Genomic DNA, 60,948 nt, shown 5'->3' on the forward strand with positions numbered 1-60,948 from the left:
AATCAAGCATTGGGTCGAACATTTTTTTGATGTCAAAGTAATAGTTATGAATAGTCATCGACTCCCGATAAAGGGTAGAAGAGTACGACCTATTATGGGTCATACAATGCATTATAGACGTATGATTATTACGCTTCAACTGGGTTATTCTATTACACCTCTTAAAAAGAAAAAAACTTAAATCAAAATACTTAATAGCATGGCGATACATTTAAAAGTCGCAATATACTAGACTTTCTAATTCCTTTAGAGATTTATCTAAAAGATTTGCGATATAACTAGGAAGACATTTCAAATATATATTAAATTTAATATTTATTTTTTTAATTATTATACAATGTAATTGGCTCATTAAATATACATCAGAAATTTTAATGTTATGTATAACAACATTATTTATTTTACAATGTAATTGGCTCATTAATTCAGTTGATTAGAACGTTGAACTAATAATCTGGAAGACATAGGTTTGAATCTTGGTTGGATCATTAATTTTAAATTAATTCGTCATAAATATTTTTTTTTTTAAAAAAACTTATAGATGAAGTTCTTCCATAAGATTGTGTAAGAGGGAAAATTGACAATATGATAAAATTCTGGGTGCACCAGCAATTCTTCATGGTGCACCTAACAACACCCTTTACTTTTTTTAATGATAGTTTGTTTGGACTTGCTGCTGGCCTGCGTTTTTATTGTAATGTAGTTGAACGGAACCATTTGGTGACCAAATGGGCTTTTCACTTTGGACTTAGATACAACATTTATAAAAATTGAATACGGAACAGGTTTATATTACCGGACTTGCACCCCCCATTATTCAATGAAAATATAATAATACCTTTAATGAAATTTTCACCTATCATTTTTTAATTCTAACACCTTCCTTTTTCCTTCTCCAACCCGCGACAGCATCCCTTCCTTGACGGTACACCCACCGCGACGATACCCCTCCCTCGATGGCACCTCCTCCCTCTCTCGATGACTCCTTCTTCCGTGTGTCTCCTCATTCTCGCGCTCCATCATCCTCCTTCCTCCTCCCGTGAAGGTAAGTCTCCTTCTTCATTTTCTTTTCTTCATCCTCGTTTCTCCCTTCATCAAATTTAATTAACTATAAAAAAAAACTTTCAAAATGACATTTTTGTATGCAAAAAATGCTTTCAAAATTGTTGTTTTGAAAGCATTTTTGCTTACAAAAAGTACATTTCTGAAAGCAATTTTTTTAAAAATCTGAAAGCATATTTTCTATATTCTAGAAAGGGGGGGGTGGGGGGGGGGTTCCAAATATCATTATTGTGCTTATTGAAAACTCATTCTGAAAGCAATAACTACAATCGAGGGTAAACTTTTTGAAAGTGTATTTGTATCTTTCAAAAAGGGCGTTTCATAAAGTACTATTTTGCCTTATAGAATGATCATTCCGAAAGCAAAAATTGCAAATGGCAAAAATAGTATTTTCAGAAGTGCGTTTGTATCTTATGGAATGGTTGTTCTAAAAATACTATTTTTCTTATAAAAAAAAGTGTTCCATAAAATTTTTTCTTCTGGAAAGATTATTCTGTAAGAGTTTTTATACCCTTATGGAACACCTGTTTTGAAAATAGATCTAGACCTCAAAATAGGAAAAAGTTGAGTATAGTTGAGAAGAAAAATTGAGTTAGAGAAAAAAAGAATGAAAAAAGGGAAGCTCTAAATTTACACGAGATGCAGGAGAAAGAAGAGAAAGAAAGAAGGTAAAGGAAAAAAATAAAAGAAATATGTTGGTGTTTTTTTTAAAAAATAACTAAGTATAAATTTTATTTTCCTTATAATATTCACACATCATGTTCAATTTAATAATATTTAATTAAAGATCTAATCAATACATTAAATTAGATATTTATAACACAAAAGTTAATAATACCGGCCGTATGCGGTCTTGGAGAGGGATTGTGTTGGATGCTTGACCAAGTGATTTAGATATTCTTTTAATTAATAATAAAAATTTAAATTAGTCCAAAATTGTGAGATAATTTCCATCTTTGTCACACTATAATTTTTTTAACATATGTCATCCGTGTTAATTTCCCTCACCGCATACTTCGTTCTGAGATGGGAAAGGACCCAAATGCATGGCTCTACAGTTTTTTTTTTTTTTCTTTCTATTGACCTTTACGAAGTGGTCAATACTTATTGGTTAGCATGTTTTTATTTTCTTACATAGATGGCAGCAACATTATTTAGAGAACTGCTAGGAAAATATTTTCTATCGTCACACTTTTTTCTTTCTTTTTTTTGGAAGTTATTACAAAATTTTCATAATAAAAAGGATTGTTGAGAAAGAAAGGAAAATGGAATAAAAAATATATATTATTGTATTTTTTTCTTTCTCAACAGTATGTAAACTATTTTACGCGTCTCACCAATATAAAAATTTTACATATTTTAATTATGAAAAATTTCTTAATAAAAAGGATTTTTTACATGTCTTGTACTTGTTTTTAATTTTTTATATTGTAATTATTAAAAAATGGAATATGATTGAATAATAGAGAACGTACTTATCTGTAAAGTATTTAAAAGATAGGCAATTGTCCCTGTTTAGGGTGCTTTTAGAAACAAATTCTCAAAATAGGGCTCTTCTGGAGATATTTCCCAGGGGGTGCTTTTTTTGCACGTACCCTACATGGGAAGCGCCAGTTGAACTGGCGACTTCATGCATGTCCGACAAGTGGCAAGCTCTGGACGAAAGCGCAGACATGGCTGGCGATTTCACGTTGCAAGTCGCCATTCCCGTTAGCGCTTTGACTGCAGCAGGGTCAGGCAGCAGCAGCAGCAATGCAGGGCTAGCCATAGGTGCAGGGAAACGCCAATGGCAATGGCGTTTCCTGCCTCCTGAAGGCGCTGCTTCCATTGGCGCGTCGTTCTTCTTTTTAATCCGTTTGGCCTTCAAATTGTAGTCTGCGTTTTTGAGTTTGCAGAGTGAAGAGAGAGTCCTTGGTTGGTGTTTTTCTTGCTTGGTTGGTGCTGTTTGCCTGTGTTCCTCCATTTTTCTAAAAAAATTGTAAGTTATATATTGAAGCTTTTCTATATTTTTATTTATATTGATGTTTATATTCTGATAATATAATGGTTTTAGGTAGTATAAGATAATAATTTTGTATAATTTAGGTAGTGTAAGATAATAATTTTGTATAATTTAGGTAGATAGTGTAAGATGATAATAATTTTGTATAATTTAGGTAGGTAGTGTAAGATAAAAATAATAATTTTGTATTGTTTAGGTAGTATAAGATAATAATTTTGTATAGTTTAAATAGTGTAAGATGATAATAATTTTGTATAATTTAGGTAGGTAGTGTAAGATAATAATAATAATTTTGTATAATTTAGGTAGGTAGTGTAAGATAATAATAATAATTTTGTATAGTTTAAGTAGTATAAGATAATAATTTTGTATAGTTTAGGTAGGTAGTGTAAGATAATAATAATAATTTTGTATAGTTTAGGTAGTATAAGATAATAATTTTGTATAATTTAGTTTGAATTCTTAATGTTATAGGATATAATAGATTTAGTTTAAATTTTTTATATGATAAATTAGGAATAATTTTTTATATGATAAATTAGGAATAATTTTATATGGTAGGGTAAGTTTAGTTGAAATTTTTTATATAGGTTTAGGTATCATAATTTAATAATTTTAGATTTGGAATAATTTTAGGTACCATAACGTATTAAGTTTAGATTAGCTTTAGTTTAAATTTTTTATATGGTAGATTACATTTAGTTTAAATATTTAATGATAGATTAGAAATAATTTTATGTATTGTAAATTATTAATTAAAAAATAGGTTTGAATTAAATTTTTTATATTATGTTAATTTTAATTTTAATTATTATTAGTTTCATTTGTTATGTTTAAATTAGAATAATTTTAGGTATTTTAAATTAGTGATGTTGTATGTTAAATTATTGTTCTCATAATTATTTGAAGTCATTAATTTTGTATATATTTGTTATGATAGATTAAGAATAATTATATGTAGTATAAATTCGTAATTTTAAATTAGGTTAGAATTAAATTTTTTATATTACGTTACTTTTAGTTATTATTATCAGTTTCATATGTTATGTTTAAATTAAAATAGTTTTACGTATTTTAAATTATTGATTTTGTATGTTAAATTATTTAACGCGTAATTATTTGTAGTCATTAATTTATATATTTAAATTTATATTTGTTTGTAATTTAATTTATTTATAGAATATATATGAATTAGGTTATTTGTATAATATATTTTGTTATTGAAATTTAAAAAATATAATTTCTTATTTATTTTAATTAATTTTGTGTAAATATACTTAATTTGTGTATGTATAATTAATGTATAAATTTTATTGTCAATTAATTGTATTATATTTTATTTTGTAGGCTCAATGGCTTCTTCATCGTCATGCTCATCAAGTATACAAACTAGGTCTGGTCCAATTGATAGTGACGTGTTGTGGATGCAATCCAAGCATGTTTCAGAACATGTTTGGAATGGGGAACCAGACAGAAAACTACACATCAGGCGAGCAGTCCCGACGTATCAAGGTGAAGAACAAATACCAGAGGAAATTGTTCCTTTGCTTCGGCAATGTGGGTTTTATTGGATCATGAGAATGGGATACCTAAAGATAAATGCGGCCTTAATTAGTGCGTTCATTGAAATATGTCATGTGGCCATATCGACGTCCTTCTCTATCGTAAGCCATCGTCCATTTTTCTTTTGAGATGCGATCAATCCATGTTGCTATGGCTGGACTCAGTTCACGAAATTTTTCTAAATTTTGATCAAAAATGTGCTTGCAAGGAGTGTAGGCTGCATAAAATTAGTTATGAATAACAATTTAAAGTATAAATGAAAGTAAAATAAACGTGGCCATCAAATATGAAATTTTACCCAACTTCTTCAACATTTCTTTTTGTTTGACGTTATTGAATTTTCGATTGAAGTTGCTTGCTATGTGTCGCACGCAATAGACATGATAACCGTGGGGAGGTTGCCAACCAAGTGCTTCGTTAGCGACGGCGGACTTGATACTCGCGTGTCGATCAGATATGAGACAAATACCATTCTAATCAGTGACGTGTTCACGCAAGTGTGCCAAAAACCATGACCACGCTGTCAACGTCTCACCTTCAACCACCGCGAATGCTAGAGGAAGGACGCCACCATTTCCATCTTGTGATGTGGCCATTAAGAGGGTCCCCCGGTATTTGCCGTACAAATGTGTGCCGTCAACTTGTATGATTGGCTTACAGTACTTGAAAGCTTCTTTACATTGCCCAAAAGTCCAAAAAACTCTATGAAACTGACGGTGTTCGCGACTAACCGTATTCCCAACGATAAAATCGTCATGTAGTACTTGAAAATATGATCCAGGAGAATGATTTTGCATGTGTGTTAGCCACGACGAAAGTTTCGCATATAACTCATCCCAATCGCCATATTCAATTGCAATGGCTTTCTGTTTCGCCAACCAAGCTTTTTTGTACGACACCTTGTACGCAAATTCACTGTTAATCCTCTCTTGAATCAAAGAAATTTTTATTGATGGATCTTCTCTGATCATGCCTGTCAATAACATAACAAAATTTAAATGATAATTTAAAAAATGAACATAATATGAACATAAAATACGTACCTACTACACAAGTGGCAATTAAATCTGAATCAAGTTTCTCGTGATCTTGTGTCATGGTCATATTCAGACATGTGTGTGGTCCACTCCATTGTGTGACTTTCCACGTATCTGTTTTTTTAGATATAATTGCCCTCATATAGAAAGGGCAAGGATACTCTGCATTTTTATTCACACAACAAACCACATACTTGTTCGTTTTGCTTTCAACAACTTTGAAGCTTTGATGCACCTTCATAACATATTGTCTGACTGCATTTTTTACCGCATCTTTACTATCAAATTCCATGCCAACATATAATTCTTGGCCAACATTAAAGGTTGACGGCATCTCCAAACCGCAAATGTCCTCCTCATCAGGATAAGTCCAGTTGATATTGTTATAATGTGAGGCATCATTCCAAAATGGATTTTCAATTCGTTGTGCACCTAACAGTTCAAAATAAAAAACCAAATAATACTTATTTAGCATTGAATACAATTGTCATCAAATAATAAATGTATTGTCTAATTTTTTTATACAACACATTATACCTTCTGCTGGGTGAACAATTCTTACTGGTTGAGGAATGTTGGTGACTTCATCGTCTGTGTCAGATATACCGTCAACACTGTCATCTTCGTCTAAAGACTCTTCAACGTATGAGTTAGACACAAGATAATCATCATCATCATCATCGTCTTCGTCAATATGTAAATTACTCATATTTGTTGCCGGTTGTGTCTCATCATTAGATAAGTAATTTCCACATGATGTAAGCGAATTGGCAGAATGAAACATTGAACCACCAGCCACATCCTTTTCTATGTACAATTCCAGAACTGACATTTGGTCTTGTTGTTTAAAACTTTCCAACATTGTTTCAATGTCTTCGTCGTCACAAATTTGCAAGGCAATATATTTTCCTGACACTAAAAATCTACAGCTAATAGCAGAAATAATTTCATTATTTTGTAACTTTACCTTATCTCCAATTTTTTTCTTCAAAGCATTGAAACTAATTCCACGTTTAATCTGAATCGCTTTTTTACTGCCTTCAAATATTACACCATCATTGTCTTCATATACCCTTCCATTGAAATACAACACTGTTATAACCGAATTCATCGTGTACCTACAAAAATAATATTTGAACACATCAAATAAATTACAAAATGGGTATCACAAAAAATCATTACTGAAACTTCAAAATAAAACAATTTTAAAAATAAATTAACTTAAAATCAATTTCACATTAAGACACTTTAAAAAAATTAACAATTTCAATGTAGTAATTTTAAACTAATCAAGATGTAATTAAAATTATTAACTTTAAATAAATTTCACATCAACACACTTAAATAACACAAACGATTTTATAAAACTTAATTTTTTAACCAAAACTAATAAAATTTAATCACAAAAGATCTCTTTATTGGAACTTCACATTCAATTTTTCTTTTAAAATTTTTTAATTAACTTCAAATTACTTTTATGGGACAAACTTATAAAAAATGAACAATTTCAAAATAGTCATTTTTAACAGAAAATTTAATAATTCATTAACAAAGTTAGTAGTATAAATAATTAATTTTAACCATTAATAACTTAAAAATGGAAAAAGGTAATTACAAAATTACTACAAATATAATAAAATACTTGTAGTACGAGGAAAAATAAAGCATCAAATAACACTTTCAAATTCAACGTTTCTACATTTTTAACTCACCAACAAACCAACCTAATTTATTTAAAAATATACTACAAATACTTACTTCAAATACTTGCTTCAAATAAATATCATCTATAATTTTTTTTTATTCAAACTTCATACGTCCATCAACACCAACCTAATTTAATTAAAAAAATAATACAAATTTCATATTCCAAATATTTTCTTCAAATAAACATCGTTACACAATTTTTCTGTTTATTTTTTAAATTTAAACACACACTAACAAGCCTTTTAAACATAAAACCTAATATAATTTTTTTTTAAAAAAATGCTTCATACAACATAAATTTCTAAAGCCACCAAAATACCAAAGCTACAAAAACGAGAACAAAATTCAAAGGGAAAGCGCTGAAGAAAAAATATAAAAGCTAATATAATTTTTTTTTAAAAAAAATTGCTTTTCATCCCATAGAAATTTTCAAATCAACTAAAATGCTACAGCTGCCGCAACGAAACCAGAATGTTTAAACGAAAGTGCTTCATACCACAAGATATTCAAAATGCTTAAGCTACGAAAACGAAAGTAGGATATTAAAAAGGAAAGCTCAGAACAAATGTAGAAGCCTCTGAGAAACGAAGGTATTTAAACACCTTCAAACGCCATCACCATTGGCGTTTCCATGCAAATTGCAGGTACCAATGGCGCTTCCCAGCATCAAAAGTGAAAACGCTGTGATGAGTGGCGCTTCCCTGCAAGCCTCTGCAACTGCAACAAGGACCTAGGGTCTGCACAACAGTCGCCACTGCTGCTGGCGCTTCCAAAGGACCTAGGGCCTAGTCGCCACTACTGCTGGCGCTTCCATAGACAGCTCAGCAAAAGTGAAAACGCTGCTGACAATGGCGTTTCCGTGGCCACGTGCCTCGTCCAGCTTGAAGGCGCCATCAGAACTGGCGCCATGCATGGCCAGTTACGTGAAAAAGGACACCCCTTAGGAAATAATTTCAGAAGAGCCCTAGTTTGGGAATTTGTTTCTAAAAGCACCCTAAACAGGGAAAATTGCCTTAAAAGATAATATACCTATTATTTATTTAATTTAAAGTATATTATTAAAAGAAAATACAAGTCTACTGATATGACTCTTATTCTAATTTTTTTTTAAATATAGAGCACTAAATATTGTCGGGAGAGTCTTTGTCCCAAAAAAAAAGTGTTTTAATATTAAATAGGTCAAATCACTTATTTGGTCATTTATCTTATTTTTTTTTTTAATTTGATCTTTTATTTTTTAAAAAATTCATTTTAGTTATTTATCTTTTTAAAAAAATTTAAAATAATTGTTTCGTGCATCTAATGTTAATCTCCTTAATGAAAAAAAAAAGATATTAACAACTAAAAATTATCATGTAAGATTTTTTCCCTTTAATTACAATAACCCTCAAAACTTACCCTTTTCTTCACATCAGGCTTTTCGGAAGCAATAGAATCAGGGCTACTCTTAATCTCTTTCTTATTGAAACCTGCTCTTAATCTCTTTCTCATTAGAATTGTTATCGTCACCGTCATGGAACCTCACAATCTTGGAACTCCTCTCACTGCTACTCACTTGATGCAACAACACCGTTTTGGAGTTCAAAGGCCACTTCCCAAAATCCCTAACTTGAACACGAAAATCCTCTTTCTTTTTCATTATTTAGTGTTTTGTTTCATCTTGTAATTTGGGTTTGCAGATCTGGGCAGTGATGGTGTGTTTTGGGGGTGGTTGGGTGATGATTGACAATGTTGGGCTTCTTGAAGTTACAAATCTAAGTTGTTTTGGGCATATCTAGGCGACTAAGGTTGATGGTGCACACAATGTGGTGCTTGGGATTGTTCGAGTTTGACTCGCTATGATCGTTGTTGGGTTAGAAGGTTGTGGTGATGAGTGCATGGTGCTTGTAGGAGTAGAGGAAGAAACTTATTGTTTATTTTATTAATGGTGTTAACATTATACAAAAGAAAGGATTATTTTCAACTCTTTTAAGCAGAAAAAAATATTAGAATGAATTTTTTGAAAGATAAAATACTAAGCTAAATAAAAAAAAAATAAGATAAAAGATTAAATAAATCATGTATTAAGTATTAACACTCGTTTTTTGTATATATTGCATTTCAGTAGTCTTTGGGCCAACGATTCCGTGTCTAGTTAGTCATTATCCTTAAAGCCCAAAAGCAACAGAAAGCTATTAATTTAAATATTCTCTAACAATTTTGGGTGTAAATTTTAATTTTCTTTCAAATAGTTTTAATTTTGGCATTTGATAGTAACTAGCACACTTTTAATTATTTCATCAATGTTTCTTAAATTATCAAGACTATTACCTATTATACTTTTTTTTTATTTCTTACTACTTTCTTAAACACTTTTCAAAATTTATCTCTTTATTTCTTTTCACCACATTATCCATTATATTACTATTTTTTTTCTCTTCTAATATTTTTCTTCTCTCTTTAAAATATAGACTTCAAAACAATCTAAAACAAAAAATTGAATTATATTTAAGATTACATTTTGCTTCAACATAATGTATACATTAGTTTATTTGACAAATAATATTAAATTCATATTTAAAATAATAAAACTAATATTTTAAAATTTAATAAGATATTTTCCTAGAATTAAAATAAATATTAGTCACATAAAATCTCATCATTTTTTCATTGTCATTAAATATATAAATTTGATACTTTTTAAAATATAATTTTTCATGTAAAAATGTGATATGAATATTAATTTTAAATTAATCAATAATTATAAAAAATGCTATTAACTGTTTTCTTAACTAAACTTTTTACCTTAATGGATTTGACTCCCAATAAATTAATTTAATGTATTTTACCTCTAACTTTTTAAAATACTTTCAAATTTTATCTTCTGTCATTGAGTTATTGTGATAAGCTAAAATAATTGCATTGCTTACTCTCTTCTTCTTCTTCTTTTTTTAACTTTTTGATGAATTTTACTCTAAATTTTTTTAAATTTTGACAAAATTTATCATTAACTTGTTATTTTTTATGAATTTTACCTTTAACAAATTAATTTGACATATTTTATTTTAATATTTTTAAAAACTTACAATTTTTATCTATCGTTGTTGAGTTAACGTAACATGTTGACATAATTGTTAATACTTGCTCTTTACCATCATAATTTCTCTTTATAAATATGTTTTTATTTATGTTTCTTAACTTTCTTTATATTTTTGTAATAATATTTCTATATTAAAATTAAAAATATTTTTATATTTTTAATTTGATTTTAACGTAGTAACGATAAAAAGCTTTGGTTACTGTGTGCGGAAGTGTTCTCAGTTGAAGATTAGTTATGATGTTGATAGAAATTAAAATAGTAAAACACGAACTTTGACAATTTTAAGAGCCAGTTTATTCTACAAAGTCTTACGTTGGATTCTTTGGAATAACTTTCTTTAGTTAGATGTCTTTATTATTAGAATATCAAAAGTATCCTTATATATTGATCAAAGATTATTTTGTATAAATAATAAAGAAGTGAATATAAAACCAAAATAAAACAAACCTTTTTTTGTGCACATTGTCGCAATGGAGACTGAATTTAAGGGAGTTTTCTTTAAGGTATCATCTTATATTTCATGAATTACATTATATTTCTAAGAATATTATCACTAGAAATGTTATTCTTGGGTATATTTTTTTAAAAAAAAATATTTGATTTCATTTTAATATTCTTGAAAATATCTTTTACAATTTTAAATAATTCAAATAAAAAATAAAGTTTCTAGTATTTAGAAAATAACTTCTCTCATTTTCATGGGAACATCATTTTTCATCCATGGGAACAAAAACATAGGAAAATAAGATAAAAATGAAAGTTGTAACTTTCCCAAAAATCAATGATACCCTTAAATAATTTTGCAAAGCTTGTAACAAACATAAGGATATAACATTCCCTCTTTTATATTTTGGAAATCAACTCTTAATTTGTTAAACAAACACACTCTAGTCTTCATGCATTTATTCCAACCCTCTCCGTCTCACTATTAGATCGATTTTAGTGGGTTAAATAAAATAAATTGACACCACTTTTTTTATCCTTGTCTTATCACATAATTAAGTATTTATTTAATAATTTTTATTAAAAAAAATTATTTGTAAATTTCACTATCAAGTTTATTAATATAAATTAGAAAGAGTTTATTTAATAATTTTGCTATGAACCTTATTAAAATAAAATTTCTAGTTTATGGAATGAAAATTTTTGTGGGGCTTATCTTGTTTAAATTTTAGAACAGTTTATTTTAAAAAAATAATATTAAATGAATTAGTAATATTTTATAGAGTACATTACATTTTATTCTCTTGAAAAAAATTAATAATTTTTTTGATAAAATATATTCTTTATGAATGTCTTTATAATACGTATTAAAAAAATACTTATTAGTATTTTTTTTAATGAGTATACTGATTAGTATTTAAGTAAAACTAGGGGAAAACTAGTCAAACCCCAGAATCAATTAACCCATGATTCTTGCCATTTGGTTGGTGTGGTACCAATACACTGATAAATACATACCTAACCTCTGATTCCATTTAACACGTTCCTGTTGTTTTTGCTTTAATTAAGAACAATAATGTACGTGCTGATAAAGTGTGTATCTCTTTTCCCTCACCTACCCACCTTTGATGAAAGTTACCAGTTGAGAATCTTTAAATCTAATAAGTTGCTCCAGCCAAAAAGAAAAACACCTCCCAATCAACATTAGATTGGGGTCCCCTGCAATTGACTAAAATACTGGCCTAGATATTAATCACAATGATAAAACTGATTAAGCTGAAATAACTACTATGTTAGTTGATTCAGGTGTTTGGTAATTAAAACTTGCTAACATAATACTTAGTCTATATTAAATTTATGCTATAACAAATTCACATTATCAATCAACAAATTAACATGACTATAATTTTAAAAATAATTATTATAAAAATTAATACTGTGATTTTTTTTGGCACATATATAATAATATGTGATTGAATAAATATAAAATATTTTTATATTTTCAGTATATTCTAATTAATTTTTTAATACTCTGCATTACATTACAATCACACTACTAATACTAATATTGCATTCGTTAAAATGACATTAAATTTAAATTTCATATTCAAGTTTGATGGATAAATTAATCATTAAAAATAACTTGTCAAATTTTTTAACACAAATTAATCATTAATAAAATTGATATATATTTTACACTCATTACATGTTAATCCAAAAATCATTTCAGAATGCAAAAACTTACTAAACAAAACTTGGTAGGATAAGTTTTGCATTACAATACAATCATTTTAATTGGCAAGACTTTCTACATTTACCCCAAAACTGCACAAGGCTTGTTTCATTACACAACCTTAGATTCATCGTACTAATGAATCCACACTGCATTTATCAGTCAGACATACTAGAACTAGATCCTTAAATATTGCCTCAACTACCCCATTTACCATTTTTTTTTAGTGTCATACCCAAAATGGAGAGTCCCACGAATTAAAGGAAGAGCCTCCCTGAATAAAAAAAATCTGACGTTCAGATTGTGATGGTTCCTTTAAGCATCTTAGGTGTGATCTCATTTCACACTAATGACACAATTCACTAGCATCTGAGTCACGCAAAGTCACAAACACATTGCCCTTGCTCAAAAGTTTCATACCCCAAAATACCCTTTTGCTTATTTGTCCTGTGAGACACAAAGGATAAGCCTGCTGTGATTCTGTGAAAGAGGATCTGCCACAAACAACTCATCAGAATCTTACAATTTTCAAACCTTAAAAATAAAAAAAAAAAATAAAAAAAAATAAAACATTTTTTCCTTCCCCAAAATATGACACCCTTAAATGCCTTCCATTGAAACTTAATCTCCACAGCTTCAACGCCTTCCATTCATTTTTCCCTTCCACACTTTGTGGTGTTTTCTTGTGAGACAATGATAACCTTGAATCTGTCCTTTCCTTCACAGGTGGACACTCAGTCACCAACCACCTACTATTTCCCACCAGATCTCAAAACCATACTTTATCCCTCCCACAAAAAATTCACCCATTCATTTCCACAAAATCAAAGCTTTCAAATTATAATATTACTTTTGAGTGATGAAAGTTTCTCTTAATTGAGACTAATTAATCGAGGTATACTAATTTATTTAAGCGACTGACTTCTCTAAATAATTTTTTTTTATCTATAGGAATCCAAAACAAATATAAGAAAATTTACAATAATTTATATTATATTTAATTAATTGAGTTAGACTTTTTATTATATAACATCACTTTAATTATATTATATAATTTATCACCACTATATATATATAAAACATAGTTCATATTTTATATAATAATATAGCCTTCAAAGGACTATAATACCGTCAGCCACACTTTACACCCCATCCTCACTCACACACTCCAATGAAGTCATAACAAGAAGAAGAAAAAGAAGAAAAAAAAACACTTCCCAGAGTTCAAAGACCTCAAATTCCACACCAAACACTAATTCCTCTGTTCTCTCTGTTTTTCAGTATTTTTTCTTCCCTCTCTGCAGTAGCAGCAGCACTGATGGAACGTGCTCGCAGGCTTGCAAACCGCGCCATTCTGAGGCGTCTGGTTTCAGAGGCAAAGCAGCATCAGAAGAATGAATCCGTGCTGCACTCTTCCACCACCCCCATACTGCTCTACTCTTCCTCCAGGTGCATGTCCTCTGTTTCCTCCCCTGTTCTTCGAAGCAGGGGATCCAAAACAGAGACCCTTCTGGGAAGAAACATGAACATATCACGCAGCGTTGTTGCTGGTGCTGGTTCCGCCCGATCCATCTCGGTTGAAGCGCTTCAACCGAGTGACACTTTCCCCCGGCGCCACAACTCTGCCACACCCGAGGAACAGAGCAAGATGGCAGAGTCGATTGGATTCGAGAGCCTCGACTCCCTCGTGGACGCCACGGTGCCTAAATCGATCCGCTTGAAGGAAATGACATTCGGGAAATTCGATGCAGGGCTTACAGAGAGCCAGATGATAGAGCACATGAAGGACTTGGCCTCAAAGAACAAGGTTTTTAAGTCCTACATTGGCATGGGGTACTATAACACTCATGTTCCACCAGTGATCCTGAGGAACATAATGGAGAACCCTGCTTGGTACACTCAGTACACACCTTACCAGGCTGAGATATCTCAGGGGAGGCTTGAGTCATTGCTGAATTACCAAACCATGATCACCGACCTCACCGGCTTGCCTATGTCGAATGCTTCATTGCTTGATGAGGGTACTGCTGCTGCTGAAGCAATGTCTATGTGTAATAATATTCAGAAAGGGAAGAAGAAGACCTTCATTATTGCAAGTAACTGCCACCCTCAGACAATTGATATTTGCAAGACAAGAGCTGATGGTTTTGATCTCAAGGTTGTGACAGCAGATCTTAAGGACATTGATTACAAGTCTGGGGATGTTTGTGGTGTGCTTGTGCAGTACCCTGGCACTGAGGGAGAGGTTTTGGACTATGGAGAGTTTGTGAAGAAGGCTCATGCTCATGAGGTGAAGGTTGTTATGGCAAGTGATTTGTTGGCACTGACTGTGTTGAAGCCTCCTGGGGAGTTTGGGGCAGATATTGTTGTTGGCTCGGCTCAGAGGTTCGGGGTGCCAATGGGGTATGGAGGGCCTCATGCAGCTTTCTTGGCCACTTCACAAGAGTACAAGAGGATGATGCCTGGGAGAATCATCGGGGTCAGTGTCGATTCTTCCGGAAAGACCGCTTTGAGGATGGCAATGCAAACTAGGGAGCAGCATATCAGGAGGGACAAGGCTACCAGCAACATTTGCACTGCTCAGGTAAACTACTTTTGATTTTTTGGTAGTTCAATCATTTTTAGTCATTGGCTTTGGCGTGCAAAATTGCAAAAGCTATTAAGAACTTAAATATCCAATATTTTGATTTTAGTTAGATTGTACTGATAATATGCAAAGGTTTTTTTACACTTTCATCTAATCTTGGATTGTCATGTATGGTAAGATTGATGACTTTTACAGTATTAATTAGAATGCACTGCCAGAATAAAGGTTTTTTACACTGTTATCTAAGCATGGATTTTCACGTATGGTAAGATTGTTGTGTTTTGCAGTAATTAGAATTAGAATGCACTGACAGTAGAAAGGTTTTATTCGTTGTCGTCTAATTATGGATTGCTATGTATCGTAAGATTGCTAACTTTTGTAATAATTGCTTTGAAAGTCATATTCAAGGTGATTTTTCACCGACTGATAGTATATCAAATTTTTATACTTTGTATCAAAATTAAACTCTAATTTTTTCAACTATGTATTCATGTTTCAAATGATATTTTTTGTTTTGGAACTTTCTGTTAAGGATGGATTAGCATGAAGCCTTGTGTTAGTGTGTTCCTGGAGCTTCTTTTTTTTATTTTTTATTTTGTTTGACTTGGTTGATGATATTTTTGATACTGGTTGGTTTTGTTTAGGCACTGCTTGCAAACATGGCTGCCATGTATGCTGTGTATCATGGACCCGAAGGCCTGAAGAACATTGCACACCGTGTTCATGGTCTTGCTGGGGCATTTGCTCTTGGATTAAAGAAACTTGGAACTGTGGAAGTTCAGGACCTTCCCTTCTTTGACACTGTGAAGGTTAAGACTTCTAATGCACATGCAATTGCTGATGCTGCTCTCAAGAGTGGAATAAATTTGCGAGTTGTAGATGGAAACACTGTGAGTGTTGCTTTTTGTTGCACCAAATCAGTTAATTGTATTTGCTTGTCTTTGGATGATGGAGCTTGGTTGCTTTTCAGATCACTGTTGCTTTTGATGAAACAACCACATTAGAGGATGTTGATAATCTTTTCAAAGTTTTTGCTGGTGGAAAGCCGGTAAGTATGATTACATATTATATATCCATTTCACAATTATCGATTATGTCATTACTCATGATTTTGATGTTAATCTATATACAGGTCCCCTTCACTGCTGCATCTCTTGCACCAGAAGTTCAGAGTGCGATTCCTTCTGGATTAGTTAGGAAGAGCCCTTATCTGACACACTCTATCTTTAACATGTATGTCCCTTTTCACAAACTTTGAATTCATGTGATTATGTTATGGAAACTTACATCAATTTTATTTGTCTCTTCATAGGTACCAAACTGAGCATGAGTTGCTTAGGTACTTGTATAAGCTACAATCAAAAGATCTCTCACTATGCCACAGTATGATTCCACTTGGATCTTGTACAATGAAGCTGAATGCAACAACTGAAATGATGCCTGTGACATGGCCCAGCTTTACTGATATTCACCCTTTTGCACCAGTTGACCAGGCTCAAGGTTATCAGGTAATTCTATGTTTAAATAATCTTACAACAATTATGACTCAAAGAAATTCACATATATATACTGTTGCGTGCCTGAAAATATGGGATAGAAGTCGTGTTTTCTTTGTCTAAACAATCAAATCTGGTATCAGGAAATGTTCAATAATTTGGGTGAACTGTTGTGCACCATCACTGGGTTTGACTCCTTCTCCTTGCAACCAAATGCTGGTGCTGCTGGAGAATATGCCGGACTTATGGTTATTCGTGCATATCATTTGGTATGGATCATACTTGGATCTTTATGATAAATTGATAATTTATTAGGAAATTTATGGTTCTTCTGATTTACTCTTAGGATATAAAAGTTTTTGTGTGATTATTGAATGTGACTTTGTATTTTCATTTCAGCCTATTGTACAATAGCCTTAGTTGTGCCATTTTCTATTGCTACATATCTAAAAGAGATGCGATGATTTTCCTACATTACTATCTCTGATTAAATTCCTGTGATGCTTCTTACTTCTTTTGGCCATTGGAAACTGTAGGCAAGGGGAGACCACCACCGCAATGTTTGCATTATACCTGTCTCAGCACATGGTACAAATCCTGCTAGTGCTGCTATGTGTGGAATGAAAATTGTCTCTGTTGGAACTGACGCCAAGGGTAACATTAATATAGAAGAATTGAGAAAGGCTGCCGAAACACATAAGGACAACTTATCTGCACTTATGGTACAACTTGCTTCCTATAGAATCTTACTCATATTATTTACTCTATACCAGATAATTGAGGGTATTGTCAAACCTAGGCATTTTTTTACATTAGTTTGGTTTTAATTTAAATTGCAGGTAACATATCCTTCAACTCACGGTGTTTATGAGGAAGGTATTGACGAAATTTGCAAGATTATTCATGATAATGGAGGCCAAGTATATATGGATGGTGCCAACATGAATGCTCAGGTTTGTTTTTCTATACATATGTTTACATTCATGCGTTTAGTGTTGGGCCAAGTGTCTGTCTCGTATAGTTCTCCGGGTACATAGTAGTTCAGGATGATATTGTATTACCAAAGACATATATAGTTTATGGAACTAATTTCTCTCTATTTTTTAATCTTCAAATTGTGAATTGATCCAAAATTTCAGTCATGTCTTACAAAACTATTGACTACTGTTTGTTTTATTGCCACATTCTTCATGTCATGTTGGTCCAAAATTATCAATTTGTGCCTAATTTTCAAAAGATGTATGTTCAAATGTTCAATTATCATTGGTTCATGTTTACAGGTGGGACTCACAAGCCCAGGTTGGATAGGAGCAGATGTATGCCATCTCAATCTCCACAAGACATTTTGCATCCCTCATGGAGGAGGTGGCCCTGGCATGGGTCCTATAGGTGTAAAGAAACACTTGGCACCATTTTTACCATCACACCCTGTGGTAAGCCTCTCTGTATTGTTAAGGATGACATTATGTATAATATGCATACATGTTTTCAATTATATTCAATAGATAGTGCATTGCTTTCACAAGAACTGAAATTCTTGTGAAGACAAAACATTTGTGTGACTTAGTTCTTGCTTTTTAATAACACCATTGTCTTTGTATTATTTTTTTTATCTGTTATCATATTAAAGATAGCAACTGGTGGAATTCCTGCCCCTGACAAACCTCAACCACTTGGTACCATCGCTGCCGCACCATGGGGCTCAGCACTCATATTGCCAATCTCTTACACTTACATAGCCATGATGGGTTCTAAAGGACTCACCGATGCATCAAAGATAGCCATTTTGAATGCAAACTACATGGCAAAACGATTGGAGGTTTGTCTCATTTTATAGATTACATGCATTTCTTTCAACCTTTTTTTCCTAGTTAGTATCATAATACTGTGATTCTGTATATGATCCTTGGTTTAACTTTGACTCCTACAGAATTATTATCCCGTTCTTTTCCGTGGAGTCAATGGAACAGTTGCTCATGAATTCATCATTGACCTGAGAGGCTTTAAGGTAAGTCCATTCCATGATTGCAGTTGTTCTTCAATTAATTAGAATTGTTCATGTTCTGATTACTTGTAAGCTATTCCCATTGTAGAATACTGCTGGAATTGAGCCTGAAGATGTTGCAAAGCGCCTCATGGACTACGGTTTTCATGCACCAACAATGTCATGGCCTGTGCCTGGCACACTCATGATTGAGCCAACTGAGAGTGAAAGCAAGGTATTACCTTACTGGAAAATTATTGTCCTTATGATGCCCCTTTTTCTTTGTAAATTTTTTGTGAACTAATTTATTCTTTAATTCAACTAAACATCATTGCAGGCTGAACTAGACAGGTTCTGTGATGCTCTTATTTCCATTAGACAAGAAATTGCTGAGATTGAGAAAGGAAATGCTGACATTAACAACAATGTACTTAAGGTAAAAACAAAAAAACACTGTTCTTCATTTGTATGATGTTACTAAGAAGAGAAATACTTGTTTTAGTTTGATTGTCTAGTAGTACACAACATTGGCTGCATATTTCATTCACAATTTCAACCAAGTTCGTGAACTTTTTATTGATTATCTATAATGTTCTACAGAGCGCCCCTCATCCACCATCACTGCTCATGGCTGATGCATGGACAAAACCATACTCCAGGGAATATGCAGCCTTCCCAGCTCCTTGGCTCCGTGCTTCAAAGTTCTGGCCTACCACAGGTAATCATGTAGTTGTTTACATTACTATATGTTTCTCATTTCAAGAAATTATTACTATGTAGTCCCAACCAATGTTCACGAGACACAACAACAATTTAAAAAATGTGGTTACATGTCTCATGGAGATTTGCCAGGATTATATGATCTTTTAGACAATACAAATACAATAATTTCTTTTTCTTATGACATCCTTCACGCAAGGAACCTACTCCATTATCTCTTGTTTGATATAGATTAGGAGGAATGCTAGCAACATATTCTCTTATACTCTCTTTCTAACACTCTTTTATTGGCTGAAAATCATGATTCCCACTAATTTGGGAATAGAACTGACCCAATGAGGAATAAGACTCAGATTTAATGGAACCTATGAATTTCAGCCAATAGAGTGTGTTACTAACATTTTCTATAGTCTATTGAAGAGGTGCTATGTTGTATGTAGTGGGCTAGTGGCTTCATAAATTTGTTTGAGAAAGAAATGCATAGACTAATTAATAAATGTAACATGTGTATCAGGACGTGTTGATAATGTGTACGGTGACCGCAACCTGATTTGCACCCTTCTGCCAGCATCACAGGCTGTTGAAGAACAAGCTGCTGCCACAGCATAGTGTGTTCAAATGACAACTATTTTCATTTCCCGTTGTACATAAACTCTTATTCCTATTCATACAGTTCTTGCACCTCTTGAATATTGCTTCATCATATGTGATAATGATGATAATCCACTGCTCTTAAGTTTCATCCAACCACAGGAAACAAAAAAAAGTAATTCGTATAATTGCTGCTGCTATTTTATTTTAGGAATGTATTTTAGGCCTATCTGTCACAATAATGTGAAAAAATGAATTTGATTCATGTAAACGAATTGTATAAAAAGAAAAAAAGAAAAACATTCAGCATTAGTTTCTTTTAATAAAGAATGCATTTGCCATAACTCTGACTTTCGTTAAAATTCTACAAGTTTGGTATACTAAATGACGGTTCTGTTATTGTATTTGTACCTCGTCTAACTATATATATATATATATATATATAAAGGGAATACATCTTGATATCTGGTTTTATTTTAAGATCACTTTATCCTTTAGTAAATATACACTTTGAATTTATGTTAGAAACTGCTCATACGTATGGATTTTTTTTTTCGTGTAAATCAATATATTTTCACCTTTTTTCATTTTCTTAGACCACTATCGAATAATTGTCCTCTTTCACTTAATATTTGTATAGTTTCTTCTCACATAATAATGTTTAACCAGAAAGGATGAGTGGACATTTATATTTCTGCCATGTCAAAGGAGCTTAGTTTTTTTTATTTTCTATTTCTCTATATTATATATATATATATATATATATATATATATATATATATATATAAAGAACAATAATATATCAATTTGTCTTTTTGGTTAAGTGGCATAATGACATACTCTTCTCATTTTCACCACTTGCTATACACTTTAATTTCTTAAAACAAATTCATTTCATCAGTTTAAAAAACAGTCATTAATTTTTTTCTGCAACATTCTCCTGGGCAAAGATTTTAAAAGAATGAAACAATGTTATTTATGGGTTATTAAACATTCTCTCAAGTTACCTGATGTTGGTTTATAGTTATTTATTTTTAAGAAAAAAATTGCAGCAAGCCTTTTAAATATATTGAGGAAGGAAAACATTGATTTATCAACTTTCAAGTCAGTCTTAACTAACGTCACTCAAAACTTTTCATGAGCAATTTTGCTTGCAAAGATGAATTTGGACCCGTTTACAATTGATAAAGAAAACTGATATCAGAACTTCTATTTTCCCTGATTTGGTCAACTAATAAATGCTGACATGAAAAAATGAACAAATCTAGATTAATACATCTAAAGTTTTCAGTATAAGCAGATCATGGATTTTGGAATGTTTCTTTTTTACCTTCTATAAATAAATTATATAAAACAGTTTTTAATATTATAACAACTGGATAGTTGGAAGAATTTAAAATGTCTGTTTTTATTTAACATTATTATTATATTATATTTTTTTATTTAATTTTTTTACCACATAATTTGTTATGTTTTTTATGCGGTCTATTTTGTTATTTGACCGGGGGAATCTATTTTCAATTATTTTCAAACTAAACCCCCAAACATTTAAATTAAAATATAAATATATAAATTAAAGTATACCTTGAAAATTCATATGATAGGTAAGTGCATCTTAAAATAAATATTAGAGTATTCAGTCTTTTCATGTGATTTATAGCTATAATTGTCCTTTTGAATTTCGAATGCCTATATTAAAGAGAATGAAGATAAAGTTTGTATAAAATATTTTAATAAAAAAATCAATTCAGACAATCTTGTCATAAAGAAGTCATTAATTTAAATTTTAATTTAATAAAACGTAAATAAGTTGTAATTTATAATCAGTGACTGCTTAAAAAAATTATAATCAGTTATTGATGATTTTAAATTGTACTTAATTAGCACTTAATGATAATTTGTAATTAAGAGACTCAATTTAATTAAATGTCAGTAATTAGAAACATAATAAATATTATGTAAATGTTATTAAATATAGTTATTTATAATATATTTTATAAACATTTTTTAATTTTTCACAAGACAATATTTTGTATAAATTTCTTTCTCAAGACTATGCGACTCCTTTAAAACTAAAAAGACCTTTGTCCCCTAATTCTTTCATTCTACAATTATAACAATATTTGAGAGATGAATGTACCCCAAAACATTATTTATTCATTGTTTCAAACTTTAAAAATTTATTATGTATCCCTAAAAAAACTATTAAATATCAGGAGATAAAAAAAATAAACTTGATGGATTAATTTGGGTATGATCTAACTTCAATTTTTTAAAATATATCATGTGTGGTATGTAAATTTATGTACAACTTCCTTGATTTTTTCCACTAATTTGGGTCAAATCAGATTATACTATAACGATGATTATTAGAAGAAAAAGAAAGGGAATAATAATGAATGAATTATTTTTAAAGTAATTTATATTGTTTAAATAGTTGGAAAGTTAAAATTCCGCCTCTTCTATTTTTGTCTTTCTCACGTTATTAGAAAACTAAAGAACAGAAAGTTATACAAATATCATTAAAATCTATTTTTAAAATAATATAAATGGAAAAATATCATTCTTTTTTATGAATGTATAATTTTTTATTATAAATTCATTTTTAACACCATATTTTGGACATATTAAATTGAAATTATACATGGAATGAATAATCACAATCTCAAAAGGAATAATGAAAATTTAAACAAATTGATATAATAATAAAAGGGTAGTTTTATTTTGAGTCCCCAACTGCATACTATTACATGTAATAACATTTATTTAAGGAAAAAAAAACATAAACTAACATTCATAAGGATTATATTAGAAAAGATCAAATAGTTAACATCGGTAACGACACATGCACTGATTCAATTCATTGCACAAAAGAATTGCTGTATTCCATATTTCTGGACACATGTATCGGTGAAACAACTTTCTTCACAATAATCATATAATTTTACGTCACAAATTTTTGCTTCTATTACTTTCATCGGTCCTTCATTTCCTGTGTCACACACAAGTACACAAAATTCAATAATATATCATGAATTGAAAAATAAAAAACATATTTAAAAGCCAAAATGAATTTTTAAAAATTGTTATGCTTAAAATAGTGACTAGCTTGAGCAAATGAAAAACAAAACTTACCATTTCCAATGTAAAAAACAAGTAGAAGAAGCATAAATGAAGAGATGGCCTTCATCTTAATTTGATTTTAGAGGAATATACTCCTTTCTTCAATTTAATCCTTCCCAATGGGTTGATATGAAGCTATATAAAAAAGCACATATATCTAACTATATATATAAACGGAATACATTTTGATATTTATTTTTTTAAGATCACTTTACCCTTTAATAACTACACGCTTCCTTTATTAATGTTAGAAACTGCTTCCACTTAGGATCTTTGCTTTATGTAAATAAATTTATTTCTACCATTTTTCGTTCTCTTAGACCAATGTCAGTAATTGTCCTCTCCCACTTAATATTTGTACAATTTCTTCTCACATAATAATGTGTTTAATTAAAAAGCATGCACATTTATCTCATTTTATCAAAAAGGTATTGTTACATTTTGTTGTTGTGGCATAATGACATACTCTTCTCATTGCACTATAATTTCTTAAAACAAATTCATTTCATCAGTTATAAATCAGCCATTAATTTTTTTGGGAGTTTAAAAGACGGAAACAATGTTATTTATCTGATACTAACCATTTTCTCAAATAACCGGAGGTTAGTTTACACTTTGTCCAATTAACTACAAGAAAAAAGTTACAACAAGCCTTACAAAAATATATTGAGAAAAGAAGAAATATATTGAGAAAAGAAGAGATTGATTTATCAACTTTTAATTTGTGTCTTAGCTAATGTTACCGAAAAATTTTCGACAACAATTTTGTTTGGGGAATTTGACCCGTCTGATAAAAAACTAATATCCAACCAAAACTTATATTTTTCTTGAAATATTTCTTAAGTTTCTAGGTATAGTTGATGATTATTTTTTAGGACACACTGATAGAAGCTAGGGAAAGAGTTAGCTGTGAAAAGGATTTCAAAGTAATCTAGACAGGCTTGGATGAGTTCAAAAAATGAAGTGGCGTTGATTGCAAAACTTCAGCACCGTATAATCTTGTAAAGCTCCTTGGTTGCTGCATTGAAGGAGGATAAAAAATGTTTATTTATGAGTACATGGCCAACCATCACTTGGACTACTTTGCTTTTGGTTCGAGCCTTTATGATTCATTCTAAACATCTATTATAATCTTTCTATTTATAGTTTAGGAAATTAAGAAGACTGCAACTGCCATGTTAAATGTATGTATTTGACTAGATGAAACCAAAAGGAAGGTTCTATAGATTGGCGTAAGCGTTTCAACGTAACATAACTAGTGGCATTGCTAGCTAGAGGACTTTTGTATCTTCATCAAGAGTCTAGGCTAAGGATTATTGAGAGATCTAAAAACTAGCAATATTTCACTAGACGCAAATATGGATCCCAAAGTATCATACTTTGGCTTGGCTCGATCATTTTTGGGAGATCAAGTTGAGGCAAACACAAATAGGAAGCTGAACTGTTTGTTGAAGTATTAGGAAACAATGCATGTTCTCTGAAATCATGCGATGCATACAAGTAGCATTATTATGCACGTGCAACAATGACCAGAAGATATGTCTTCAGTGTTTTTAAATTTTAATGTTGAATTATGATAAATTATTGTCAAAGCCAAAAGTTCCTGGCTTAAACACTGAAATAGATGTTACATCCGAAGGAAATTCTCTCGTTAGCAAATCCCATATTGTGCTCAGTTAATGAGGTTAATTTCCATCACAATGTTAGATGCATGATAGGAAATGGAGACAAGAAAATGTTAAGGATTCAACTTCCAATTCAGGATATATGATAATTTATTTGATCATAACATAATAAATATATAAAGGTTCTTGTACAAGCTCCTACTTTGTTTCATGTATCCCAAGAGTTCTATATATGAAGACAAGAATTGTTCATTGCATGTGCAATAGAATGTGTTTGTAAAACTTCTCCAGTTCTTGACATGATAAAATTTAGACACCCTTTTTTTTTATAAGAAAACTACAAAATAACTATTAGTTATTGAAAATTATTTCATTATTTTTAAATCTTGCAACTCCTATTTCTATTTTATTTCTTTCATACCATAGACTATTTTAAATCTTCCTAAAATTTCACATCTTTTTCAAAGATTTATTATATTATTTATTTTACTTTTTAATAATATAATATATTAAAAATGGTAATATACTCTAACTATATAGAATCAAATAGTTTTATTAAAATCGATATGTGAATCATGGCATTGCCACATTAGATTTTAAAAATGCTCATATTTCTCCAAATCGGATCAACAAAATAATTTTCTATTTTCATTTAATTCTGAATATTTAAACCTTTTATATAATTTCTTTAGTATATATTCTTTAACTAATCAATAATCAAATTTAGGACAAAATTAAATAAGTATTTCTCAAATAATGAAATAATATTTTTATAATGATTAATAAACTAATTATTAATACACTACTTGTGCTATCAACTACAACTTAATTCTATAGCTTGTTTCGTCACAATAATATATTACCATATTATTTATCAATATCGAAATTCATTTTTATCATCACTTCACCATTAGTAAATCAAATTATGAAAACCTCCCAAAAAACATTTAATCAATTTAAATCGTGTATTTAATATATATATATATATATATATATATATATATAAATTCTTGCTTTAACATTTTATCTAATTCTCACACTTCTCTTTCGTTTATCTAATTCTTAATTCTATAATTATGTAATGCATATTAAATTAAAATTGTTTTGTAACAACTTTTTTTTATAAAAAATGATACATGTAATATTTTTTTTTATAAAAAATGGATATGTTTCATATCCATTTTTTTTTATCAAACCATTGTAATATGTTAAAACATTATTTTATCACTTAATTAATGTGTTGGATTTAGGTGTGATTTGTTTTAACTACGATATCAATTTAGTACGACAAATTTGCTAAAGGGTGTAGTTTCTAATATCAATATAAAAAGTGTGTAGTTACTAAAGAATAAAATGGTCTTAAACAAAAATAGATATCAAAATGTATTTTCTTTATATATAGCTAGGTATATGTGTTTTATATAGCTTCATATCAGCCCATTGGGAAGGATTAGATTGAAGCAAGAGTATATTGCTCTAAAATCAAATAAAGATGAAGGCCATCTCTTCATTTCTGCTTCTTCTATTTGTTTTTTTATATTGGATTTGGTAAGTTTTATTTTTCTTTTGTTCAAGCTGGTCACTATTTCAAGCATAACATTTTTTCAAAATCCATTTTTGCTTTTAAATATGTTTTTGATTTTTTAATTCATGATATATTATTGAATTTTGTGTGCTTGTGTGGCACAGAAAATGAATGATCGTTAAAAATAATAAAAGCAAAAATTTGTGATGTAAAATTATACAATTACAGTGAAAAAAGTTATTTTATCAATATATGTATCTAGAAGTATGAAAATATAATAATTCCTTTGTGCAATGAATTAAATAAGTGCATGTGTCATTACGGATGTTAAATGTTTGACCTTAGTATAATCTTTGTGAATGTTAGTTTATTTTTTTTCCTGAATAAATGTTAGGACTTTGGGGATTTAAGTATTTAACGAACTTGCATACTTGCCTACAACCTATTTGATGAAATGCGGCTAATGTGAAGTATAAATCGTTGATTATCATTTTTTTCATCTGTTCTGGTTTCTATGGCAAGGAGGTTCCTGATTGGCTATTAATCTTTCTTTCACTATTTTTTTTCCATATGTTTTTGTAACTATTTAACTGGTCTCTTCAATGTGATTTATAGAAGGTAGTATCTTACCCAATTGTGTTTCCAAAATTTTTGGCATCAAGTAATTTCAAACGTCCAACAATCAATGCGGTTGTCCCACAGATTTGTAATTTTGTATCACCCAAATCCTTTACCTCCCACAAATAGCTGTTATTTTTACCCTTATAATTATTTAATTGTTAATGTAATTTTAAGTAACTTGTTCTGTTCTTTTTTGTGAGTTGAGTGTAAACTTTCCTACTTTATTTTACAACAAAAAAATTCTATTCCCCATAAATTTTAGGCTTTTTTGACTGTTTAGGGGTATTTTTTTTTTATGTTTCCAATTGGGGTCATTTTAAAATAATTACTCCGAAGGAATAAGTCGTAAAAAAAAACTAGAAGTCGTGATACATATTACGACTTCGTGTATTCTTTTTAACCGAAGTCATAAAATTGTTTACGACTTCATTTAAACTTTTTTTTACAATATTTAATTTGTAAAAGTTTTTTTTTTATTTTGTTTTTGGTTTTATGACTTTGAAATTGTAAAATCTTTTTTAAAATGTTAAAGTTATTTGTTTTTTTAAATAATAGTTTTTATTTTTTTACGGTTTTTTTTCTAATTTTTTCAAATTATAAAAATTTATTTAGTTAATTATCAAATAAATAACTTTAATTTTACTTATTAATAGTTTTTATTTAATATGGTATATATTTTGTATGGTTTTATTTTATATGCTGTTAATTTATTTTAATATTTTATTATTTAAATATATTAAATAGTTTTAATATTGTTTTATTTAAATGTTTTTATTTATTTAAAATTTAGATAATCTTTTAATAAAAATACATATTAAAATTAATGTATTATTTTTGTTTTAAATTTTAGTATGAACTTTAATATGCAATGAGATGGATGAATCAATTTCAAATACACCTAAGAAATACTCATTGTGTAAAAGTGAATGATATAATTGTACTAATTGTACATACAAACAAGTACATGACTAACATAGTTTCTATGTTTTATGTTTTTATTTAATTTGTATGGTTCATTTTATATTAATGTATTATATTATTTTTAATTTTAGTATATATTTTATTAATAGATTATCTAAATTTTAAATAAACAAAAATATTTAAATGAAACAATATTAAAATTATATAATATATTTTAAATAATAAAATATTAAAATAAATTAACAACATATAAAATAAAACCATAAAAAATATACACTATATTAAATAAAAACTATTAATAAGTAAAATTAAAATTATTTATTTAATAATTAAATAAATAATTTTTTTTATAATTTGGAAAAATTAGAAAAAAACTGTAAAATAATAAAAGTTATTATTTAAAATAAATAAATAAATTTAACATTTAAATAAAAAAAAGTTTTACGACTTCAAAGTCGTAAAAAAAATGTAACTCGGTTAAAAAATACAAAGTTGTAACAGTGTCACGAGACACCTACCACGACTTATCCTTTTCGGTGATTATTTAAAAATTATTCCAATTGAAAAAAATACCCCTAAAAAAGTAAAAAAAAAAAACCTGAATTTTATTTGCATAAAATTTCAAAAAATCACAAAGGGTGCTTTTGTAATTGATGGCTTCTTTTAGACAATTAAAAAAAAAGGCAATGATTTACTTATTGACATTTATTTTATTCATATAAAAACTATTACTATTATTATGGCAATGAGTTACCAAGATTATTTTCACCCTAATAATTATTTAAATGTTAATGTGGTTTTAACTAAATTATTTTTTTAAGGGAATTTCAAGTAAATTATTGTTTTCCACAAGTTGAGTTTTCTTACTTGATTTTATCAAAAAAATATCCCATATATTTTCTTTTTCATATAATTTTAAAAAAATCGTAAAGGATGCATGTATAATTTACTTCTTCTTTTAGATCATGTAAAAAAAGAAATGAAGAATGATTTGCTTAAAAAATTATTAATAGACATTATTATTATAAAAAAAAATATTCCTATTATTATAGGAATCAGTTAAATATTATTTTATTCCTGTGAAGCGCACTTCAACATCCCAAACCCTAGGTAAGACTTCAAGGTATTAGGGTTTTTCTCTGTTTCTTCTCTATTCAGTTTCATAATATTAGTTCAATTAGGGTTAGCAAATGGGGCATTTTAGTGATTTTTATTGGTTTCACTTTCTGTATGCCAGACCCAGATGTATTTTAGTGGCTTGAAGCATCAAGAATAATAAAATCTTCGCTCATAGAAGAAAAAAAATTGATATTTAATAAGATTATAGTAGGTTAGGCTTTCTTCAAAGCTTAGGGTTCGTAGCTTTCCCAAATCCATGCATCTTTCGTATCAGCTGTTACTTATCTGAATCTCATTGTTTTTGTGCCAAAATTGGCTTGGTTGTTATTTTGAATTTAAATTTATTTGATTGTTAGTGTTAATCATAGGTCATTACAGTGAAAATCTGAATTCCGATCTTGCAGTTTCATGTGGTTTTGAGCAACCTGTTGGTTTTAGTAAATGTGTGTTAGAAATTAGAATCTCTGATTTTGTGTTTCGATTTAGTTATGTGAATGCAATGAATTATTTTTTTGATTGTATATGTTGTGCTTTTTGTTAAGTTTTGGCAAATGCTGCATTCATAAAGTTGTGAGTTTGAGTTGGTTTTTGGAAAGAGTAGAACGCGTCTTGCTAACCCTCTCTTTCTCTCCTTTTAAAATTAGGTATATGTGCGAGGGCCAAAGGGCAGGAAGATGAAGACAATCTCTGGACATTGTGTTTCGGTAAAAGACATATCAGTTTCAAAAGCAGCTAAAATTCTCACAAAGTTTGTCTCTGCTGACAATGGTGCTTCTCATGTCATCAATGCATATCTCCACCGAGCTTCTGCATCTTTCAATGAGCTCAAGCAGCTCCACAAGGAGCTTGGGTCATCTCACTCTCATAAGAAACACAAAAGGCACAGAACAGAGAATGGCAATGGCAGTGGGAAGGTAGTGGAAAATTCTGTTCAGAGTGTTGATATTAACAAGGAGCTCAGCATTGGGCATGTGAAATCTGATCTGTTCAAAAGGCAACAAACTGGCAGTGGGAATGCTGATCAAGATGATGAAAATTTTAGTCAAGAACTTGATGGTTTTATTGGGTATCAAACTGAAAATGTGGATGGGGGTGAGATGCATAAGAAGAAGAAAAAGAAGAAGCAGGAAGTTGAGTCCTTGCACGACATAGATAGCACCGTTAAATTTGGAGTGAGGGAAGCTGATGGAAAGCTACCTAATGGATCCCAAAATGAAGTTGAGTCAGCCAGAGAACAGGGAAATGAAGGCGACATCAAGACGGGGATGGAAGAGGGAAGGAAACAGAAAAGTGGAAAGAAGCCCAAAGTAACTACTAGTAGTTTTTCCAGTTATAAGGGTGAGGCTGAGAATGGAAAAGATCTAGAACAACGAAAAGAGATGGAAAAAACATTATGCAACAGCTTGGAGGGTGAAAATGGAGTGCTTGGTAGTTCCCAGTATTTACAAATCAAGAAGAAAAAGAAATACAAGAAAGGAAGCGAGACTAAATTATATGCTGAAGAGGTAAAGTTGGAGCAAAGTAAGAATAGGAGAAGTGATGATGCAGAAGGGAGACCAGAAGATCCAACTGGGGATTTGTCCAAGAAGAAAAGGAAAAAGACACACAACGGTGATATTTAAATTTAGGTGTTTTATAAACTCACTTGATAGTTGTTTAATCCTTTTTCAAATTGTTGAGGGATTTGCACTTGTACAATTGATTACATTGCGGCATCAATTTTTTATCTATCAATCATCCATGTAGTCTTACAAATGTGGCTGCATTCAAAATATTGATTGCAATCATCAGCTGTTGGTGATACTAAATTAATTGGTTAGACTGTAGAGCAATGACCACTCACCAGGGGTTTTGGCTCTTAGAGTTTACATATTTGTTAGGTAATTACTTTTGATTTATTGACATTAGTTGTCTAGATCTGGGGAAATTTGTTGTAACTGCTGCAGAATTTTCACTAGGTTCATCGGAAAACCAATTTAGAGGCTTGCTATTTTAATTATTGTATGGTGTTTGCATATGTTTTGTTTATGAATTTATTTTGGCCGTAGTTACAGATGAGGCTAGATATACACTAATCTTAATTGCATTGGGTAGAGAACATGTCTAATTTCAGAATCTTGAGTTCTTGGTGTGGGAAAATTGTTTTTTTTTGGATGCTTGACATTATTTTCTAAGTTCAGAGGTTGAACTTATATAACTATCCTGTGTTTCGAAAAAATATGGTTAAATGTAGTTTTGATGGGATATTTTCATGAGATCATGAGCATAAAAAATGGAAAAGATTGGTTATTATCATAATGTTTGAGCTCCCTCGGTTACTTCTTTTATATGGACTGTGGAGCCCGTGTGATTAATTCTTCTTATTTGCAGTGTAAAAAAAAAAGGCTATTCCAATGTTTGTTAGTGTCACAGCTATGTTATTTTCATACGGAGAAATCAACAATTTACTTGAGTAAAAAAAACATTGAAGTTAGTACCGGTAGATAATGGAATTTATGCTTGACTATGAGGTTCCATCTTAGCTGATCTCAGTTATACTTAAGTTTAAAGGGTTTTTTTATGAACCACAATGGAATTCAGATGGATAAACAGTTCTGCTCTTTAGCATTTAATGATATCAATACTATTTATTAGATACAAGTAAGTTAATGCTTGTTTTTGGATTATTTATATGCAGTATACAATGTTTGTGATGGTGATATTGCATAAATGTTCCAACTATCATCTTCAGACTAAAGTGTTATTTTATTTTGCTTTTCAATTGCCCTTTTTCAGTTAAATGTGAGTAATGCGAAGTTTAAAAAACCATGTTTGTTTTGAAATCTGATATTGAGCTACCCACGCTGTAATGTTAAGTACTAATTATCTTGCAAATGACAGCATGGTAGGTAGTACTGTTCATTATATTCTTCTTAGAGTGGCCTTTCTAGACGGGACAAGCTTTATGATTCACCTTTTCCTATGTCTTGTTGAACGCCTTTGAGTTTATTCTAGTCTGTTTTATTTGGAAAATTTTATCAAAGGTCACCTTATTGAAATGTTGAGCCCTTGCACTCACTTCATATATAGGCATTTGGGTACTTTAAGTGAACCTTTCTACTTGGCTTGGTTGACGATATTTTTAAATTCCCTATATATGGGTAGACCAGGTCGCTTGGAACCTGAGAGACCAATTCATATTAGGCTCCGGAATGCCACCACTGGGCAGTGGTCCGAGTATACTTGACATAAATTCTCACTGAAAGCTTAAAGGAAACCAATGCACCAATTATTAATTTAATACTTTAAAATTTTGTTAGAGGTCACTAAAAGTTAGTTAAATTCATTGGTAGCTTTAGTTATTAAACTGTTAACCAATTTCTTTCTCAATTGTTATGTTTCACCTTTTTTAAAAAAATTATTATACTTTTACTTGAGTAAAGTTTATTAATTTTTTAAAACTGTCGGAGTCAAATACAAATGTCAAAGAATTTACAACAATTTACATATTCTGTTCAATAAATGAGTTAGACTCATTTGATATTAATTTTTTATTAATGGGTTGTTAATTAATTATATTAGTATTATCATAAATTTATTTAATATTACATCAAATCATTCTTACATACTCTTCTTGTGATTAGTTATATTAATTTTTAAGAAATATTTTATGCATGATATTTTTATATAATTTTTTTTCTAATTTCATGTCATCACAAGAAATTATATATTATAATGTATCTTGAACTCTGAATTTTATGTTGTTCTTATATCATCTAGAATTGGAGGACATTATGTACTTCAACACCAAAATATAATACTGGAAATCGGAAAGATTATCTCATTCGAATGTCGGTTTGTTATCCACAATTGGATTCTATTAAGATTCACGATGTTAAAATTTTAACTCTAGAATCTATATATAAAAATGAGTTTATACTGGAGCTATGAGAAATTTTTTCATCTATTTGGCAGAGAAACTAATACAAAAATATGAAAAATGTAATTTGTATGTATTTATGTTCTTTCATCTATTTCTTAGTTTGGTTTTGCGATAATCAACTAACAAGATATAAATATACAAATTTATTTTGTCCTTATTTGATATAAAGTTTTTTTATTTCATATGTCATCAAGAGACCCTTAATAGAGAAAAGAACAAAAAAACACTAGAGATCACATTTTTTTATTCAATATTCAATGTTTAATTATTTAAAAGTTTACTGTTCCTTTTGTTCCAAATATGTTTTTGTTAATTTTTATGAATACACTGCCCAATTTGAACCCACATACATACTACTTCTTTTTGTCTTTATAAATTACGTATATATTTTAATTAAATTTTTTTGTTCTTTAATGAGATTATTTTTTAGTAATTAATTATATGCTTTATTATTTTCTCTTACTTTTGAACATTAAAGACTCAACATTATAGGTTATTAGGAGCGTATTAATGATTACCACAATAATAATGTTATAAAAATATTAAAGATAAATATTTTATTATCATATTCAACAAATAATCAATTTAATAAATAATATTTTAATTTAGTAACACAATAATACCAAATTTTATTACAAATAAACATTTACATAAAATAAGAAAATATTAATATTTTTTCAATCAATTATGTACTAATGCAGTTTGACTTTATATATATATATATATATATATATATATATATATATATATATATATATTTACTGTAAATAAATTATTAAAAATCATTGATTCTTCTTTTGGATCATGTAAAAAAAGTGAACAATGATTTACTTAAAAATTAATTATAGATATTAATTTTGTTGATATAAAACTTTATATAAAAAAAATATCTATCATCAGTGACGATTTCAAGGAAAAATGTAATAAAGGAAATTATATAAGAAAAAAAGATTTTTGAGTTGATGTATACTTAATTTTCTCTTAGTAGTAGATCATATATATCTAATTTTACACATAAAATTAATAATAAATATATTTTTTAAACTTAGAAGTTACATATTTAAATGATTGTATACCCCCCCCCCCCCCAATATAATACACACTCGGATCTATCCCTAATTGTCATACAAATGAGCTAAAAAGATATTTTCACCCTAATAATTTAGATTATAATGTGATTTCAAGTAAATTATTCTTCTTGATTGTAAATTTTCCTACTTGATTTTGCAAAAAATAAAATATTATTCCTCCTAATTTTTATTTATTTTACATATCATTACTAAAATCACAAAAGGTACTTATGTTATTTACTTCTTCTTTTATATCATTTAAAAAATAAACTAACAACAATTTACTTGAAAATTGATTATAGACATTAATTTTATTCATATAAAAATTTATAAAAAAAAATACTATTATTATAGCAATGAGTTACAAAAATTATTTTCACCCTTATAATTATTTAATTGTTAATGTAACTTAAAGTAACTTGTTATTTTTTGTGATCGAGTTGAGTGCAAACGTTCCTACTTTATTTTACAACAAAAAAATCTATTCCCCATGAATTTTATTTGCATAAAATTTCAAAAAATCACAAAGGGTGCTTTTGTAATTGATTGATTCTTTTAGACCATTAAAAAAAAAGGCAATGATTTACTTAAAAGTTGATTATAAACATTTATTTTATTCATATAAAAATTATTGCTATTATTATAGCAATGAGTTACCAAAATTATTTTCACCCTAAAAATTATTTAAATGTTAATGTGATTTTAACTAAATTGTTTTTCAAGGGAATTTCAAGTAAATTGTTTTTCTCCACGAGTTGAGTGAAAATTTTCTTACTTGATTTTGTCAAAAAATATTCCATATATTTTCTTTTTCATATAATTTTTTAAAAAAATCTCAAAGGATACACATATAATTTAATTTTTCTTTTAGATCATGCAAAAAGAAAAAGAAATGAAGAATTATTATAAAAAAAATATTCCTATTATTATAGGAATCACTTAAAAAATTATTTTACCCCATTAGTTTAGATATTAATGTGATTTCAAGTAAAAAAAATTTACTTAACATTTTTTTCCTTTTCAATTGTTTTCATATTCTTTTAGAGAAAAAAGGATTATGTATTGACACTGTAAAAATTTTGTAGTCATTTAACTATAATCTATCATATATGATAAGTTTGTTGACTTTTAATGAGTTTAATGTCGATGTACTGGTTGTGTAAAATAATTTTACACAGTCATTCAATCACATATCATCATTTAAATTATTTTAAGATAATTATTTTAAAAGTTAATAAACTTATCATATATGATATATTATAATTGGATGAGTACGTAAAACTTTTTATAATGTTAGTGCATAACCTTTTTCTCTTTTTTTATTGTGTAAAAAATGATTTTTTGTCATTGCATCCAACTAAAATTAATCTCAAAATCACTTCTCAACAAACTTATCAAAATAAAAAATAATTCTAATTATAATTAATTATAATAATATTTGATTACTTCCATAAAAAAACACTAACTGATTACACATATAATGAATTATTAAAATAATTTAATTTTCACAATATAAAGACTCAATTAAAAAAATAAATATTTAAAAATTCACAAAGAATTCACTACCTTTGTCCAACACAAATTTCAAACAAACCTCATTCTCCCTCTTCCTCTTCTTCCACCCCAAACAAACCTTAGAAAAACACAATGACATTGTCTCCCTTTTCTCTCTCAGCCAAGGTCGAAAAAACAATGTGCATGGTAGCGACTTCTCGTGAAAAGCTTATGAGTCTTGTGAACGTCACTAAGTTGCCCAACAACTCTTGTCAAAGCTTGAATCGTTGTGCCAACTCCACCATGAACTTTCCCGAAGACCCCATCCTCCTTACCAAGTTCCTCCCCTTGTTCTTTCTCTTCCAACTTGATTGCTTTGGCCTCGTTCGCAAATTCCCCACCAAGTAAATACACCTTTTTGCAATTCTCAATGTGGTTGGATGAGCATTTGCAGAATTGAGTTTGTAAGTGATTCTCATCTTTCTTTCATTTCAAATTGAGTTTGAAAGTTAAATTAAAGCGAAACTCAATTTACAATCAAATTTAATTGAAACTAAAGAATTTTTTTTAGTTTTATTTTTTGAGTGGACATTAGGTTCTCTGAACCACATATAGGTGCTTCCCTCAACTAGCATTGAATGAATGTTTTACAGTTTGTGTACTGATCATGATACTGGTGTTTTATAACATTATTTCTAGTGTTTGAGTATTGCTCTATTTTTCTTTAAGCATGTGAAAAGTCTAAGTTTTTCTTCAAGAAAGCTCCATAAGATCTTGTCATAGGCCTTTTCTAGATTAATTTTAATAACTAGAGTGTCCATCTTTAGTTTGTAGTTATGAATGTGATAGAGAGTTTCTTGAGCAAGGATGACATTATCCTATGTGCATCTACCAGGAAGGAAACTACCCTAGAGGGGCCCAATGAGATCTCCTAGGAATGGTCCAAGCCTTGCAACTAACACCTTTGTAATAATCTTACATGCCATGTTACACAAACTGATGGGACAAAATTCCTTTAGGTTGGATGGGAAATGTACCTTTGGAATTAGTATTAGCATAATCTAGGAGGATTTTGTTTGCTTGTCCTTGAATGAAGCATTGGTCTTCAGGTGTCAGATACTTTTTCCAACAATTAGGGGTGTTTATGGGTTAGATGAAGTCTGGTTTGACTAAACTTGTTACCTAACCTAATCAAAATTATGCAAGTTAGGTCGGGTTGATTTTGTGCAATTTTATTGACAGACCCAATTCAAACCAATCCGATCATAATGAGTTGGGTTATGTTAGGTTAATCGGGTCTAAATATTTAAAAAATATTTTTTATTTTGTAAATATTAAAAAAATTTAGAACAATAATTTATTTTTGCCTAAAGTCATGTAAATATATAATGACAAAATGTACTCAAAATAGATCAAATTATAATAATATTTGATTAACAAAATTAATGGTATCAATGCATATACAATATTTTTATTTTAGATAGAAATAAAATGTTATATTAGACTATTCACATGAGAAAACTTAAAAAAAATGAAAACAGAGATAAAAACAACTTTAAAAAATCATGGATGGTTTAATTTAATATTTTAATAAATTATATTAGCTAAAAATTAATGTGATTTGTATTTAGTAATTAGTTTTTATATAATAATAAATTTAATTATATATTATAAATTGGATCAGATTACAAAAATATAACTTTTTTACCTAACCTATATATAAATGGGTCTAATCTGATCAAGTTAGCTTGACACAAATCCTTGAAGATCCAATCCATAATGTTTGAATTGGATTGGATTGGGTCGAGTTGGTTATAAGAATGAATGAATCGGTAAACATAGTTTCAATGTTTATAATACTTCATTACTTTTAAATTAATTTTTTCTTTAGTTTTAAAAAATTGAGATTATTCTTATAAAATTAGTTTTGTGACAAAATGTAGTAAAGAAAATTGAGTGGCAGACTACACAAAATTTCAAAAATTGGATGACAATAATGTGTAAATTTCATTGTTTGGTGACAAAATTTATGAAGATAAAAGATGAGTAAAAAAAATATAATAAGCCTTATTCATATTGTGAGTTATTTCCTTTGTTCCATTTTAACCATGTTTAAAATTTTGACAGGTATTTAGAAATGCGATTAATAATTTCATAAAATATGATTTATTTCTTTAATTAATTAGATTTTTTTATATTTACTACTCGTTAACGAATACTCCCATTAAGAGTATTTCATGAAAATAAATATTTAATATTTTATTGATTGTATAAAACGAAAATTAATTTATAACAAATTTCTTTTAATAAAACATCATATAAAATGGAACAAAATGAGTAGTAATTAAAAATCAATTAAGAAATAATTTTTAAATAGTTATAACAAAAATCAACAATTTTTATCATGATAATTTGTAATTTAGTTTAGTATAAAAACCTTTATGCTATGAAGAAAAAATAGCCTATTTACTGAAATTATCATTTAATTATTTATATATATATATATATATATATATATATATATATATAAGTTTATTGACGTAATGATTTAAAAATTATATCTACTATAACTTCTAATTAATTGTATAAAATTTAAAATGCATAAAAATTAAAGGAATGCACTCGAAATAAATTAAAAACTTATTTCTTCACCCATAATCATAATTAACGTATAGTTAAGCCATAACGTATTCAGAATTTTCATGTGGTACTATGTAACTTTCTTTTAAAAGAAAGTCAACTTTTATTACACGTACGGTACAATGGGGGCAAGCGTAGGCAAAAGGCCAAAAAATGTGGGCCCCAAGACCAAAAATCGACCGTTGCATTTCCCTTGTTCCCAGGCTCCGTCCTCGTAGTTCTCAAACTCTTCAATGGTTCTCTCTCTCTCTTGCACATTTCAAAATTCAAACTTTCAAAATCACAAAAAAAACCTTCCACAGTTCCACTTTCTTTATGCTACATCATTACATCCTCAAACAACACAACCCCATTGTGCTATGTCATGTCTTCCCATACTATGCTATTGCAATATCTTTGATTTTCAATTTCATACATAGCTTCACTCCAAAACTGAACTCTCATTGTTCATAAACCGAGTCATTCATTCATTCATTTCATTTGTTCATTCTCTCTAGCTATCAGCTACAAGGGTTTTTCTTGTTCTGTGCCACACGATGAAGGAAGAAAACCCATCAGAGAACAGGTCCAAAGCTTCAAAATTTTCAGACCAAAACCAAGCCCCAAAGCCTCAAAACACCAAAGGAGCCAACCTCAACAACAACAACAAAACAAGGTTGTGGGGTGCTCACATTGTGAAAGGCTTCTCCGCTGACAAAAAAACCAAGTCATTTGCCAGCAAAAAACTAACATCTTCAACAACAACAACAGCAATATCCGAGAATGTTGTTACAAACCAGAACAACAGCAATAAACCTTTTGTGCCTTCTTCTCATTCTCGAGTGAAAAGGTCCCTCATAGGTGACTTATCATGTTCAATAAACCCTGCTCAGGTTCATCCACACGCTTTCCCAACTCATAGAAGACAATCTTCAACCGATTTGTTCACTGAGTTGGATCACATGAGAGGATTGCTGCAAGAGTCAAAGGAGAGGGAAAGCAAGTTGCATGCTGAACTTTCCGAGTGCAGGAAGAAAATGACTGAGGTGGATGAGGTTGTGAAGAGGGTTGGTTTGTTGGAGCAAGAGAAGGCCACTCTCACCGAGCAATTGGGTGCTGCATTGAGTTGTGAGGAAGTGAAAGGGGAAGAAGAGCAGCACAAGGAGGTGAAGGTGCAGAATCTTGAGCTGGAGGTTGTGGAGCTGAGGAGGTTGAACAAGGAGCTGCAGATGCAGAAGAGGAACCTCTCTTGCAGGCTCTCTTCTCTTGAGGCTCAGCTGGCTTGTCCTAACAAATCTTCTGAGGTTAGTTGTTTTGTCCTAACAACTTGCTTTCTCTTCTCTTGAGACATTTTTTTGGGTTTACAACAACTCACTCACCCTATTCAATCAATTGAACTAGACGCCTTTGACATTTTCATGAGACATAAACATATATGTTGCTTGATTGTTGGATTGGAATAGATTTTAAATGTAAATGTAGTGTGTGTTTAAATTCGCGTTGAATTGATTTTGAGGTTAAGAAAATGTTCAAAAATTGATTTTGAGATTAAGCAAATTTGAGTGGTTTTTGGGTTGGATAAAAAAGATTATATTGAATTTTACTGCTAACTTGCTTTTAGAATAAAAAAATAATTTCATTTGAAATCAATTTTGCAAATGCTCCTCTAAACACAGTTAATGTGATGTGAACACGGTGAATATACAAATTATAAGAGATGCTTCATTACTAGTGGCACTTTGTTTGACTTAATTAATTACTAGGAATTTAAATTATTTAAGCAATGCTTCATTACCTAATGCACTCTGACTCATTACTCAACATTTCATATTCCAAATTTCTTTTGCTCATTGATTTGTTTTGGTTGCATATACTTATCTTTTTTTGTATTTTAGTTTCAGCAATAATTTTCTAAAATTATAAGGGTGAACCTTTCTTTAGTTTGGTTGATTTACCTTTTCTTTTTGTGATCAGAGTGACGTTGTTGCCAAAATTAAAGCCGAGGCATCATTGCTGAGGCTCACGAATGAAGACCTGTGCAAACAAGTAGAAGGTTTGCAGATAAGCAGATTGAATGAGGTTGAGGAGCTTGCCTACTTGAGGTGGGTGAATTCATGTTTAAGAAACGAGTTGAAGAACACATGCTCAGCGTTGGATTCGGATAAGCCATCTAGTCCTCATTCAGTTGTGAGCAGTAGTGATGATTGTGTTAGTTCTTTCTCTGATCAAACCAATAGGTATTCAAATTGTGGAAGTGCAAATAGGTTCAATATGGTGAAGAAGCCAAAAAAGTGGCCTATAACTAGTGATGATTTATCACAAGTAGAGTGCCAAGGTAGTCTCATTGAGAAGAATAGGATTGAATCAGATGTAGGGGGAAGCCCTAGAAGAAGACACTCTATCAGTGGATCAAACTACTCAGAGGAAGAGGTTTCTTTGAGTAAGAGAAGACAGTCAGATTGTTTTGTGTGTTCAAAAGAAATGGAAAAGGAATCAGTGGCATTGTCTGTTCAACAATCTGGTTTGGAGATTGTCCAAAGACCACAATATTTTAGCAATTGCCAAGAAGCTAACAAGCTTTTGGTTTCTTCAGATGTCGAGAAAAGAGCCCTACGCATTCCTAATCCACCTCCAAGGCCTTCATGTTCTATATCTATCAAGACAAAACAAGAAACTTCAGCTCAAGTTCCACTGCCTCCACCTCCACCTCCTCCCCCACCTCCTATGAATTTTGCATCAAGAAGTAACATGGCATCGGTGAAACGAGCGCCACAAGTGGTGGAATTGTACCATTCACTTATGAAGAGAGACTCAAGAAAGGATTCTTCAAATGGAGGACTCTCTGATGCACCAGATGTTTCTGATGTTCGTAGCAGCATGATTGGAGAAATTGAGAACCGTTCATCGCATTTGCTTGCTGTGAGTACTTTTCCACTTTATGCACATAAGTTCAGCCTCTTTGTTTTTCATGAGAAATTCTTTTATGATATTAGATTATAGATGGTTTTAGCTACCTGGTCATGTTATATTATTCATGATTAGAATATTTTTAAGCATACATAAAGGTGGCTTGCTTTTGTAACTTAATTTATTGAATGATCTGCCTCACATCTCTCTGGCTAATAACTGTCCCTTGATATGTATGTAGATAAAGGCAGATATTGAAACTCAGGGAGAATTCGTGAATTCATTGATAAGAGAGGTGAACGATGCAGTTTATCAGAACATAGAAGATGTAGTGGCATTTGTGAAGTGGCTGGATGATGAACTTTGCTTCCTTGTAAGTTACTTTTTATTTATGACCCGTATACCTTGAAATTATGCCATGTACAAATTATGGTATAAACTTTGCTACTTTCAGCTTTAGTAAATAGGTTCAAATTATCCATAATGGAATTAATATGTTGTTGTTATTGTTCATAGGATCTGTAGGAGATTCATTTCTATTATTCCTATCAAATGTTATAAATGTTATGCTTATATTTGGCATCTGATAAAACATGATTTCTGTGCATTCAAAGGTGGATGAGAGGGCTGTCCTTAAGCATTTTGATTGGCCAGAAAAGAAAGCTGACACATTAAGAGAAGCAGCATTTGGCTATCAAGATTTGAAAAAATTAGAATCTGAAGTTTCCTCTTACAAGGATGATCCCAGGCTACCTGGTGACATTGCTCTAAAGAAAATGGTTGCATTGTCAGAAAAGTAAGATACTCAAATATCCAAAAGAGTGTTCTGTGCCACCCCTGAACGAAGAACAAAAAACAAAGTCTTTGAGGTCCTAAATTTATTATGTGTTGCAAGACACTTACGTTCGTGTTTCATTGTCAGGATGGAGCGTACAGTTTATAACCTTCTTCGCACAAGAGATTCATTAATGCGTCATAGCAAGGAGTTTAAAATTCCAATAGAATGGATGCTTGACAATGGAATTATTGGCAAGGTACACCACCATACTGTTCATCAATTCTTACAAATTGTAAATGATTAAGTTTATAAACGGAAACTATGGTATTTGCCATCACAATACTGAGATCATAACATATAACATTAGTACTTGTTTCAATCCTAGAATACTTTAGCCCTTGGTGTGAGCAATGGATTCTACAAAACAGAAGAAAAAAATACTGGTATTTATTGGATTGTGTTCAACTGTTTCCTAGAGCACTGAGCTTATTAGTTATTGATGTGATAGCCCATAAGTTGAGGATTAGGTTAGAAAATAGGTCTTTTTTAACCATCATCCATCTAGCAAGATATTTATACAAGTCCACACATAACATTTGATTCAACAATTATTTTTTGCAGATAAAGCTAAGCTCGGTTAAATTGGCTAAAAAGTATATGAAAAGGGTAGCTATGGAACTTCAAGTAAAGTCAGCATTAGAAAAAGATCCTGCAATGGATTACATGCTTCTCCAAGGAGTGAGATTTGCTTTTAGAATCCATCAGGTTTGTCCTGGAATATACTTTTAGAATCCAATGCAAAGTGAACTTCATGATGTTGCTTCACTCTTATTATCAAAAGTTTAATTTATATACATTTTCATGCAAACATCCAATAAGATTTGACCATTCTACCATATCATCGTATTCTAACGATACTTTTTCTAGAATTATTCTTCACTTTTTCTAAATAAAAAACTGCATAGTAATCTTTATTTGATTGTCAATGCAGTTTGCAGGAGGGTTTGATGCAGAAACAATGCATGCATTCGAGGAGCTTCGCAATCTGGCCTCTCTTCTTAACAAAACATGAGCGAATGATGGTTGATGATGGATTTCAGCTTACCATCTCAGTAAGCCATATATTAACCCTGTTCATAGTTGCAAAAGATTGGTTTGGTCTGTGATTGCATTACATTTTGGTAGTGAAAAATAGGCAAGATTTTGTTATATGTACAAAACCGGTCTTTTTTTCTGAGATCAGTTGTTGCTAAAAATAGCATAGCAACTTCAAAATCAAATTATGTTGTGTAACTCAGTACAACTGAGAAAATATAATATATTATTATTTGGTAGAGTGAAATCCTCCAGCACTAGATTTGATTTAATTATAGAACTGTTTAATTACCTTGACGTGCAGATAACAATTTTCACTTTTTAGTTTAGGGTTGGCAAAGCCAAGATCATGATCCTCTTATAATTAATAACCCTTTAAAAATTGCCAACCAATTGCAGTTCAAAAATCCACAAACCCATTAAATTAATAAATGTGATTTTGCTGCATTAGCAATAATGTACAGTCCTGAATGAAGCATGCAGCACTATCAAATACTCGGATAATAAATGAAAAAATTATAATTATAGAGATCAATAACTTCTAAAAATAATTTGTTAAGATAATAAATGAAAAAAATACTTTTAAAGTTGGTAAATCGTACTATTGTGAGTCCTGAGCATGCATTTACGTTAAATATTTAAAAAAAAATTATCGTTTATAATGATCACACAAAACTTGAAGAGAATTATGTCAAAGGAATGATACATGTGATTTATATAAAAGAAATTGTAATTACAGTTCGAGAATCCAAAAATCTCATCATTACTGCATAAAACATTATATCACAACTGAGGAATCTAACTCAGTTACTTGAGTTATTATAAAAAAAAAAAAAAGTGAACTTGTGTGGTGCATTGTATTTGAGACTTGGACATGAAAAATATGACTCATTCCTAAGTCACATAGAAAATTCTAGTAAAGATATCGTAGCACGCATTTCTCGCACGGTCAAAACCTTTGCTGAAAGGATAAGATAAGAAATAAGGGTACAATACACACCAAAAGAAAAAGAAAAGAAATGAGGGTACAAATTTGGTGTGTTTGAAGTATTCATGCTCCACAGAAAACAAAACTGTGGAAACGCATACCTTAATTTTAGGTACATTGTTTTTGGGTATTTGAAGAAAAACAATGCTTCTAGAATGAAGAAAATTTGGCAAAAAAGAAAATGCAAGATGTGGATTATTGTAGGGAGTATCTCATTATCTGAATAAATTAATCATCGAAGTAAATCAAAATTGATCCGGTTGATAAAGATTAGACTCATATCTTATAACATGGGTCATTATCGATATAAAAACCTTCTTAGTAGGTGATGTATAATTATTAAACATTTACTTAATCACATGATCTTGATTAGCCTCCAAAATCAAACTTATTAAACTTTTAAAAAAATAATGACTAGAATTCATTTATAAACAAACTTATTTGCTAATTGACTGGGATGAGAGAGAATGACTAGTGTACAGAATGGGTTATTCTCTAGCTTCTCATCTCTTCAAAATTAGGACAAATTTATTTTATTGTCTCATAGTTTCACACTTTTGTTAGTTTCCTAACTAACCTTTCAAACTTTTCTTTTTATATCATGAATGATCATAAGGTTAAAATTGGTGTGAAAAGCATTGTAATTAAGATTAAAACTATGATTAATAAAGTGAGAAATTATAAGCAATGAAGTGCAATTTACCATTAAAATTAATGAACAAAAATAAAAGACAGTCTCTTATCTCTTCGTCTTTCTATTCTTTTAAAGAAGTCGAATATTAAGATACCTAGTTTTACATAAATTTTGTAAAAGAAAACACAAGAGAGAGAATAACAGATAAAATGGTTGATGTGATAGGAAGATATTGAGAGTAAAAAAAATACTTAATTGGACTTTTTTGCTCTTTAAGTTTGTCACACGTGCAATTCTGGTCTTGAATTTTAAAAATAAGCTAATTGGGTCCTTAAAGTTTACTCAATATTATAATCAAGACCTTCAATTTTACACAGGAACGGGCTTACGTTGGTCCTTGAGGGCTTGGCCCCCTAGCTTTTTAATTTTTAATATATATATTAAAATAATTATTTTTATTTTGATATAATTATAATTTCATTCAAATTTCTTTCGTATCTGTTTTAAAAAAAATATTTTATTCATTTAATATTGTAAAGATAATAATATTTTTTAGATAAGTATTATAATTATCTTTTATATGATCTTCATTGTAAAGATAACTACATTCTTTTTTGAGCAAAATATTTGAGTATGATTTGTTTTACTTTTTAATATTTTGTCTTTTTATAATTCATTATTTCTATTTTAAATAATATAAATTATTACGTTAACAATCAAACATTTTTATTAGCATTGCCTTTACATTAACTTAATTATAATTAATTAATTTGAAAATTACATTAACTCAATTTATTCACTATTCTACTCTTGAGTAGTGGATATATTATTTCCAACAGATTAGACACACACCAGTATGGAAAGTGGTAGTTCCCGTTCTCACTTTACTAAGGAAAGTTGTAGTTCTCCTTCCCATTCTACTAAGGAAAGTGGTAACTAATTCCCATTCTAACCTAAAAATTATTTTAATTGAGACGTAGAAATAAATCATTGGAATAGATTTTAAGCAACTCCTACTCCATCCTGAATGGACTACTATACAATGTCCTAATGTTGCCCCTGTATATTTGAAAATGAACCTAATGAATTTATTCAATGGAAAAAGTATTGTGGGGATGAACCATGTCACATTGGATTCCATACATAGAAAAAGGGTAAAAAAAACTAAAATCAACTAGTTTTTTTTTAAAATGAGTAGAGAAAGATTATAAAGAGTTGAATCAGTAAAATAAATAAGAGAGAGATTACTGTTTTTTTAAAAACAATTAATTAACTAGTAAAAAGTGGATGTTTAATGATGTTTAGCCTATGCAAGTTTGCACAAGATAAAAAAAAAAAACTCATAAGTAATTGAAAAATAAAGAAATAATCCTATAAAATTGGTCAAACAACTGATGTCTAAATATAGGATACAGCCACCGCACATACACACACAAAATAATATTTTCATATTCTTGTATCTTCATTTTTTTACAAAATAATCCCAAAATGAGAAAGTGGAGTTATTTCTTTTAAGAAAGATACACCCACCTTGTTAAACTAATTTTCTAAATTTTTTTTCTATGATAATGAAATCTCAAAAAATATGAAACACATTATCTTTTAATATTTATATTATATTCTAAGCTAACTTTTTAAAATATTGAAAAATGAATAACACGAACATGCACAGTTAAAAAATGAATATCACAGGCACACCACACGCGCGCACACACTTCACCATGTGTGTGTGTGTGTGTTTTTTTTTAGAAGAAAATGGATTTTAATCGGGTCAAACCAAATTGAGGTATATAAATTAAAGACCGAGTTTTAGGGTTTTAGGTTGTTGGATGTGTTGAGGGATTCACTGCTGCAGAATCCAATTTGTGACACTAAATATAAATCACTAAAATTTATTTAAAATAACAAAATAAGAAATGATTTCCTTAAACTAACTTTCTATTTTTTCTATGATAACGAGTCTTTCAAAAAAGATGAAAGACATTACCGTCAACCTTCAACACCCAATTTCGTTCGGGCAATTGAAAATAAAATGCAAAAAACTAACAAAAAAAGAAAAGAAAAAAGTGAAAAAAAAATGGAGTGAAAAATTTGTCAAAAAAAATTATTAAAAAAAACTTTTTCATTTTTTTTTATATAATTTAAAATTCAAAATGCTGGTTAGTTTTTTTCTTTTTATATAATTTTACAAAAGAAGAAGAAAAAGAAGAAATGTAGAAGCAAAAACCAAATAACATAAGGAGGGAGTTTGAATTATATTTTTAGAAAATTTTTTTAAAGACGGAGAACACGTTTATCGATGTAAATATATATAAAATTAGATAAAGAAAGTTTGAGAAAGACTTTATTAAATATTGATAAGAATAATTTTCTTGATAGATCAAAATAATATATAAGATCTAAAAATAAATTTGAATAATTTGTTAGTTAACACAAAGATAAGCAGTAAAGAAAAACACATAATAATATATATTGGTTCATCTCTACTTCAAGATTGTTGAGTTCTTGTCAATCCATCAAATTTTTACTAATTTATAACAAAGTTACAAGTATTTTTTCATTGTCATTTATGTCTATTACAAATGTAAGTTTTACCTCAAACTTGACTTTAAACCAATATTTTTTTGTCTTACCAAGTCATTATTAACTCTAAACAAATAAACAATATTTGTTGGAAAGTTACACAATGACTAATATGTGATCGTTTTATGGATAGATAAATTATTCAACGCTTTAATCTTTTCTCTCAAGGTTTACAAAGTGTTTTGAAAGCTTAATATCTATGTAGAGATTTACAGAAAGTTATACAAGAAAAGAATGTTTTCGTGCAAGGTGATATATGTCTTGTTTCTTCAAAGTTTATTCTATTTATAGTCTTCATCTTCAAATATCTATTGTTTTACAATGAGTGAATTTTCCACTCTATTCTTGGTTTAAAGTCTTGAGCATTTCATGCATGTTCCTTCTTCATGCAAAATCCATGCTAATAGGTTGACATGCCTTGTACTTCAACAAGTAAAGTCACTTATTTTATTATAGCATATCTGCAACAACAAAATGCGTCTTTTAATGAAGATCAACACTTTCAAATTGTGAATTTCATTTATTCTTCACAAGACTTTGACAGATCCTTGGAGAATATTTTTTGCATAAAAGAATCTCAGACAAATAGTATTAAATGAAAGTCTTAAATTCACTACTTAATGTTACACCAAATCATCTTATATGGATGTGTCGTCTAAAAATCCAAGTATACATAATATGATTTGATAGCACATCTATCAAAAAAGACTCTTGCTACCCCCTCAATTTTTCTAAGTATACCTTCATTCTCCTTTTTTTACATTTTAATTGTCCATTATATTCTTTTTTTCTTAAAGAAATACACCCTTTGGAATCCTTTTTCTTTTTTGGAAATATCTTTTCAAAATAATATATACCTATTTTGGAAATGTATATATGGAACTATATTTCTAGAATAGATGTATATTAATGTTATGTATAATAAACTATTGAAGTTTTTAAGATTTTTTTTATCTTGTATTATAGACTAATTTCATTGGGAATATGTGTCTGTCGTCGTCGATCCAAAAAAAATTTGCACACAAAGGCATGAATACAAATTTTTCCACTAAAAGGATTATCTTTTCACTAATGAAGGCAACATGACCTTACACTTATTTTAGACATTTTATGCTCCTTACATACATACATACTATAGTATATCATTTTATACTTTTATTATCAATTGTATAGTTTAATTTAATTTCTTATCTGTGTAGCTCTATCATTTTTAACATATTTAATTCTAACTTAAATTCAATTTTAAAAAAGAAATTATTAATAATTAAAAATAAAAATACATTACAATGTACCTTAATGATGCATTTAATTCGCTAAAAAGACATGGCAAACAAAATAATATTGGACAAATAATTGAGTCACATAATAAGTTTTTGTATTGTATGCTATTTGGTGGTCGATGCACAATACAAAAATTTTTGTTATATCTTGTTTGATGTGCTTATGTATTAAAAAAAATAATGCAAATTTTACTACAAAACCCCAGGTGCATTAGCAGCACATTGATGACGCAACAAAGGAAGGACACCTTCACGGAGGAGGTGCGGCACTTTACGCCGTCGGTTGCAGGGTCTAGCAACGTGAGGCTGCCACAGGGTCACAACAATGATAGCGACGACACATCGACATGACGTGTCCTCATCGGAGTTGACCAAAAGAAAAAAATATAACAAAAATGAGAAAGACGATGATGAGAACATTTAAATAAATTAACAATGAAAAAAAAAGAAATAATGAGCAAAAAGGGGACACCAGTAGTTCATATGGCCTTTGCCAGTGACTAAGGTGCCCACTTTAACAGTCAAGGCGATCCTCGCCATCGACCAAGGTATGATATTTGGAAAGGAGAATTTAAAAAAAGAGGCATATATGAAAAAAGAAAAAAGGTGTGGGATAATGAAAAGTTAGAAAATGAAGACAATATTATATTTTTACTTTTGTTAAATAATGGACAAAAAATTATATTAGGATTTAGTAAATTATAAGTCGTTAGATATTTGTCTAGTCCATCATTCTTTATTTTGTATTATCTTTGGGTCATTTTTTAAATCAAACATTAGACAAATATTTTTATTTTATCTAGTCCCTTATTTTTTAGTGAATTAAACACACCCTAATAATCATAATTCTAATTATGCTACAAAATTATTTATTGCAAAATTTAATTATGATAAAATTTATACATTTACATATATTTATTTTGTACTATGCTAACTAACTTATTCTACAAAAAGAAGTAAGAAAAAATTAATGTATTTGTTCTACGAATTTGTTCACGCGAGCTCATGGTATGAATACAGAGATGGATAAGAGTAAGACGATTGGAATAATTTTCAAATACTGATTCGTGGCTGTGGTTTCTGACGGTTATCACACGCTTTGACTTTTGCCTCTCCAACAGCCGTAGGATGTGAATCCCTTGTTAGGTCAATGAATCCAACGGCTAAGATCGAACGCAGCTCATCACACACCCACCCAATGCAGCAATGATAAAATCCATCAAAGGGTGTTGGAAGTTGCAGCAAAGTCCGAATTTATTTATTCAATTTAAATCCCAACAATCATCAATAATCAATTATTAATAATTAATTTTTTCTAATCAGAGATCAAATTTCCTTCAATCGACCTGTAAATTGAACAAACACAGCTCTCATGCTAAATAGTTCTTACATATAACAGAACATGATTGCGTCAAAAGTTTAATTAATTAGTTAATTTCGAAATAAAAAAGAAAAGAGAGGAACAGAAAGTGGAGGGAATGAAATGAAACCCTGAAGAAGGAACGGTTTAAGGCCAAAACGCGAAACGCAAACGCAAAAAGCACGAAATAGAAGCGATTAAGCGAATCTCAATCTGCATCATCGATTAACGGTCGATGATCGATGCCAAAGATGAAGCACCTGCTCAGAAAGCTTCACATCGGTGGTGGCGCTGCCACCATTAACCCTAGCACCAATCACAACGCATTGTCGTCGCACGCTCACAATCACACTCCCTCTCCCTCCACTTCCACGCTCCCTTCCCCCACCGTCGTTTCGGATCGGAGCCCCGTCTCCGTCGAGGCCCAAAACGAAGTCGCCGATTTCAATTTGTTGCAGGAGGAGGAGTTTCAGATGCAACTCGCGCTCGCAATCAGCGCCTCCGACTCCGATCGCCGCGACACCGCCGAATCCGCGCAGATCGACGCCGCCAAACAGATCAGCCTCGGTTACTCTGCTTCCCTCACTGACACTCATGCCCTAGTTCAGTTTCAATCCCTTCGATATTGGGTAATATTTTTAATTACTATTACTATTATTTAGGTTAACGTTTCTATACAAGGCATTTTCTCTTTTTCTATCTCTCGTAACTGAAATTAGCCAATTAGGATACTGTAAATGATATTTAATGAGATTTTTTTTTTTAGTTTTTAATTTATTTATCTATTTTGGATACTGGATTAAGTTTTGATTGTTGCTATTTATAGAAAGTAAATAGTTATTGAAAGTAAAATGGGAAATAAAATGAAACTGTTAAATGGAGTTATCTTTGGAAATGTGATTTTTGAGAGTTTGTGGTTTTGTTACTTTGGCAGAACTACAATGTGATTGGCTATGATGAGAAAGTGATGGATGGGTTTTATGATGTTTATGGAGTTACCTCGAATTTGGTTGAGCGGGGGAAGATGCCGTTGTTGTTGGATCTGCAGACGGCTTCTGTCTTCGGAGATGTTGATTGTGAGGTGATTTTGGTGAACCATGTGGTTGATCTTGAGCTCAATCATCTTGAGAGGAAGGCGTGTAGTTTGGTCGAGGAGTGTTGTGTTTCTGAACTGGGACTGGTTTTGAGTGGCTTGCTTCAGAAGCTTGCAGATGCTGTTGTTAATAGAATGGGTGGACCGGTTGTTAATGCTGAGAAACTTACAAAGAGGTGGGCTATGAGGAGTCGTGAGTTACGGGATTCTATGCAGACCATTGTTCTTCCCCTTGGCTGTCTTGATGTCGGACTTTCACGTCACCGAGCCCTACTTTTTAAGGTAAGATTTGCCTCAATTTATTGATTTAAGAGATTTGCATAGGAGGTTCAAATTTGAACAATTGAGACTTAAGAAGACTAACTGCTTTTGTGCAATTTTTAATCATCATCCAATTGTATGTGGAAAGGCCTTTTTTTCCATCTTTGTTGTGGACTTGTTTGGCCCATGTTATTTGTTCTGTTTGACATGTGTTGTCATTAAAATTGATGGTATGATTACATCTTTTTGATGCTTATCATCTGTTTTAACAGAAAAAAAATACATTTTATTAAACAATTGAGCAAGACTAATATGAACTTCTTTTATCTCTCTAGCAGAAAGCATTTAGTTATATGTTACCTTCAATTTCAAAGTTGGTCAGGCTCATGCAATTTATTTGATTTCAACTAAAGCTAACTTCAGTCTTCTGGTGCTTAGGTACTTGCTGATAGGATTAACGTTCCCTGCAAGCTGGTAAAAGGGAGCTATTATACTGGAACTGATGATGGGGCTGTGAATTTGATTAAAGCAGATGATGGAAGGTATTTATCTTATGGTAGAATGATATTTCCCTTTTTATTGTTGCTTTAGGTAGTTTAATTCAATGGACACTTTTAGTCAGCTTATGATGTAATTGAAGACAGTTGGTATATATGTTCTATTGAGTTAGAAACTCTATATTGAACATTTACACTTCATCATCGTAGTGGTCCAGACTTCAGAGGCATTTCACCCTTTCCATTTGGTACTTCTGCTGCTTTGTAAAACTCTGCGTCTCCTATGTGATGAGGAAGCTGGTCCACCTTTGTGTAATTAACAAGTATATAACATTGTTAAATTAACCAATGAACCATAGGATATTGCGATGACTGTGATTTAGGTTGTAAGGGAATGGTTTGATATTGCAGTGACTGTGATTTAGGTTGTACGGGAATGATTTTTTAATTTGTTGCAGACTGGTGATAGATCATTGGATTACATTAACTGCAGTTTATTGTATTTTGATGTTTAAAATTACTTTAAGTTACTCTATATGGGCTTACTTTTTTCAAAGGAATTGGACCACAAACTGTTTATCTTGTATCATTTAGCATGATTCTCCTCATATTTGGCTAATGGCCTTTTGATAACACAAGCAGTACAGGTCTTACTTTATGTTGAAACAATTTTAAGTACTGTTATTAATTTGTTGTACTGATGCAGTGAATACATTATTGATATGATGGGTGCTCCTGGCACTCTTATACCTGCTGAGGTACCCAGCAGCCAGCTCGGAAACAACAGTTTTGCTGTTAGGGGTTGTTCAGAGGTTGTAGTACTACCAAACAAGACACATTCAATGGTAGATGATGGAACTGGTGTTCTGGGAGTCTTTTCTGATCGTGGTAGAATTTCAACAATGGAAAGGGTCCAGACAGAAGAATTATTAGTTATGGGCAGTCAAACAAAGCCAGATGAAAAAAATATTTTTAAAGTAAACGAGACAAGGAGATTTGAACATACAGAATCATATGAATGCTCATCTCATACAGAACCATCACCTGCAGAGAATATGCGTGTAAAAAATGTCTCTAAGTATGTTCTCAGTGCAGCAAAGGACCCAGAATTTGCCCAAAAACTGCATAATGTTCTAGTAGAGAGTGGTGCCTTACCTCCTCCTGATCTTTTTTCAGATATCAATCCCCAAGATAGGGGTGTAGATAAAGTAAATGAAAACATTGTTGGTTCTGTTCAAGCGGACACAAATAGATTGTTATTAAGCTATGAAAAGTCTCTCATACCCTCATATGGGGTGGGCTCTGCCAGCGATGCTAAGTTATGTCAACCAGCTGACTGGTTAGCTGAACAGCAAAAAGAATTGCATACAAATGTTGAATTTTACAATTTTGCACAGGGTGGTAATACAAGGAATGGGTTTGTAAATGTTTCTGATAGAGATTATGACATAGAGCAATCTAATGCAATGAGTGTTGTTTTGGCTTCTATCCATTCACATAAGATATGTAAAGAAAAGCGTCCTGAATCTTCCTTACCCAAGGCAGCTCTTTCCTGCAAAATGCATAATGGGGCTGACTGTTTCTGTGAAGATGATGAAAATGGTTCTAGAAACAATGTTGAAGCTTCTTTTAATAATAGTGAATTAGGGAGAGATTCAGCTGTTCAAATAAATGAGATGGGGGTCAATGGAGATTGTTATGATGGTAGAAACAAGGAAGTTAACCCAGTTCTTGGTGAAAGCTCAGAATGGGAAATTCAATGGGAGGATCTTGATATTGGTGAGCGTATTGGTATTGGTAAGTGTATTTCCTGTATTTAAATGTTATGTTTTAGATATAAAAGTTATATTATATAAAAACATAAGGCTTTACATGTATAAATATCTTTTAGGGCTCCTTTTTTCACCTTTTTTATTTAAATAGTGTTTTTCTAGTCAAAAGATATGTTTTGAAAAAGGGTGTAGCTAATCCGTGCCCTAGCATTTGCTTTTAAAATATCTGTAATAATTATGTAACTTTTTCCATAAAAAAGTAAAGGCTTCTTAAAAAGTTGTTTCAGTGCTTTTTTCATGAGCTAAAAGTAGTAGTTTCTGAAAAGAGATTTGAAACAAATTGCATCGTAGAACACTTTTTTTAAGCTTAACCAAAATGGCCATTACTAAGATAATTGGCAACTTATAATTTCACTAAGAGTATGTTTGGATAGAGAATTTTAACTGAGGAAAGTAATTTATTAGAGAATTTGAATTTCTGTAATCTAGAATTCATTGTTTGGATGTTTTTTGGTGAAGAATTTAAAATTTTGGAATTTTAAAACAGAATTTTAAACAATTAAAAATCTGGAATTTCAATTTCCTTCTAAAATGTGAGAAATTGAAATTCTCTTCTTACAGTCTTCTTCAAGAAATACTGTATGGGATTGTGAACCATCGATCGGATCTGAGCGTAGAGGAGCACGTATAACTAGCACACCAATCATATTTTTTCTTTTTTTCATTCATTTTTTTTCACCCTCATAATTTTAACTTTTTTTACCCAAACACAAAATTTTTAAAATAAAAGAATTTCAATTGAAGTATTTGAAATTCTTAGAATTTAAAATTTCTCAGAATTTTAAATTCCTCCATCCAAACACACTCTAATTGTTTCTTCATGCAGAATTGGAATTTTAGATGTTGCTATTTAATATAATATATTTCATTTATGGAGATATGCTCTGCATCATGTATTCTTCGACTCTAACCTTGTACACACATGTCATTGTAGGTTCTTATGGTGAAGTTTATCGTGCCGATTGTAATGGCACTGTAAGTCTACTCACTTGTTGTCTTCAGTACATCAACAGTTTCCTTTCTAATGTTGTGATTTTGTTCTATTTAATAAGTTCCTGGAATTATGTAATCTGAAAATTTTCAGATAACTCCTTAATGACTTCACCATTCTGGTTTGTGCTAAAATTTTAAAACAAACATTAATATTTTTTGCCCCCATGTCTTGTTTCATGTCATATTATGATTGTGATCACATTTTAACTTACAATGTTTTTACTTACTCACAAAGTCACAATTTAGTCTATTCCTTGAGTAATTTTGTGAAGAAAGAATCCAGAATGTCCATGAAATTCTCCCTGAATAATGTTATGTTCAGGCTTGACCTAGTCTACATCTACATGCTCATTAAAGCAATTAAAAAGTGTAAAATACAATAGTACTTTATGAAGTGAAACTGCTTGTCTCTGGAGCTGGTAAATTACCTATTATTTTTTCTGTTAACCATTCTTGAAATAAAGATCAACCAATCTTCAGATTCCAAGAGGGGTTGGGGGTGACAATGAGTCTAGCATTAATCTTATTTTGGATAACTTGGCTTCTTGCAGGTCTTTGAACTTGCACCTTCTTTCTATATGATCGTTAAATATTTAATAAATTGCTTTTATTAGACTATGAAATATGGATGAATATGCACACTGTTTTTTTTCCTTGTGCAAATAGACACGCGGTCATTATATCTCTTCCTGGTTCCATCTCTGTCATGTTGATTTGGTGTTGGAACTTTTGTTGCTTGTATCCATGGGAAGATGAAGATCTCATTATACAAGACTTGCTTTGATTGTGAGTGAAAGTACTTAGTAGTTTTTTTGTGCACTGATTTTTGTAATTTGGCATGACAGGAAGTTGCTGTAAAGAAGTTTCTGGACCAAGATTTCTCTGGTGATGCACTAGCTCAATTCAAATCCGAAGTAAGCTATTGTCTCTATATGCACATGTATAAGGCAGTCATATGCAGATATAATATTCATGCCCATTTATTGCTTTTTGCAGGTTGAGATCATGTTAAGGCTGCGGCATCCGAATGTCGTGCTCTTCATGGGAGCTATTACTCGCTCCCCACATTTCTCTATCTTGACAGAGTTTCTTCCAAGGTTAGTTTTGTTTTATGCATTAAGTTACATATTATTGGTAGGGAGACCGCAGGAAGGATGCAAATGTATGGACTTCTTTTTTTTGTGATTTTCTTGAAAAGTCTCTTTTATATTGATATGAAATGTTCTTTTATTGATACTGTACAGTGTATTTTTTTTATTGATGTTATGTTGACATATAGCTAACTTGCAACTTTGGTCCTCAGTCACCAAATCAAAAGTTGATTTTCTATATTATTGTTTTGCTTGTTAAAGTATATTTGTCTTTGGCATACAGAGGCAGTTTATATAGGCTATTACATCGACCCAATCTTCGACTTGATGAGAAGAAACGGTTGCGCATGGCTCTAGATGTGGTACGAGTTGAAAATACTTACCCTTTCTTTTTGTAGTAGAAATAATAAATTTATTCGAAAGAAGAGAGGAGAAATACAACTAGCCATTGGCTGACACCAAATAGAGGCCATGAATATAATTCTATCCCAAAGTGTAGGGGTTCAGAGACTTCCTTATAAATATGAGCATTCCTCTCCAAGTAACTGTATAAACAACATATTGCCACAGAATCTTAGCTTCAATATTCTTGTCAAACCCTTCATACTGAACCATAAGGAGCTCCAATGCTGAGACTCACCCTATTCTCACCAAGAAGAACCCCACAAATAATTCTCATTTTAACTTTATGTATTATTTCTCTCTTTCCTTTATTTATTGTGAATTTACTGTGCACTTATCAGGCCAAGGGAATGAATTACTTGCACACAAGCCATCCTCCCATTGTCCACCGAGATTTAAAGTCTCCAAATCTTCTTGTTGACAGGCATTGGGCTGTTAAGGTATTCTTACTTGAATTCTTTGTCTTGGGAGTTTAATTCACAAAGCTGAAAATAAAAGGAATAAAACTATTTGAGTGTGAAAATTTACAATTATGCTTCCTTGTTAGAGTTTAAGAAAAGAGTAATGGATATGTTTTTTTCTCCATCATTAACAAATTTATTCTGCTGACAAATGTGAAAATTGAAGAAATATCAATTTATTATAGTTCCAATGAATTGGTCGTAGGATTTTATTGATATAGTTGTATTATTTGAATGATTTATTTTTAATTTTATGCGCTTTAAAAGGTCTTTGGACCGAGAGGTAAGGAACTTTTGTGGTGGAATGGAAGTAGTCAAGACAAGGTAAGAAACAAAAGAGAATGTTTAAAAGCCTTACATGGGACCAACAACGATGAAAATTGGGCAAGGTATCAAAATGCTAGAAATGAGGCAAGGAGCACTGTTAGTGAAACATGATCTTTTGAAGAATTTTACAAAGATCTTGGGACAAAGAATAAAGAATGTAAAATATATAAACTTGCTAAAAATAGAGAAAGGAAAACCACATATTTGGATCATGAAAGATGTATTAAGGATGAAGAAGGGAAAGCTTTGGTCACAAATCAAGATATTGAGGGAAAATTTTGGTTACAGATCAAGATATCAAAGAGAGATGGGAGAATACTTTTATCTAGGAGAGTAGTTAGCTTTAAACTTGAGCTTTGGAGATAGACTTTGGAGACAAAAGGGTTTCTGTTTAAGTAGGAGTAAGACAAAGTATATGCATTGCCATTTTAGCAAGAGACAAGGAATATGACTTGGAAATTAAAATGGGAGATGTCATACCACAAGTTTCTAGGTTTAAATACCTAAGACCAATATTACAAAATGATGGGAAAATTAATTTGAGGATGGGTCATACACAGGATAGGAGTAGGATGGCTAAAATGAAGAAAGGTGTGAGGGATTAATTGCGATCATAAAGTATCTACCAAACTTGAAGGCAAGTTTTATTGTTTTGTTATATGTCTGACTATACACTATGGTATTGAATATTGGGCTTTAAAGTGACAAGAGAAAAAGGTGGGAGTAGCAAAAATGAGAATGTTAAGATGAATGTCTGGTTACACAACAGAGTACAAGATACAAAATCATTTTATATGGGGAGATATTTGCATTGCATTGGTTTGAGGAAAAGATGACAGTTGCCTAAGCTATGTTTGGCACATGTTAAAACGTTTTCAAGTAGTTCTTAATTAATATGGCATTAGACTGGTGTCCAACATTATGTCTGACATAGCATGTTACAGGATTTGTTACAAAATGACTCTTTACGCTTTTGGTATATCAAAGTCTTTGAAGAATTATCAGTAAATAATTTATTTTCACTGTTATCTCCAGCGAGTGATTGACATAGAACTTTTGTACGGCTGATTAACTTAACCATTCATTCTAATTAAAGCTTGATGAAAAACAGTGCTTTTCTCTTTGCCTTGTCATGTGTTAACATTTTTGTGATCTAATTGAAAAGCCTGTTATTATTATTATTATTATTACCACTTGTTTGTCTTTTCACAGGTCTGTGATTTTGGTCTGTCACGAATGAAGCACCATACATATTTGTCATCCAAATCCTGTGCTGGAACGGTAACTTTTCAGAACTTGGATATAAGCTTTTGGAAATTCTGTTTTTACTCCTTATTCACCATTGATATAAATTATCACCATAGTTGGTTTCATTGTAGGATCTACAATTTTTACAATAAAAAAAACTAAATATATCTTTTGCCTGCAGCCGGAGTGGATGGCGCCAGAAGTCTTGAGAAATGAACCAGCCAATGAGAAGTAAGTTAATTCTGCGTCTGTGTCAGCTTCATGGAAATATGATTTTGAAGTTTGCAATGTGATAGTTAAAGTTTGCATGCAGGTGTGATGTGTATAGTTTTGGTGTGATCTTGTGGGAGTTAACTACCACAAGAATTCCCTGGCAAGGTTTGAACCCAATGCAGGTTGTTGGAGCTGTTGGATTTCAAAATAAACGGCTTGAAATTCCAGAAGATGTCAATCCAGTAGTAGCACAGATAATACGTGATTGCTGGCAAACGTAAGTTCTATTTCTGTACTTACGATTTCTGATTGTTACTTTAGTTTCTAGCACTCTGAATATCAAATGAAGATATGAAATATGTGCAGTAACCATGTTCCATCTCTTTATGACATTAGAATCTGGACTGAGATTCACATTCTTGGAAAGAGGCCCTTTTCTGATACTCATTCGATGTCTGAAAATTTGAGGGCAGATTGCCACTGCTGTAATTATCGAAGTTTTGCTATCTTCCTGCCCTTTTAAAATTATGATTTTGATAATAATTTAATGACAAGTGAATATACGTCACAATAAATCTTGGACTTTAATTATATATTGATGGCTTAAATAAAATTTTGGTCCTTGTAGTTTTCATCCATTTGGGATTTGGTTGATATGTTCATTTTAGATATTGGTCCCTATAAGAACCAAAACCAGAATAAGTTGAACCTATAGGGACCATAACAGCATAACTTCATGAAAAAGTGGGCATTAAGAACTAGAACCCAAATAAGTAAAAACTAGAAATTTATAAGGAAAACCTAAATGAGTGAAAAATCTTATTTGAAGTTACATTGATAGTACTGGTATGTTCTATTTGTTTTGATTGAATTTAGTTGGGATGGTTTTGATGCAGGGAGCCACACTTGCGGCCATCATTCTCACAACTGATGTCTCGTCTTTACCGTCTTCAAAATTTGATTGTCCCAAAAACGGGTGCAACACATTAAACCAAGTTGTCTATAACATAGCTACTGTAATAATACTGAAAGTTGTTCCTTGGTTCAAAGAACCGGAACGGCTAAAGTTTTTTTTTTTTAGTCCATCTTGACATATCAAGATATTGCTGAACTGGTAAGTGTCAGGTACATTCAAAGTTGGGACTGGACACAACCCATTCAGAAAAGAGCAAGGTCCCTCCCCAATATCTGCATAAGTGCAGTGGAGGTTTAGTTGGAGTAGGTACAAAATGAAGAATCCCCAGAGGGAAGAAAAGCAAGAAACAAAAAGGAAAAAAAAAAGTACAAAATTATTCTTTGTCTGTAGAGGTCTTATTCGGAATTGTAAACATCGGATCTCTCAGGTTCTCATGCAAATGTAAAAAGAAGAAAAAGAAACAAAAAAAAACAGTATGTATTTCCCATTACTCAGCTTGAGTTTTTCTTGAGCAAGTGTACTTTTTAGCTGATATGATCATTATCTCTTGAAGGGTAATTTTATATTTGGTATGGTAATTTATCAAATGAGTGATGTTGTGATGTTTGATCTTTGTGTATAAAATAAATTATGTTGAAAAAAGAATACTTATATGTACATTTATAATTTTTAAGGAAAATTAATTATTACTATGACAATTATTTTGTATCAATATATTTATTGAGGATATCATGCATAGTATTTAGTGAAGATCTTTAAAATATACATATATATATATATATATATATATATATATATATATATATATATTAAAAAGTTTAATCCTTTTTCTCTATATTAAAATTAAAATGTACTAAAAATTAAAAAAAACGTATTAAATTTTTATAATAACTAAAATTAAAGTTCAAAACATATTTTTTAGGCATCACAAACATTTTAGTAGTATCATAATAGAAAAATTAAAGTTCTGAGTGAATAATGGATGTTATTATTATTACGACTAGAAGAGGCTGAAGCAAAAGCAGGAGTGAAGCATGTCACCATTACCATTACCTAGGCTCTCTGCTCCATCAAGACCAAAACCCATACTTTTCCCCACCCCAGAATTCCTTTAACCATCACCATTATTTCTGATTCCCAGCACAAGCTCTTGTTCAGCAGTAGCAGCAGTAGTAGGAACAACAACGGCTCTTCGTGACGGGGGCGTCAGTGCCACCGTTGAATGTATCTGTCTATCTTGGTAATCATTATGAGTAAATAGTTCCACCAGCTCCTCCAATTACAAACCATGATTTGTGATAACTTTTTGAATAACTTCCTCACAAACCATGAAAAGTTTGTTGAAAGTTATAATACCTGCATATAGAAAATAGGTCATGCTTATGCATTAAAACTTATACTCTCGTCCAAATCTATGCTTAGTTTATTGCTTTCTGGGAATACCAAATGCTTAAACTCTCATCCAATTACAAGTAACAGTTATTTTTTATTGGTGGGTAATATAAACTGTTTTACACTTTCAATTCATCATCAATATATTCTATTATGAATTTTGATTGGCTGACGGCATAGATTATTAGTGTATGCCTATTATTATTAAAGTTTAATAAATGTGTATTGATACTGTAAAAGATTTTTCATGGTTAATTAATTAAAAATTAACTTGAGTGTGATTTTAGGATGATTATTATCAAAACTTAATAAACTTATCATTATAATTAATAATTAAATGCGAATGTAAAATTTACACTATCAATCCATATTCCTTACATTATTAGCATATTTTTTTCTAATAGACATTTGATATGAAAGCATCTCAATAAACAATAGACATTGGTATCCCAACTATATTAGCACCCAAAGCCAATTCAGCCTCTACTACATACCAAGGAATAATAATAGTATGATAGAAACTAACTACCAAATAGGGGTGTTGTGAGAGTCGA

General features: G+C 30.5%; 4 protein-coding genes across 6 annotated transcripts; all 4 read left to right on the forward strand.

Annotated features, from left to right (window-relative positions):
- The first annotated feature begins 13,753 nt into the window (after positions 1 to 13,753).
- LOC114393669 (glycine dehydrogenase (decarboxylating), mitochondrial) lies at positions 13,754 to 20,348 on the forward strand. Its single transcript, XM_028355057.1, has 15 exons — positions 13,754 to 15,210; positions 15,858 to 16,103; positions 16,184 to 16,261; positions 16,346 to 16,446; positions 16,526 to 16,721; positions 16,853 to 16,978; positions 17,246 to 17,431; positions 17,549 to 17,662; positions 17,990 to 18,142; positions 18,340 to 18,528; positions 18,640 to 18,717; positions 18,803 to 18,928; positions 19,031 to 19,129; positions 19,294 to 19,411; positions 19,928 to 20,348. Exons 1-15 carry the CDS (start codon positions 13,945 to 13,947, stop codon positions 20,020 to 20,022), a joined length of 3,171 nt encoding a protein of 1,056 aa, XP_028210858.1. The 5' UTR covers positions 13,754 to 13,944; the 3' UTR covers positions 20,023 to 20,348.
- Positions 20,349 to 28,921: 8,573 nt separating this feature from the next.
- On the forward strand, positions 28,922 to 30,937 carry LOC114392295. 3 transcript variants are annotated; one of them, XM_028353371.1, is made up of 2 exons: positions 28,922 to 28,942; positions 29,583 to 30,937. In XM_028353371.1, the coding sequence occupies exon 2, from the start codon at positions 29,613 to 29,615 to the stop codon at positions 30,558 to 30,560; it is 948 nt and encodes a 315-aa protein (XP_028209172.1). In that variant the 5' UTR covers positions 28,922 to 28,942; positions 29,583 to 29,612; the 3' UTR covers positions 30,561 to 30,937. The 3 variants fall into 3 exon arrangements, with proteins under 3 accessions (XP_028209172.1, XP_028209170.1, XP_028209171.1); XM_028353369.1 differs by lacking the exon at positions 28,922 to 28,942 and adding an exon at positions 28,965 to 29,173; XM_028353370.1 differs by lacking the exon at positions 28,922 to 28,942 and adding an exon at positions 28,965 to 29,149.
- Positions 30,938 to 38,338: 7,401 nt separating this feature from the next.
- LOC114392542 (protein CHUP1, chloroplastic-like) lies at positions 38,339 to 43,095 on the forward strand. The gene is made up of 7 exons (XM_028353713.1): positions 38,339 to 39,347; positions 40,018 to 40,962; positions 41,192 to 41,323; positions 41,565 to 41,746; positions 41,873 to 41,984; positions 42,350 to 42,493; positions 42,720 to 43,095. The coding sequence occupies exons 1-7, from the start codon at positions 38,601 to 38,603 to the stop codon at positions 42,798 to 42,800; spliced, it is 2,343 nt and encodes a 780-aa protein (XP_028209514.1). The 5' UTR covers positions 38,339 to 38,600; the 3' UTR covers positions 42,801 to 43,095.
- Positions 43,096 to 49,679: 6,584 nt separating this feature from the next.
- LOC114393110 (probable serine/threonine-protein kinase SIS8) lies at positions 49,680 to 59,560 on the forward strand. Its single transcript, XM_028354373.1, has 13 exons — positions 49,680 to 50,297; positions 50,603 to 51,043; positions 51,461 to 51,564; positions 52,226 to 53,316; positions 54,286 to 54,326; positions 55,190 to 55,258; positions 55,341 to 55,441; positions 55,719 to 55,797; positions 56,179 to 56,277; positions 57,838 to 57,906; positions 58,055 to 58,104; positions 58,187 to 58,363; positions 58,983 to 59,560. The coding sequence occupies exons 1-13, from the start codon at positions 49,911 to 49,913 to the stop codon at positions 59,074 to 59,076; spliced, it is 2,802 nt and encodes a 933-aa protein (XP_028210174.1). The 5' UTR covers positions 49,680 to 49,910; the 3' UTR covers positions 59,077 to 59,560.
- The last annotated feature ends 1,388 nt before the right edge of the window (positions 59,561 to 60,948 follow it).

This window comes from Glycine soja, chromosome 17 (genome assembly GCF_004193775.1).
Source record: "Glycine soja cultivar W05 chromosome 17, ASM419377v2, whole genome shotgun sequence".
Taxonomy (NCBI): domain Eukaryota; kingdom Viridiplantae; phylum Streptophyta; class Magnoliopsida; order Fabales; family Fabaceae; genus Glycine; species Glycine soja.

What these genes read in the sequence shown, in the direction of transcription:
- LOC114393669 (XM_028355057.1), top strand. Translation starts at nt 13,945, where the DNA reads ATGGAACGTGCTCGCAGGCTTGCAAACCGCGCCATTCTGAGGCGTCTG. An exon ending in TTTTTGCTGGTGGAAAGCCG is followed by an intron (nt 16,262 to 16,345) that starts GTAAGTATGATT and finishes ATCTATATACAG; the next exon opens with GTCCCCTTCACTGCTGCATC. An exon ending in TTATTCGTGCATATCATTTG is followed by an intron (nt 16,979 to 17,245) that starts GTATGGATCATA and finishes TGGAAACTGTAG; the next exon opens with GCAAGGGGAGACCACCACCG.
- LOC114392295 (XM_028353371.1), top strand. Translation starts at nt 29,613, where the DNA reads ATGAAGACAATCTCTGGACATTGTGTTTCGGTAAAAGACATATCAGTT.
- LOC114392542 (XM_028353713.1), top strand. Translation starts at nt 38,601, where the DNA reads ATGAAGGAAGAAAACCCATCAGAGAACAGGTCCAAAGCTTCAAAATTT. An exon ending in ATGGTTGCATTGTCAGAAAA is followed by an intron (nt 41,747 to 41,872) that starts GTAAGATACTCA and finishes TTTCATTGTCAG; the next exon opens with GATGGAGCGTACAGTTTATA. An exon ending in ACAATGGAATTATTGGCAAG is followed by an intron (nt 41,985 to 42,349) that starts GTACACCACCAT and finishes TATTTTTTGCAG; the next exon opens with ATAAAGCTAAGCTCGGTTAA.
- LOC114393110 (XM_028354373.1), top strand. Translation starts at nt 49,911, where the DNA reads ATGCCAAAGATGAAGCACCTGCTCAGAAAGCTTCACATCGGTGGTGGC. An exon ending in TTGACAGAGTTTCTTCCAAG is followed by an intron (nt 55,442 to 55,718) that starts GTTAGTTTTGTT and finishes TTTGGCATACAG; the next exon opens with AGGCAGTTTATATAGGCTAT. An exon ending in CCAAATCCTGTGCTGGAACG is followed by an intron (nt 57,907 to 58,054) that starts GTAACTTTTCAG and finishes TTTTGCCTGCAG; the next exon opens with CCGGAGTGGATGGCGCCAGA.